At 43.8% G+C, this 72,089-nt stretch overlaps 1 protein-coding gene and 1 long non-coding RNA gene across 3 annotated transcripts; one reads left to right on the top strand and one right to left on the bottom strand.

Moving 5' to 3' along the window:
* Window positions 1-846: 846 nt before the first annotated feature.
* Window positions 847-3,241, bottom strand: LOC311220897. Its single transcript, XR_014619279.1, has 3 exons — window positions 3,119-3,241; window positions 2,123-2,229; window positions 847-1,226 (listed from the first exon to the last, which is right to left on the bottom strand). It is a non-coding gene; the product is annotated as an uncharacterized lncRNA (long non-coding RNA).
* Window positions 3,242-24,342: 21,101 nt separating this feature from the next.
* Window positions 24,343-51,395, top strand: LOC311220896 (zinc finger protein 131-like). Of its 2 annotated transcripts, XM_084304540.1 has the most exons (8): window positions 24,343-24,454; window positions 30,421-30,559; window positions 32,142-32,243; window positions 32,538-32,682; window positions 37,703-38,066; window positions 38,169-38,391; window positions 41,655-41,785; window positions 49,241-51,395. In XM_084304540.1, exons 2-8 carry the CDS (start codon window positions 30,436-30,438, stop codon window positions 49,856-49,858), a joined length of 1,707 nt encoding a protein of 568 aa, XP_084160666.1. In that variant the 5' UTR covers window positions 24,343-24,454; window positions 30,421-30,435; the 3' UTR covers window positions 49,859-51,395. The 2 variants fall into 2 exon arrangements, with proteins under 2 accessions (XP_084160666.1, XP_084160665.1); XM_084304539.1 differs by having other exon boundaries at window positions 37,703-38,391.
* The last annotated feature ends 20,694 nt before the right edge of the window (window positions 51,396-72,089 follow it).

A 72,089-nucleotide genomic window follows, 5' to 3' on the forward strand; every position in this document is an offset into this window, starting at 1 on the left:
GAGGTTGGACTCGGTGATCTTGGAGGTCCCTTCCAACCTAGATGATTCTGTGAATTCCAGAGACCGGGAAGCCCGCGCAGCCCTTTACAAAGGTCCAGCAAGGGGTGTCTGAACTGGATGGCTTGGTCTTAAGTCATTCAAATCAGTTATGCTTCATGCAAACTGATTATGTGAATCACAGAATCATCTAGGTTGAAAGAGACCTCCAAGATCATCTAGTCCAACCTCTGACCTAACACTAACAAGTCCTCCACTAAACCATATCCCTAAGCTCTACATCTAAACGTCTTTTAAAGACCTCCAGGGATGGTGACTCAACCACTTCCCTGGGCAGCCCATTCCAATGCCTAACAACCCTTTCAGTAAAGTTCTTCCTAATATCCAGCCTAAACCTCCCCTGGTGCAACTTCAGCCCATTCTCCCTTGTCCTGTTTCTTGCTTTGTTCTTGTTATGATGAAATGTACTTTTAAAAATCCAATGTTCAATTTTTTTCAAACTTCTGATTTGTATGTTACACATTTTAACAAAGCATTGAAGTAACTCGTTAAACCCTTTCCTCTTTTAACAGACATGCACATGCTAAGACAAACATAAATTATTCCAACTTTGATATAAAACTTTTAAAGAGTGCACAGTGTTCACCTCACAAACAATGCCTGGGTGGATAACTTCAACTCCTGCCTCCAGGAGTCCATCACCCATGAGTGGGTGTCATGCATAAGTTCTTCTGTATTTTTCATCCACACGCACAAGGTACCATATTCCCTCAAAGAGATCTACTGAACACTGTGGAATATAGTTGGCTGTTTTTAAAAAAAGCCAGTAACATACTGTTAGTTGGTTCCTGGTGAGAGTTTTATACAACACAGGCCTTTCACACATTGCAGTTTGGAAGTGGTAAGACAGGAAAACCAAGTCTGCATTTTCATTTCAGCCACATCAGGCCAATGAATACAAGGTATAGAAAAACACTTTACAAGCTATACAGAAGTAGAAAGAGTTGGACATTCTCTTCATTCTACACCCAAATCATTTAATTAAATTCATACAAATTAAGTAATAAATATTTTACTGTAGGATTAGGAATGATTTATATTTATTAAATGATATGTTTCCTGTCTAATCTTCATGTTTTCATCAAAGACATCAGGTGCAATACGTTTTCTTGAGTCAAGTCTTGCTTTAAGATCAGAAAGGCTGGCAGTTATTTTGTCCAATGCAGAACCTAAAACATCAACCCATCATGTAAGGTAGCACAAGTACTGAGAGCTGCACACTAGCATGTTAACATTTCAAGACCGTTCAAAATATTTTGTGTTATAGAAATTAAACTTCTGGTTAGTTACAAATATTCCCAATTACTTGAGCAAAACACTTGTAGCATTTAAAAAAATATTATCTATTTGCACAAGGAGACACTTAAACCATTCCCTGGAGCTGGAATGGTCTTTAACTTTACTGTCATTAAGCACTGTTCTACAGGTTTACATAGGCTGGTAGGTAATGTTGACTCATGGAGAGCTGACTCCACAATCAGTAAGATTGTAAAGTAGGTATGTTTATACAGCACTGGGCGGCACGGGGGGTAGTCCCACCAAAGTCGTGTGCCCCTAACACGGCAATTTGCTTTGGTTATATGCAGTAAAGGTTTACATATGCATGAGGTTTCCCAGTATGCCTATACATATTCATAACCTGTCCCCGCTTAGTATTAAAATTAGTTCCAATAAGTAATTTCCATAAACTCCTCCCCTCTGTGCTTGCACAGTGCCTTCTGGTGGTGGGCACTGAGGGTTGTGAGGATGAAGTAAGATGTCTTCATCCCCAAGGTTGAACTTTTCACCTTGTCTCCTTGCGCATGCTCTCTGAGCCCTTGGTCACAGTCCGAACCATAAGGTTGGTTTGATCTGGTTCTTGGGGTCCCAGGGGCTCCTGTTATCTGGAAGCCTAAGTGCAGCACAGGCACATCGCAAATGTAGCACATATTAAGCAATGACTGTTGCCTACATATTCATTCTTAATCAATCACTCTCTAATTTCTAATCCCATGTTTCAATGTAACAAAGCATTTAGAGGCTAGCTGTGCAAAGGAGTTGATTAGAATATTTTCCTTTCACTCACCAGGAGTGGCATCCTGTGTAACTCTGATGGAATACAGTGTAGCAGCAAAACCAGAGCCATATGAGAACACGCTAATTCTTTGTCCTGTGAGCTGCTCTGGAGAGTACCTACAAATCAAACAACAGTTGTTTAAAGTGTTAGACCTGGGAACAGAGGCGGGGGCAGTGTCTCAGCGGCCATCAGTGCCACCACCCACAGGGCCAACGGCGCTGCCCGTGGGGGGTCCCTTTGACCCCTGAGATCATTGGAAACAACTTCAGAGAGAAGCAATAAAGGCGGGGGGGGGGGGGGGGGGGGGGGGAACTCGCTTTTCCAGTCCAAGTTCAGGATTGTGGGCAAAATGACTGGCAACCCTTCCATCGGGACCTTATTAAAGAACTACGTAAGACAGTGACCACTTATGGGTTATTGGCCCCATTTACGCAGTCCCTGCTGGAGAATGTCATGACAGGACAGCTTTTAACTCTCTTTGACATACGACAAGTAGCAACGATGATATTAACTCTGACACAGAAGTTATTATGGGAACAGAAATGGAGAGAATTGTGCGAACACTCAGCACTCCAAAATTTAGAAAGACAACCGGGGGAATCCACTTTTCAGAGTCGGTATACCTCAATTGATGGGTACAGACCCGATGGCGGATCCACACCTTCAGGCGAATCTAGATTCAGGCATTCTCCGGCTGACTGCAACCCTAGCCCTCCAGGCAATGTTAAGAATCCCAGAGAACTCCAAAGACAAGGAAGCCTGCGCAGCCCTTTACAAAGGTCCAGCAAGGGGTGTCTGAACCATACACGCAGTTTATCGATCGGCTTCGCGATGCACTAGATAAGCAGATTGACAATCGGGAAGCAAAAGACGCCTTGCTACAAAGGCTAGCGGTAAAAAAGCAAACACCGACTGTAAAAAGGTGCTACAGACTCTGCCCGTGAATGCAACAATAGTTCAGATGATAGAGGCGTGTAACCAAGTGGGTTGTATCGAACATCATACCGAATCGCTGGCGTCCGCTTTTGCAACAGCACTAACCATCAGTCAGGACCCCCAGGGGAGATAAAACGCAGTCGGTGTAGAGACCCGAACCACCTAGTCTCTGCATGCCCCAGGTGGGGGCGGGGGCGGGCAGCTCGCCTCCAGTCCCGCCCACTTTGTATCCCGGATGTGGGAGGGGACGCTACTGGGCGAGCCAGCGCCGCTCTAAATACAACGCGGAAAGACAGCCTCTGTCGCCGCGGCAGGGAAACGGGAGGAGGAGCGCGGGGCGGGGCCGCACGACGACACAAGTACCCCCGCCTCCCGGTTAAAGGAGGAACCTCCCACAAGGGAGGGCTCCAAATGCAATGCTGACGCAGGGTCCAGCGCCATCTGCTGCCGCGTTGCCACGGTTACCACCGTGAACACCCGCTCAGCAAGAACCAGAGGGAGTGCCGGAGTGGCTCTACAGTAACAGACGCCACTTTGTGGGGTACTCACGTTCATAAAATTCCATTGAATGTCAAAGGACCAATTGGGAATGGCTGTAGTGCATTGCTGCTAGGACGATCAAGTACAACTTTGACCGGATTGTTTGTTTTGCCGGGGATAATTGATGCCGACTGTAATGGACAAATCCAAGCTATGGCTTGGACACCGTCTCCACCGTTGTCAATACCAAAGGGAACTAGAATTGCTCAATTGATTCTTTTTCGAGCAGTAGTACCAAAGGCTGTGGATGCTATCAGGGGAGCAGCAGGTTTCGGGTCAAACAGGTTCCCCGAGATGTTTTGGGCCGCCGACATAGCCCAGCATCAGCCAATGCTTACTGTTACCCTTTGGAATAATTCTGAGCACCCACCCTCCAGTCAATGCAAGATGCTGGCGGACACTAGAGCGGACGTTACTGTAATTGCCATTAAAGACTGGCCCTCTGCTTGGCCCATGACAACTCCCTCAGGTGGATTGGTTGGAGTGGGAGGAATGTCAAGCACCTTTCAGAGTGCCACGACGCTTACTATAAAAACCCAAGAAGATACTACGTGCACAGTACACCCTTACATTACTAATATCCCCATCAGCCCGATGGGGCGAGATGTGATGGGACAATGTAAATTGACCATCTCCTCTCCTGAAAATTTTCAGTAGCGGCCATTGATGAGCGACCGACACTCTGTCTCACATGGAAAAGGGAATCACCAATACGGGTGGATCAGTGGCCGCTTACAAGAGATAAGATTGCGGCATTGCAGGAGTTGGTTCAAGAACAACTCCAGCAAGGACATATTGTTCCAACAAACAGCCCATGGAATTCACCAGTGTTTGTCATCAAGAAGAAGTGCAGGAAATGGAGATTACTGCATGATTTGCGACGAATCAATGCAGTGATCGAGGACATGGGCTCCTTGCAGCCAGGATTACCCTCACCTACAATGATACTCTGTAATTGGGACATCGTTGTTATGGACTTGAAAGACTGTTTTTTCACAATTCCTTTGCATCCTGATGACTCTCCTCGTTTTGCCTTTTCATTACCAAAGATCAATAGGAAGGAGCCTATGGACCGATATCATTGGACCGTACTACCACAAGGCATGAAAAAACACCCCAGCCACGTGCCAAACCTATGTCGCAAAAGCTATCCAACCAGTACGCCAATGCTTTCCGGAGATATACATATACCACTACATGGACGATATCCTACTAGCTGGACCTTCTAGTGATAAGGTCCAAGAGGCACTGCCTGCCTTAAAACAAGCGTTACAGACAGCAGGACTCCAAATTGCACCTGAAAAGGTGCAGACCCAAGCACCTTGGAAGTATCTGGGGTGGAAGATTTTACAGCAAACCATTCAACCACAGCAGATATCCATTAATGCAGATGTTAAGACACTGAATGATGTACAGAAATTACTAGGCAATATAAACTGGATTAGACTACAATGTGGGATAGACAATTCGATATTAGCGCCTCTCTTTGAGTTATTAAAGGGAAACACTGTTATTAATGCCCCAAAGCGATGGACTGAGGAGGCTCATAAAGCATTGCAAATGGTTAACGAAAGAATCTCAGCACAGTAATGCCATCGTCGTAGTGAGAACCTCCCCCTTCAATTATATATTTGTAATCAAGAACGACAACCAGTGGCTATTATTGGGCAATGGGACCCCTCCTGTAAGGACCCCTTAGTGGTCCTGGAATGGGTCTTTTTACCCCATCAACCCTCAAAAACTATTGCAACGCGGCTGGAAATGTTCGCCGTCCTAATAAAGAAAGGAAGTGAGAGAATACTTGAATTAGTGGGAGAAGAACCCAATCTGATTATAATTCCTGTAGTAAAAGACTATTTCACCCAGTGCTTGCAGAATAGTTTAGAGCTCCAAATAGTGTCGACGGGATTCAACGGACAGGTTGATACCCACCATCCATCTCATAAAATATTCTCCTTTTATAATAATATAAAAATTGAACAGCAGCCGTTGTGCCAATGGGAACCAGTGGATGGCCGGACAGTCTTTACATATGGGTCCGGAAAAACAGGCAAAGCTGTAGTATCTTGGGAAGAAGGTGGAAAGTGGCAACACCAGATTGAGCGGATCCACGGTTCCCCACAGATAGTTGAATTACATGCTATTATAATGGCTTTTAAGTGCTGGCCAACAGTACCTTTGAATATTATATCAGACTCGCAATATGCCGTAAGTGTCGCTCAGCGCATTGAGAGGGCACATTTGAGACATATCCCAAAGGAAAACTTGTTTCTAAAATTTAAGGAGCTGTTATTTTTGGTGGAGCAGTGAGCGCACCCATATTGTATTATTTACATGCGGAGCCGCGCCATGTTACCCGGTATTTTTCCAGAGGGTAACGCATACGCTGACCAGCTAACTAATATGACCCTGACTGCCCCGGTGCCTGAGGTGCCTAAGGAGGAAGCATGGTTATCCTTCTTCCATCAATTCACCAAAGTCTTGGCGAAACAATTCGCTGTATCGATCATTGACGCCAAATTGATTGTCCAAACATGTCCTGACTGTCAACAACATGTTTCAACCACGCCTTTAATGGTAAACCCTAGAGGTCTACGGTCCTTACAGTTATGGCAGACCAACGTAACGCATATTCCAGAATTTGGTCTCTTGAAATATATTCACGTATCGGTAGACACTTTCTCTCATGCTACTTGGGCGACAGCCGCAGCGGGTGAAACTAGCTGCCATATCCAGGCTCACTTCTGTGTCGCTTTCGCAGCTCTAGGCATCCCAAAGGAAATAAAAACTGGCAATGGCTCCGCCTATAGTAGACACTCCCTTTAAACTCCCTTTAATACATATTCATCACCACTTTTGGAAAAGGCAGGGTTATTATAATTAGTTTCCTGGGACCCGAACCATCCCACGGATGCATGCGTATCAGTCTCCGGTCGTCCCTCTGGGGGTCGCTCGTACTGAAGGTTCGTAGTCTTCCTCCCAGGCTTTGTCCTTCGGTCGTTCTTCAGCTTCCCCCCCATTCTCCTTAATTAGTAGTCTCTGGTCTGGATGTCAGAAAGTTGTGTCTTGTGCAATAGTCAGCAGTTATCTCAAAAAACTCCCCCCTATTCTCTTATCTCCCAGACCCGAGTCTCAAGGTTTACCCTTCAAACCCTCTATCGATGCGAACTGCTAGACCATTCTTTTCCAAGATACAAGAACTATATACACTAACCACTCTGTTTCTCTTGGACTTGTGGTTATTTATACAAGGGTATGTAAGACAGAAGGTCACATTTCATTATGAGGCCCTAGCACTGTTCCATATTGACACGAATCAGATGAACATATTTCACACTGCTGTCATCGGTTATTGCCAACCCTGGGTCTCCATCCAACCACACCACAACGTATGGGTCACCCTCGCCAACATGACAGGACAAGAAGCACTGTGCCTGTCCCTGGCTAGTGCTAATGACCTGTTTGTGACATGTTTGGTGGGGATCCCGGCAGATAACAAAGATTGGACTGTTTACTTACCGCAAGCACCCCTAGAGCCACAGGAATTAGATATCCTGGGAAGTGTAACAGCAACAGCATGTGTAAGGTTCAATTGCTCGGGCAAAAAACAAACCATGAAACAAATCATCAACGCCACACTCGCTCCTTATTGCAATGCATCTCTTTGGTGTAATTATACAGAACCATAATAGCATCATTCCTTGTGCCAGGAGCTGCTCTGCTCAGCTGTGGGATCAACTGTGGAGCGCATGCCCCTAGGTGCACCCCGAGCATTTTACTCGGAGGGGCCTCCACTCTCAGCTGCTCACCGCGGGAGTAGACAAGGACCTCCTGAAGCCGCGGACAAATTATTTTAAGTGATATTTTCTTGTGGTATGAATGAGAAGTGCAAGAGGCCTCTTTGCGTGATTGTGTGATTGTGCTGTGTGAGTGAGAAGCAGCATCGTTGCAAAGCAACATCCCTAGAGCTTAGTGGCTTGTTGACTGATGTAGATTTTAGTAGGCACAATACTTTACAATCTTAATTCTGCTTGTGATTTTCACTCTGTTGCTTTCTTATTGCAATGTCTGCGGTGCTTAGAAAAATCTATAGAAAGTGTTTGGTTGGTTGAAAATAAAAAAGGGGGAATTGTAGGAAAGGAATTTGCAGGTGGCTTTGTGCTGTTTCACACGTTCCTGAATTAGAAACAATGAAGAAATAAGAGTTATAAACAAGAACCTGAGCAAGGTTGCAATAAATTAACTTGGCTACAATGTTAAAGATGAGCTTTGGGCAGTGGCCAATTGCTGGATGGCTTGAAGCTCGTGTCTGAGGGTCTCTAATCAACTGTATGACCGATTCAGGCAAATGGACAGCACATGGGGTTACAGGGAAAGTATATGTAGTGGAGAAAAAAGGGCAGTAAATGCCTTCTGTTCAAGAGCCATCAGGAGTCCGTGTCTTTCATCCCTTCAGATACCTTTCCTTCACACCTGACAGGACACCTCCAGAGGCTGAAGATTTGTGCTCCTTTTCCAATTGCTTTGTCAATGCCCCCTTCCCTACCAAGGGGTCCCAGCTGCCTGACTTCCCTGCCCTCTAATTCCAGGCTATTGGCTCTGCTATCCCAGCATCGGAGCAACCAGCACCAGATCTCTTCCCAATAAAGGGAGAGGACATTCAGGCATATATAAAAACTGGTGTATCAAAACCTTCCCTCCGATCTCACAATCCATAGGCTGTAAAAAGGGTCTTAGTCCTTTTCCCAGTCACTCCTATAATTCGAACTTTTGTTTTACTTAAGGGTCCTTTGTAATCTGTTACTACTGAATGAGTTGCTCTGCTATCTAAGAGAAAATCAATTATTTCCCCCCCAGCTTCACTGGAACCAGGGGATCTGTCGGGGAGACAGGAAATTCATCTCCCGGTCCCCTTCAGTCTGAGTCCTCTAGCATAATCAAAACCTGCTCTCATTTCTCACTGTCTGCTGTTTTCTTTTTCTTCCTCAGCAGACATTCTTTCTTCCAGTGCCCCTCCTTCTTGCAGATAGCACACTGGTTAGGGACCAAGAAAGTCGTTTTCTGTGCCTCTCTTGCCTTTTCTTGCCCTTGCCTCCCTGAAAATTCCTCTCGTTCACCCCTACTCCTACCTCCATCTCTCACAGCCACTGCTATCAGTGACTCCTGTACTTTCATTCTCTCCCTGTCTTCCTTTGCTTCCCAGCTGTTATAAACCTTATAGGTTTTGTCGATCAGCTGTGACATTGACATTCTTCCATCCACTTCCTCTATCTTTTGCAGCTTTTTCCTAATGTCTAGGGCTGATTGCCCTATGAACAGCATGGCAAACAGTCAATCATTCACCTGCTCATCTGGATCTAAATCTGTCCACTTTCTGGCTGTTTTACAGAGGAGTTCATAAAAAGCAGATGCATTCTCATCCAGGCCCTGGCGGACCTCATATAATTTAGAGAGGTCTCTTGGTTTTGGTACTCTGTGTTGAATCCTATATAGGATTAATTGTCGATATTGTTCTATTAATCGCTGACTCCTGCTAGTACTTGGGTCCCACTTAGCATCTTTCTTAACAGGTAACAATTCTTCTACATCCTCTTTCAGGTACAAGTTCTTAATTTCTGCCTGAACTTTCTCTACGACCATTCTCTTTTCTTCTACAGTCAATAATGTGTTTAACAGGACTTGCATATCCCCCCAGTTAGGGTTATGGGTGTAGTGGGTTTACGTGGCAAGGTTTTGGTAGCAGGGGGCCATAGGGGTGGTTTCTGTGAGAAAGATCTAGAAGCTGCCCCATGTTTGGGAAGGGCCCCATTGTTTTCCAGAGCTGAGCCAATAAGCGATGTTGTTTTGCGTCTCCGTGAGAGCATATTTAAGACAGGGAAAAAAACGCTGCGCCACACAGCAGCTGGGAGAGTGAAGGGAGTGAGGAACAGCCTTGCAGGTGCCAAGGTCAGTGTAGAAGGAGGGGGAGAGGTGCTCCAGGCGCCGGAGCAGAAGTCCCCTGTGGCCTGTGGTGAGGACCATGGTGAAGCAGGATGTCCCCCTGCAGCCCATGGAGTACCACGGTGGAGCAGGTGGACCTGCACTGATGGAGGCTGCCGCCTGTGGAAGACCCCTGCCGGAGCAGATTCCGGGACGGACCTGTAGCCCGTGGAGAGGAGCCCATGCAGGAGCAGGTGACCTGGCAGGAGCTGCTGCCCGTAGGGGACCCAGGTTGGAGCAGTTTTCTCCTGAGGGATGGACCCCGTGGTACGAACCCATATCTGGAGCAGCTCTGGAAGAGCTGCTGCCTGTGGGAAGCCCACGCCGGATCAGTTCATCAAGGACTGCATCCCGTGGGTGGGACCCCACAGCACAGGGGACGAGAGTGACCGTGAAGGAGCGGCAGAGAAGAAGTGCTGTAGACTGACCATAACCCCCATTCCCCCGTTCCCCTGCGCCGCTCGGGGGGAGGAGGTGGAAGAGGGTGGATGATGGGGAAGGTGCTTTTGGTTTCTTTCCTTTCTTTCTCACTTCTCTAGCTTGTTAGTAATGAGCAATAAATCTTACTATCTTCTTATGCTGAGTCTGTTTTGCCCGTTACAATAATTATTGCGTGATTTTCTTGTCCTTATCTCAGCCCTTGAGCCCTTTTCACATATTTTCTCCCCATTCCTCTTTGAGGAGGGGGAGTGAGAGAGCGGCTGTGGTGGAGCTTGGCTGCCCACTTGAGTGGAACCACGACAATGGGAAATCATAATAGTTTCTAAAAACATTTCTGCCAGATTCTCCCTATAAGGTCCAACAGAGAGTTTAACAAATCCGATGTTGTAAACAGAATATGAACAAAAATAGGTTCTCCTTCTGGTCCCACTGCCTGTCTTAACGGAGCCTGGATAATTGGCCCTACCCTTTTTTGGGTTGGAAGTGCTACTGGGCTATAATTAATCATCCTGGGCCTCAGGATGGGTCTTTGATGTCCCTACAGAAACATCTGCAAGTCGAGCCTCAGGGGAGGACTCCGATGTTTCCATAGGAATCTCTGCAGCCTGAGTCCCAGGAGTGATCTCTGTCCCTGTGGGGACCTCTACAGTCTGAGCCCCAGGAATGATTCCTGATGTCCCCGATGAAACGTCTGCCAAAACACCTGCTGCAGAAATACCCACAGACATGCCCACAGAGATACTCGCAGCTTCAGGAGAAACCTCTGTCCCTGCAGAAACCTCTGCAGAACCACCTAACCACCTGCAGTCTGAGTTTTGGGGAAGATTCCTGATGTCCTAGTAGAGACCTCAGAAATCCAACTCCCAGGGGAAGTCTCTGGTGTCCCCACAGAAGTCCCAGAGGTAGGGGAAGCCTCTAGTCCACACTGCGGTGGTAGTGCTGAGGGTACCAAAAACTGAACTTATTCTTGTTCTAGACTTGGATAAATTTTAGTGGGTTTACAATTCGCTTTTTTTCCCTTTCTTTTCAGCGCATAACATAGCATGATCTTCCCACAATCCGCACTCCATCTGATTTTGCAAGTCCCGATGCAGTGACAGGAAAGGACTAACATACATCACTTCATCTCATTTTCCTCCCCACCGGCAAAATAACAGCAATTACCATATGGTATCATACTTAAAGGATCCAATTTCTGGCCATCGTTCTCCACCATCTAATCTGAGTCCACTCCTGATTACAGTAGTGCCTCATTTTATCCTTTATCAAATAACCACCACCAAATTTAGACCAATTTCTGAGGATGCATCCCAGGAGGAAGAATGGAGGGGGTGTTCTGGACTGACTGCTTCCCATTTCCTCTAGCAGCTGCTCACACTCAGCTTTATCCTGGTAGCTCACGGGGCTATTTCCCATTCTTGCTAAATCACAGCGTCTAAATGTGAGGCTGACAATCTGCTCTCCATATACCCATAGGAAGATAGAAATTCTACTCACCAGTCCAGTAACTTCCCCTTGATCCCCAGATGTCCTGGTTTCAGTTAGAACAGAATTAATTTTCTTCCTAGTAGCTGGTGGAATGCTGTGTTTTGGCTTAGGATGAGAAGAGTGCTGATAACACCCCGATGTTTTAATTGTTGCAGAGCAGTGCTTATACCAAGCCAAGGACATCTCAGCCTTTCGCTCTGTCCTGCCAACAGGCAGGCTGGGGGTGCAGTAAGAGCTGGGAGGGGACAGACCCAGGACAGGTGACCCAAACTAGCCAAAGGGGTATTCCATACCATCTGACATCATGCTAAACAATATATAGGGGTGGCTAGCCGGGGGAGGGGGCCGGACTGCTCGGGGTTAGGCTGGGCATCGGTCAGCAGGTGGTGAGCAATTGCATTGTGCATCACTTGTTTGTACATATTATTAGTAGTAGTACTATTATCATCTTTGTATTATTTTTTTTTTTGTTATTATTATTTTCCTGTCTAATTAAACTGTCTTTATCTCAACTCACGGGCTTCACTTTCCATTTCTCTCCCCCGTCCCAGAGAGGGAGGGGGGAGGGTGAGCGAACGGCTGCGTGGTGTTTAGCTGCCGGCCGGGTTAAACCACGACACCAGACATTTGCTGGATTCCTCAGACCGTTGCGCGGTTGTACCACTGTGGTGGTTTTACTAGGGTGGGCAGCCGAGTTCCACCTCAGCCATTCTCTCACTCCCCCTCCTCAAAGATGAAGGGGAGAAAATATGATGCAAAGGACTCAAGGGTTGAGATAAGGATGGGGAGCTCACTCAACAATAATTGTGATGGGCAAAACAGACTCAGAGTAGGGAGATAGTCAGATTTATTGCCTATTCCTAACAAGCTAGAGAAGTGAGAAACAAAGGAAAGAAACCAAAGATGCCTTCCCTCCATCCACCTCCTCCCCTTGAGCAGTGCAGGGGAACGGGGGAATGGGGGTTGTGGTCAGTCTATAGCACTTCATCTCCGCCGCTCCTTCTCGGTCACTCTCTTCCCCTGCTCCAAAGTGTGGTCCCTCCCACAGGATGCAGTCCTTCTCAAACTGATCCTGCATGGGCTTCCCACAGGCAGCAGCTCTTCAAGAACTGCTCCAGATATGGGTCCATACCACGGGGTCCATACATCAGGAGCAAACTACTCCAACATGGGTCCCCCATGGGCAGCAGCTCCTGACAGGTCACCTGCTCTTGTGTGGTCTCCTCTCCACGGGCTACAGGTCCAGCCCGGAATCTGCTCTGGTGGGGGTCCTCCACAGGCCACAGCCTCCTTCAGTGCAGGTCCACTTGCTCCACTCTGGTCTCCTCCACAGGCTGTAGCGTGAAACCCTGCTTCACCGTGGTACACCATGGGCTGCAGGGGGACAACCTGCTTCAGCATGGTCCTCACCACAGGCCGCAGGGGACTTTGACTCCGGTGCCTGGAGCACCTCTCCCCCTCCTTCTTCACTGACCTTGGTGTCTGCAAGGCTGTTTCCCACTCCTCTCACTGTGAGGAAGCAGTTTTTTGTATTGTTTTTTTTTTTTCCTTTCTTAAATATGCTCTCACAGAGGTGCAAACAACATCACTTATTGGCTTGGCCTTGGCCAGCAGCGGGGCCCTTATTTAACATGGGGCAGCTTCTAGATTCTTCTCACAGAATCCACCTCTATGGCCCCCTGCTACCAAAACCTTGCCATGCAAACCCACTACAACCACTCGCCGGCCCTGGACTCTAGGAGGGTCGAGTCCAGACCCCAATAAAATCACCGGTACGCACTTGGTCTCTGGTTTGCTCCCCTCCAAAGCTGATACCATTGAGGTGGAATGGGTAAGGCTAATGTAAGGGTCCCATCTGAGTTGCCAAAGCTGTTGTCCGTAGGTTCGTGTCTGGTGCGCTGCACCAATAAGCACACAAATTCAAAATCCACACAACGGTCTTTTAATTAATTAATTATATAACTCTGCAGAGTCAGGTGCTTGGCAATGTTTCACAAAGCAAGCACACCTCTGACTCGAGTCACCGTCATTTATATACAGCAAACTTGTGAAAACTATCTCTTTGGCTACTTTTGATTGGCTATTACAGCTCACCTAACTTATCTCTACTGAGTTTGCACATTACAGAGGAACAGTGTGGGGGGAGAACACCAAATCCCACATTAGCATACATTAGCATTTTGATGGGTGTGGATTTTAATATGTTAATGACCATTAATGAGCAAAAAGTTACCATAGGTCACTCTGGAGCTGTTTTTCTCCTTCTTGTTTTTTACCTTTTATCCCATATCTTCCTTGCTTCTGCTAGCTCAAGGCTACCTCTCTCTTTCCTTATTTTCTCAGATAAAAGACTACACAGGCTATAGAAAGACTACACAAGCTACAGGCCTCCCTATTTTCTTCAAAGTTTCCTTTTTTTCTCCAGCTTTGGGACTACAGTTTCCCCCCTTTGAGACTATTAACCTCACTTTTAGGCTTCATAGTTCTCACTACATAGTTCTTGTCCATTTCTGCTAACTTGAAGAAATACTCTATATTATCTACATGTATATCTTGTTTCTCTAACATTACTTGGTGAGGTTTGCATTTGCAAAACGGGTTAAATTTAAATCTAACTGAACTATAGAGTTCTGTGTCCAAGCATTGGAACTATAAGTCAACCCTGTTAAGGAAATTCTAATCAGAACAGAAATAATTTTGTCCTTTTAAACAGCAATTTCAAGTCCTTGGTCGTTTCTACTTGCCACAAAGTCTCTTTTGCTTCTTTTGATGGTAGGTCTTGCTTCTCCTCTTCTGGTGGTGGTGCTGCCTTCACATGAGTGTAGAGAATCCATGATTTGATCCCTTCCGCCTTGATTGTAGTGTAGGTGTGGAGCAAGACAGTGTAGGGTCCTTTCCACTTCTCCTTCAGAGGCTCATCTTTCCAGGTTCGAATCAATACCTGATGTCCAGGTCAGAATGGGTGTACCGGAACATCCAATGGAATTGATAATTGCTCCTGTACATATCTATGGAGAGAAGACAACATGGCAGACAAAGATAGCAAATATTGTCTGACCCAACCCTCCCCCCCCCCCCTCAACATGCATTTGACTCCCTTTTGTCACCAATTCATTTATTGGATATGGTTTGCCATATAATAATTCAAATAGGATCACTTTTTCTTTAGCTCTGGGGGCTATCCTAATTCTCATCAGAGCTATTGGTAGGGCTTCTGGTCATTTTAGCTGAGCTTCCTGGCAAATTTTAGTCAACTGTCTTTTTAGTGTTTGATTCATTCTTTCTACCTGCCCACTCGATTGTGGTCTCCAAGCAGTATGCAAATCCCACTTAAAATGTAATGCCCTGATATTTCTTTTACTACTTGTGATATAAAATGAGGTCCATTGTCTGAGGAAAATCCCTCTGGTATTCCAAAGCATGGGATTATTTCTTTCAATAAAGCCTATCCAACTTCGCTAGCTTTATTAGTTCAGCAGGGGAAGGCCTCTGGCCATCCAGTGAATGTGTCCACCAGTACTAGAAGATATTGATACAGTCCTTCCCTAGGGAATTCAGAAAAGTCCACTTGCCAATATTCCTCAGGCTTCATTACTTTTCTTGTCTCCCCTCGTGGTGGTTTTGGCTGAATCTTGGGGTTGTTAGCACAGCATACAGGACATTTTCATACTAATTGGTTTGCTATAGTTTGCATTTTTGGTCCAATTGAAAAGTGCTTCAAGGTGACAAGGTGCTCACCTGGACGATGACTGAAATCTTTTGACATAACTCATAGCTCACGCTGGGATGGACCTCGGGTAGTTATTGATGCTCTTATGATATCTTCCTCTTTGTCTTCCTGCTCCTCTGATGGCCCAGACACTTTGGAGTAGCTTGCCTCATTGTCTTCTTCCTCCCCAGAATGAGTAGGAGTTCCGCTGCTTTCTAAACAACCTTTCTCATCGATTGTTTCATCTTGGATATGGGTGCAATTGACACTGGTACCGTCTGTTTCCCTGGCCCAGCCTTGGGGCCTGTCACACGAGTTCACAGAATCACAGAATCATCTAGTGTTAGGAATGTTTTAACAATTCGTGTCCATAAAGAACAGTCCTGTCTGCCTCTGGGCCCTGCACTGGCAATTTAATTCTTGAACCACAGATGCAGTGTGTCCCAGTCTCCCCCTCATTCTAGTCAATTTATCAAGTCTTCAGAAAATACTCCTCAAATTTATGAACCTGTTTGCTTTTGTTATTCCGGACTTCTATTTCTAACAGTTACAGCCTTTTTTTTGTCTTCTTTGAGATTAACTTAGCACTGCTATAGGTGTGACTGTCCCTGTGAATGGCTGGTGAAGAATGTTTTAATTACTGGTGAAGTGTCAATAAGAAAGTTATTTGTGTTTGTATGAAGTCTTTGACGTCTGGGGGTTTCAGAACAACTGATAACAACTAGTGACTGTTATGGGATACTATGCAGGCCCCTGATATCTGGCCAGGTGGCCAAGAGATTAAGAAGAAGAAAAAAAGAAGCTGAAGGACGGCTGGGAGACAAGACCTGCAGGGGATGTTCTATAAACTTGATACGGTGCCAAGGGAGTACAAAGGGGAAGGACGAGAAAAAAACTTGGAGAGGAAGACTACGAGCCTTCAGCATGAAAGACCCCTAGAGACCCCCAGAGGGACCACCGGAGACTGATGCGCATGCTCCAGTAGGAGGGACTGGACCCCGGAAGCTAATTATAATAACCTGGTTTTTTTTAGAAGTAGTAATGAATATGTATTAGCTTAGGAGCATAAAAATCAGCTACTTGATGTAACTGGGGTGCGTCCTGGTGGAGCGGAGACTCCTGGTGCACCCAGCGCTGTTTGCTTACCTCTATTCTTTTAATAAATCCTATTTTTTTATTTAATCCTATTTTGAAGATTGAGCCATTTCTAACAATTTGGGGGCTCGTCCGGGATGGCTATGGTTCCTGAATTCTGATTTGATCTAGGAGAGGCGCCCCACCATTTGGTGGCTCCTGTTTGAGTCAGGATCGGGACTAATGCCATCCTGAACCTGAATAAAGGTAAGCAAAGAATTTGATTTTTTTTGAGCTCCCTTGCCGGCTGTTTTTTTTGCCCGTAATTCTGTGTGCGAAGATCCAGATGAAGATGACAGGGTCGTTTGGATACCGTTCGGCTGGATTCCGGTGTCCAGGATTGAACCAGACAAAGACGACAGTCATTTGTGGATACCGTCCAGTTCGATCCCGGACGAAGACGGCAGAGATCCTTGTGGATACCGTCCGGTTGGATTCTGGACGAAGACAACTGAGTCGTAAGTGGATACCGTCCCGTTGGGTAAAGGTGCAGTTGCCAGTGTTTGTGTGTGTGAGAGTGTAACTGAGACTTCTAAAGTCAGTGTGGAAGTCTTTTTATTTTCTCACCGGTTCTAATCTCCTGGGGGGGGTTTGGCCGGTGAAGGGAGTGATTCTATAGAAGTGGTTTCTATAGAATTTCGGGATACGTGGGTGGGTGATAGGTCCTAAACCCCCTGCAAGACACTCTCACTGGGGGCAACCAAGGGCTGTGGGAATTGCCACAAGTAAAATTCCCAGATGGGTCAGACAAAATCGAAGACCAAGGACCAGAAAGGGAGCAAATTACCAGATATACCACCAGAAAGTCCATTATGAATAATGATTAGAAATTGGAACAATAGGGGCCCCAGAAAATTAAAGAGTAAATTAAAAATGATCCAGTATTATATGATAGAATGACCAAAAGAACCCGTAAGACCCCATGTATTTTGATCCACGGAGGACGGGGTCTGTCAGGCTTTGAACATTAATAGTAGAATACCTGTGGATCCGGAAAAGAGCAAGCTGAAACATTGGAATTAGAAATTAAAGAGCGATTGATTAAGAATGAATATGTGCTACATTTGTGATGTACTGTGTTTGTGTTGCGCTTAGACCTCCAGATTACAGGAGCCCCTCAGACCCCGAGAACCAGATCAAAAACAGCCTCATGATTCGGACTTTAACCAAGGGGTCTGAGATAAGGAGGACTGTTCACAAAGGGACAGGTTATGCATATGTATAGGAGTGTTGGGAAACTTCATGTATATGTAACTCTTTACTAGATATAACCAAAGCAAGTTGCCACGTTAGGCGTGCACGACTTTGGTGGGACTACCCGCCCCCCCGGTGCCGCCCAGAACTGAGTAAACATACCTACTTTACAATCTTACGGATTGTGGAGTCAGCTTTCTGTGAGTCATTTTGGTGAGCCAGGCAGGAGACACTCTGCTCGGCTGCGGGATCGGCTGTGGCGCGGACGCCCCTAGGTGCACCCTGAGTATTTTGCTCAGAGGGGACTCCACTCTCAGCTGCTCACCGCGGGAGCAGACAAAGATCTCCTGAAACTGCAGACAAACGGTATGTTTTTAGCTGCTGGAGGGATACTAACTGGAGTGTTAATAATTGTATGTGTTATTTTTAAATGTCCAGGTATTTTGTGTTGAAAGTATTTGTGTAAATGTAAGGGTTTGAAACAAAGTGTTACAAGTCACTTCACGAAGAACACAGTCAGAGACAATACTTGTTTGGTTGGTTATCATTCTAAATTATATTCTTGTGGTATGAATGAGATGTGCTAGAGGCCTCTGTGTGCAATTGTGCTGTGTGAGTGAGATGCAAAGCGAGTGCAGAGTTCCGATCCGTGGTTCCGTACTCTCTGCAAAGGGAGTGGGCAGAGATGAACGAAGTGCATGACAGAATGAAAAGAAGTGCTGTTTTATCCAAGTTTTGAGTGGTGGTGCCTAATATATGGGCCTGGCAGTGTATCTTGTGATCCTATTTTTGCTCTTAAATGTTTTGAGTGTGACAAGAAAAAGGCGGGAGCATGATCTGACTCTATTGTCGTGCTTTCGGCCGTGTTTCCTGCAACATATGACACCTGAACAGGCTGAGGCCCGCACAGGCCGAGACCTGGACTCGCTGAGATCCGGACTCGCTGAGACCTGAACAGGCCGGGAGCCCGGAGCGGCGCCGAGAGATCGAGTTGCTACGGGAGACCAGAGGCGTCAGTGGACACCGGCAGCCGACCCTCACCGTATGGCGAGTCGGCACATAGCAGACGGGCGGACATCAGGACCCTGCAGCCTGTCTGACGGAACCATGAAGGCAGCGGCAGCAGCGGCTGTGCTGCTTCACTCTAGCATTCTTTTTATGAGAGGTTTATCTTGCAATGCAAAAAAGACTATTCGTCCCCAGATCGGTGTTATAACTAGTACTAATGACGATTTAGCTCTATTGCGGGGCAGGAGTGCAGAGACGCAGATTACACTGCCAAATGACCACCGGCAGGCTCTTTCACAAACCGCTTCTAAGGTTGCAGCTGGCACTGCCTGCAGCCGTATAGCAGACGTTACACTCTCTTTCCTAACTAGTAATCATGTGTCTCATCCATTTGTGGTGAATGGTCAGTGGCAAAAAGAAAAGGGGGAGAGTAAGGGGCGACAAAGACAGAAACGGTACCAGGAGGATGCCACTGACACTAACAGCACGGGTAATAGGAGTAGTATAAGTGACACAGGTGCAGGGCGGCGGCGGGCGCTGCCGCGCTGTGGGGCACTCTGCCTGCTGCTTGCCCTCGCCTGCCTGTGCACTGCTGCCGACAGTGCTAGAACAAAATGTGAAGACTGCTCAGATGGCAGTGATGAGAGTGCTTGTGTGAAGAAGATGTGTGCTGAATCTTACTTTGTGTGCAACAGTGGTCAGTGTGTGCCAAACAGATGGCAGTGTGCGGACTGTGAAGATGGGTCTGACGAAAGTTCTGAGCTGTGTCATATGAGAGCATGCCGGGTAAATGAAATCAGCTGTGGTCCTCAGTCAACCCGGTGTATCCCAGTGTCCTGGAAATGTGATGGTGAAAAAGACTGTGACAGAGATCCTGATTGCAAGGATGGAAGTGATGAAATTAACTGCCCTTCTCAGACCTGCAGGCCAGACCAGTTCAGATGTGAAGATGGGAACTGTGTCCATGGGAGTAGGCAGTGCAGTGGTGTGAGAGACTGTCTGGATGGCACTGATGAAGCAAACTGTAACAATGTTATTCAGTGCTCTGGACCTGGCAAATTCAAGTGCAGAAGTGGAGAATGCATAGATATCAATAAAGTGTGTAACTGCAAGGACTGGGGTGATGAGCCCCTGAAGGAATGCATCATAAATGAATGTGACTGTCCAGCTGGGTTTGAGTTTGTAGACAAGAGAAACTGTGGAGATATTGATGAATGCCAAAACCCTGGTATCTGTAGTCAAATCTGTATCAACCTGAAGGGTGGCTACAAATGTGAATGTAGCCATGGCTATCAGATGAATCCTGCTACAGGAACCTGGAAAGGGCCATACGGGTACAAAAATACAAATAACACCTGTGATTACAATGACGCTGCTAAGCAGGGTTTAGGGGTTTATAGCATGGAGACAAGGGGTAACAACTACAGTGTTTGGAACAATTGTACAGCTTTGGCCTTACCTCCTGATGTTTTTCTGATTTGTGGGGATAGGGCCTGGCAAGGTATCCCTGCAAATGCTATCAGAAGTCCATGTTACTTAGATAAACTCATTGTATTTGCTTCTAGCTTGTTACAGTTGTGTGAGATCACCAGACCTAAATGGGCATTGCTTGCACCGGATTGCAATGATAATGTTGAATTGTGTGGGGTTGCAGCTAGAGCGGCATTGGCAATTTTAGTGCCTGGAGTGGCATCTGCGGCTGCACGTAACAACTGCTTGGCTGCGGTGTGGACGCCCCTAGGTGCACCCTGAGCGTTTTGTTCGGAGGGGACTCCACTCTCAGCTGCTCACCACAGGAGCAGACAAAGATCTCCTGAAGCTGCAGACAAACAGTATGTTTTCAGCTGCTGGAGGGATACTAACTGGAGTGTTAATAATTGTGTGTGTTATTCTTAAATGTCCAGGTATTTTGTGTTGAAAGTATTTGTGTAAGGGTAAGGTTTTAAAACAAAGTGTTGCAAGTCATTTCACGAGGAACACAATGAGAGACAATATTTGTTTGCTTATCATTCTAAATTATATTCTTGTGGTATGATTGAGGTTGTGGTATGATTGAGAGTGAGATGTGCCAGAGGCCTCTGGGTGTGCGATTGTGCTCTGTATGTGTGATTGTGCTGTGTACTGTGTGAGTGAGAGCGCGCTTTTGCCATAGTGCAGGTTATTGCCTTAGTGCAGGTTTGCCATAGTGCAGGTTATTGCCATAGTGCAGGTTTGCCACAGTGCAGGTTATTGCCTTAGTGCAGGTTTGCCACAGTGCAGGTTATTGCCTTAGTGCAGGTTATTGCCATAGTGCAGGATTCCGGAATATGGCCCTAGTACAGGTTATCGTTGCCATAGTGCAGGATTCCAGAATATAGCCATAGTTCAGGTTATTGTTGCCATAGTGCAGGATTCCGGAATATAACCATGGTACAGGTTATTGTTGCCACAGTGCAGGATCCCGGGATATAGCCATAGTACAGGTTATTGTTGCCATAGTGCAGGATTCCGGAATATAGCCATAGTTCAGGTTATTGTTGCCATAGTGCAGGATTCCGGAATATAGCCTTAGTACAGGTTATTGTTGCCACAGCGCGGGATCCCGGGATATAACCATAGGGCAGGCTAAAAGCATAGGAAATTGGTGCCGGCAAAAATCAGAGGAAATGGATTTATTACAGCGCTGTTAGAAAAACGGGGAGTCGATTGTAAGCAACTAGCAGGGCTAGTTGCGATCGGTCGAGCAAAATCAAGTTTCACTAGTACGGAGTCATTGTTTGAAGTAGCCACTTGGAGAAATTTAAGGGAATGTACTGTTTAGACCTTTTCAACTCACAAATTCATTACTTTCCTGAAAGAGCACATGAGAAAGAGTCAATATGGTATCAATCCTTTCAATCAATGGTTCACTGTTTTGTTTGAAACAATGCATAGATGGTTACTGGGATTAGTCAAAGGGGGATTAAGGATTCTGTTCATTGTGGTGTCAATCATCATTACACGTAGTATTGTGATAAATGTGGTTAAAGGGTTACTTGCAAAATGTTATAGGGATTTTGAAGTGATGCCAGGAACAGGTACCCAGTGGATCACTGCAAAGCGGACTGAAGCAGTTTTAGAATCTGCACATGCCGAAGACGACCATGAAGAGGTTCCTGATAATCATTCTGACAATGACGTGGGCTGTGACACCTCAAGGACTATCAAGAACAGCCTTCGATCACCATCAAGTGACTAGGTTTAAGTGTGTTACTATTAAGTTGTGTTACTTACTATTAGATTGTGTTACCATTAAGTGCTTACAGTAATTATAGTGTTATTAGGGTTAAGTTGTATAGTTGTGTTATGTTGCGTATTCGACATCTGATGTAAAACCAAGTACTGCTTGTACAAAAAGAAAACGGGGGAATTGTTGGGAATTGGCATAATTGTTCGATCTAAGCTTGCTTTAAGCAACCAGGGGTAGGCCTTAGAAATCTCAGGGCCTGCTGTAGCTGAGCAAACCAAGCTGCCAGAGTAACTGTGAGAAGCTCCCACTGCAATGACTCCCACATCACCCAATTAAGGAACTCAGATAATATTGTTATCAGCAGCTGGCCTCAAGGACTAGGTCTACGTGACCGTGACCGTTAAGCACAAAGGGGGTTGTTTTCCTAACTTCTAATCAAAAGGGGGGTTCTTTTCTTGCAGGTGGTGTTATTTTCTTAACAGTTTGTCTGGGTGCTTTTGACCAATAATCTTGTGTGAAACACTGTCCACCCCTGTAAAATTCACTATAAAAGTTGGGCTATTCGGGCAATAAAATGGTGAAGCATGATCTGACTCTGCTGGTGTCTGTCGTGCTTTCGTCCGTGCTTCGCAACAGGATGACACAGCAGAAGTTTTTGAGAAAGGGAAGAAAATAATTGAAATTCTCCTGAAAGCTGGTTTTGTCATTAAACAGAGTAAGGTCAAGAGACCTGCACAGGAAATAGTTTTTGGGGGTAGAATAGCAAGATGGACATCACCACATCCCAATGGATGTGATCAACAAAATAACTGCTATGTCTCCACCAACTAGCAAAAAGGAAACACAATCTTTCCTAGACCTTGCGGGGTTCTGAAGAATGCATGTTCCTGGCTATAGTTAGCTTGCGAGTCCTCTATATCGAGTGACTTGAAAGATGAAGTATTTTGAGTGGGGCCTGGTGGCTATTTTTTCTATATGGTGAGTCCTCCCACAGACACTCCAAGGCAAGCATTACATGCCACTACCGGAAACACCATCTTGGGCCTGGAAAGGCAAGTTCTGTGGTGTCTTGATATACCAGAGAGAATTGAGTCCAACAATGGGATTCACTTCTGAAACAATCTTGTCACCTCCTAGGCCAAGAGGCATGGCACTGAATGGGTATATCACATCCCCTTTGACTGACTTTGGGCTCCATCTTTTGTAACAGTCTTTCAGGGCAGAACAGATGGTGTTGGATTGTCGCATGCTGAAGTCCCTTCTGATTTCATCACACCACTGTGCTTGTCCGGTTCTATCAAAATTAATTCATCATTATCTGCATGACTGTTACTGTGATACCACTAATAGGACATTGTCCTGGTTTCAGCTAGAATAGAGTTAATTTTCCTCCTAGTAGCTGGTATGGTGCTGTGTTTTAGATTTAGGATGAGAATAATGTTGATAACACACTGATGTTTTAATTGTTGCAGAACAGTGCTTACACTAAGTCAAGGACTTTTCAACTACCATTGGTGCAAAGTTTTCTCATTTTCGTTTAAAGGTCTGTGTTGCGAAGCACGGCCGAAAGCACGACAGACACCAGTTGAGTCAGATCATGCTGCTCCATTTTATTGCCCGAATAGCCTAACTTTTATAGTGAACTTGACAGGGGCGGACAGTGTTTCACACAAGATTATTGGTCAAAAGCACTCAGACAAACAACTATAAGAAAACAACCCCACCTGCAAGAAAACAACCCCCCTTGTGATTAGCGGTCACGTAGACCTTGTCCTTGAGGCCAGCTGCTGGTAACAATATATTTCTGAGTTCCTTAATTGGGCGATGTGGGAGACATTGCCGTGGGAGCTTCTCACAGTTACTCTGGTAGCTTGGTTTGCTCAGCTACAGCAGGCCATGGGATTCTTACTGTTTCAAAGATCCCTCAGCTGCTTTATGTCTACTTGACCTATTTCAGTTAACCATTCCTCTACAGGTCTAGGCTCCGAGAAATTCAGAGCGTGTGCTCAGTGAGGGGTGGTTGCACCTTGGAGGGCGGGTAGCTTTTGGGATGGAGGTGTGTTTTGGTATTAAAATGATATTATAATGAGCAAAAGTTCACTAGAGTACAGCATTTTGTCAAAAACATGACAGGTTGCTGGCTCAGGGTAGCAAAAGGTACAGCTTATTGGTCTCGGTGTGTACAAGAACAATCAAGTTCCCATCTGGTCACAGAGCCTAGCCGCGGTGTCTCCACTCCGCTCTGCAGTCCGTACTATTCCTTAGAGTCAGCACACCAGGCTCCCCCAGCGCAATACCATCTAAGGTTGGAGGCCTAGGGAACGCTTAGGTATTGTGGCTACACTCCACCCTTAAAGCTTCTTCAGTGCTGTAGATTTTCTTTAAAATGTGAATATCAGTTTAGTTTTCAAGTCACCTTAGGCAATTATTCCACACAAGTCCAGACCGAAAGCTCCGCAAAAGGTCCTGGCCGCGACTTCTCATGGCAGTGCCCCTCTCAGACTACACCTACAATAATGCACCAGGCCAGCGAGCCCCACCTCCTCGCCCTTTGTTGTGTGAAAGGTGATTATGCCGTCACTTCCACCGCATGGTGCAGGCTGGGAATACGAGTCGCGATTAGCCAGCGCCTGCCCCGCTTTCCACCGAGCCGAGGAGCACGAAGCGGTAACGAACAGGAACGGCAGGGCGAAAGTTCTTCGTGGTGAGTACTGAGAGGACTGTGCGAAGTGCGTGAGCGCTATTAGAGCGTAACCTGGCCGGGAATTGAAAACGGATCGATTTAATGCGCGCTTTGATGGCGTAATAACGGCTAACGAGGTGGTGGTGTTCCCAGACGCATGGTTCGGGCCGACACCGGTCGTTTGGGTCTCCGCGTCAGGGACACCCCCCATGAGATACTTGCGCTTACCGGCGGCCGTCCGCACTGTTATCAGAGCGACCGTGCCTTGCGGACGCTCGGTGCAGGGTAGGCCTTCCGCTTTCTCCTGTTCCTGGGACTTGGCGGGCGCTCATTGGCTTTTCTGCCTGGGGCGGGCTCTGCCGCCGCTTTGCCATTGGCAGGGCTTGCGCTGACTGCTATCAGTGTTCGCCAATGGGACTGTGGCTGGGCACGGGGCGCGCGGACTGAAGCTCAGAGGAGGCAGGCGCAGCTGCTAGTTGGTTTTGCGGAGCCTCTGCGAGCGGTGTCGATTGTCTGTGGGGGGTACTTCTCGGCGCGTCGGCTGGGCGTGGCAGGGAGCTGAAATGTGGTACCGGGAGGGGTGTATGGGCCTCTGTTCCAGCAAGGGAAAGGTTTATCAGGGAGTCTAGTGATAGGACAAGGGAAAATGGCTTTAAGCTAAAGGAAGATGAATTTCCTCCTTATAACCAATCTAAATCTTTTACTATGAGGGTGCTGAGACACTAGAACAGGTTGCCCAGAGAAGTCATGGAGGTCAGTAAAGAGTGATGTTCCTTAGGTGTCAGTATTGGTACTGGTGCTGTTTAACATCTTTGATGCTGACATGGATGGTGGGATTGAATGCACCCTCAGTAAATTGGCTGATGATACCAAGTTATGTGGCGCAGTGGATGTGCTGGAAAGAAGGGATGCCATGCAGAAGGACCTGGACAGGCTTGAGAGGGGGGCCTATGCAAACCTCGTGAAGTTCAAAAAGACCGAGTACAAGGTCCTGCACCTGGGTTGGGGCAGTCCTGAGCACAAATACAGGCTGGGCAGAGAATGGATTGAGAACAGCTCTGAGGAGAAGGACTTGGGGGTGTTAATTAACGAGAAGCTCAACATGAATCAAAATGAATGTGGAGAAGGACTTGGGGGTCCTGCTGGGTGGGAAGCTGGACATGAGCCAGCAGTGCGCGCTTGCAGCCTGGAAGGCCGTCTGTGTCTTGGGCTGCATTAAAAAAGGGGTGGCCAGCAGGGAGAGAGAGGTGATTGTCCCCCTCTATTCTGCTCTTGTGAGACCCCACCGGAAATACTGTGTGCAGGCCTCGGGCCCCCAGCACAAGAAGGATGTGGAGCTCTTGGAATGGGTCCAGAGGAGGGCCACTAAGATGATCAGAGGGCTGGAGCACCTCTCCTATGAAGGAAGGTTGAAGGAACTGGACTTGTTTAGCTTGGAGAAGAGAAGGCTCTGGGGAGACCTCATTGCGGCCTTTCAGTACTTAAAGGGAGCATATAAACAGGAGGGGGAACGCCTGCTTACATGTGTTGTTAGTGATAGGACAAAGGGGAATGGTTTTAAACTAAGACAAGAAGATTTAGGTTAAAAATTAAGAGTCAGTTCTTCACTCAGAGGGTGGTGAGGCACCGGAACAGGTAGCCCAGAGAGTGTGTGAATACCCCCATCCCTGGAGGCATTCAAGGCCAGGCTGGATGTGGCTCTGAGCAGACTGCTCTAGTGGTTAGCAGCCCTGCCCAGAGCAGGGGGGTTGAAACTAGATGATTTTTAAGGTCCTTTTCAACCCAGGCCATTCTATGATTACATGAATCAGCAATGTGAGCTTGCAGCCCAGAAAGCAAACTGTATCCTGGGCTGCGTCAAAAGAACCATGACCAGCAGGATGAGAGAGGTAATTCTCCCCCTCTACTCTGCTCTCATGAGACCCTACCTGGAATACTGTGTTTAACTCTGAGGTGCCCAGCACAAGAGGGATGTAAAAGTATTAGAAAAAGTCCAGAGGAGGGCCATGAAGATGATGAAGGGGCTGGAACATTTCTCCTGTGAAGACAGGCTGAGGGAGTTGGGGTTGTTCAGCCTGGAGAAGGGAAGGCTCCAGGGAGACTTTATAGCAGCATTCCAGTACCTAAAGGAGGCCTACAGGACAGCTGGGGAGGGACTATTTGTCAGGGAGTGTAGTGATAGGACAAGAGTTAATGATTTTAAACTAAAAGAGGGTAGATTTAGATTAGATGTTAAGAGAAAATTCTTTACAGTGAGGGTGAAGTGGTGATTTTGCTCAGGTGGGTAGCTAAGCTCCTTCACAACTGCTCTCAGTCTCCCTCCTCAAAGGGAAAGGGGACAATATATGATGAAAAGGGCTCACAGGTTGAGAGAAGGACAGAAAGATCACTCAACATTTCTCATCGTGGGAAAACCAGATTTAGCATAGGGAGATTAATATAATTTATTACATATTGCTAACAAGCTAGAGAAGTGAGAAACAAAAGAAAGAAGCCAAAAATGCCTTCCCCCCCCATCCACCCTCTTCCACCTCCTCCCCTCGAGTGGCACAGGGAAATGGGAAAGGGGGGTTGTGGTCAGTCTATAATGCTTTTTCTCTGCTGGTCCTTTTTGGTCACTCTTCCCCTACTCCAATGTGGGGTCCCTCCCATGGGATGCAGTCCTTCCTGAACTGGTCCTGCGTGGGCTTCCCACAGGCAGCAGCTCTTCAAGAACTGCTCAAAATAGGGGTCTGCACCATGGGGTCCATCCCTCAGGAGCACACTGCTCCAACCTGGGTCCCCCATGGGCAGCAGCTCCTGCCAGGTCACCTGCTCTTCTGTGGTCTCCTCTCTACAGGCTACAGGTCCGGCCCGGAATCTGCTCTGGTGGGGGTCCTCCACAGGCCACAGCCTCCTTCAGGGCAGATCTGCCTGCTCCACCGTGGTCTCCTCCACAGGCTGTGGCGTGGAACCCTGCTCCACCGTGGTACTCCATGGGCTGCAGGGGGACATCCTGCTTCACCATGGTCCTTTCCACAGGCCCCATGGGAACTTTGGCTCTGGTGCATGGAGCACCTCCTCCCCCTCCTTCTTTACTGACCTTGGCACCTGCAAAGCTGTTTCCCTCTCCTCACTCTCCCCGCTGCTGTTGTTTTTTTTCCCTTTCTTAAATATGCTCTCACAGAGATGCAAATAAAATCACTTATTGGCTCTGCTCTGGGCAGTATCGGGTCCCTTCGGAGCCTGATGGAACTGTCCATTCTCTAACATGGGGCAGCTTCTGGATTCTTCTCACAGAAGGTACCCCCTTCAGCCTCCCCCCCAGCTACCAAAACCTTGCTATGAAAACCCACTACAGTTGATGAGGCACTGGAACAGGTTGCCTAGAGAAGTTGTGGATGCCCCATCCCTGGAAGTGATTAAGGCCAAGTTGGATGAGGCTTTGAGCAACCTGGTCTAGTGGAAGGTGTTCCTACTTATAGCAGGGCCTGGACTTAGATGGTTTTTAAGGTCCCTTACAAACTAACATTTCTATGATTCTATGGATCACATAGTTTCATTGAGGTACATTTATAAGGATAGATCTGCCATTTGTATGCTTATCATGTGAGATGCGTATCATTTCACAAGTTGGTGAGGTTAAGACAATAGTTGGTTGAGTCTTCCAAGAAAATGCAGGTAAGCAGCTTAAGCAGTCAGTTTTCCCTCACTGATCTATGAGCTTGCATGTAACCAACCATCAGCTTGGATCACTTTTATCTGCCTTCTTTGGCTTCTTGTTTTCTTAGTGTTTTCTGTTTTTTTTTCTTATTTTTTCTTTGGGTACTGTGCCTTTCACTTCTTGCTTGAGAATATTCATGCTCTCAATGAACATATGCTGATGTGTTGGGCTTTTTTTTTTTTTTTTTTGCAATATCACTGAGTTTCATGTTAATTTGGGACACTGATTTACATATTTTAAGTTGTATGTTTTTCATGTGTTTTTTTTTTTTTAATGTATTTGGAGGTCAAATTGGTTTGGTTTAATTTTTAGGGAATTATATTTTTAACTGCAAGTCATCTATTCTCGTACCACTTCTCAAAAATGGGTAGGAAGAATTAAACAGTGAAGTAAATAGCTGATAAAATCTAATGTGAAATACCAGATAACAGAAGAGATGACTAGCAGTTCCTGCCTTTGTTCAAAGATTCATTACAGATGAGGTGAAGTGAAGGTAGCAGCAGTGTCCTTCCTCTTCCACCTCACCTTCCCCCGACCCCAACAGACTGGTCTCTTCTGTCCCCTTTAAGAGCCTGATATGTATTTCAGCATCCACTTGGTAAAGCACCGTTAGTAGCAGGTAGAACTAGACTTTCATAAGCAGTTGTTTTTTTCCTTTCCCTTTTCATGGGACAGTTTTTCTGAGATGCAAGGAAGAGTGTTTTTTGTCAAATTTGTGTTTTAATCACAATTTTCCTTACTTGATATATTAGTCATAAGAAAATTTTTGCCTTCATCATAACCAGGTCATTCTTTTCCTCTCTGTTTCTGTCAAACACCATATACCAGTATGTGCATTTGTTGGAAGTAAGGTAGAATTCATGTAGTCACGCAGGGGAGTTAGTACACATGGTGGCATCAGCTCAGATGTAATTAATACATGTCAAGACAGGTTTATACTCAGGACTTTCCAATTCCAATCACACACAAAAACCTGTACCAGGAGTCAGGGAGCAAGAGGTGGTTCTGCATAAGCAGCAGACTAACATCTGCATCTTCTCCATGGGCACAGTTTTACTTAATCTCTTCAGGTCTGAGAACTTATGCAACTCCCACCCCTAGCTATTTTTATTATATTAGTAAGGGAGGAAGGGCCATCAAATTACAATCCTACGTCTCTCTTTCAGAAGGTTGGCAACAAATATTCCACCTTGCAGGGGAGAAGCGTAAGTAGGTTGGGTGAATAAGAAGCTTCTTGCTGTTGGGTGTAGTAACACTTTAAATCCCTGGCAGCTTCTATGTATTCAGAAGCTGAACAGTACTGCCTTATTACATCCTGTGAGAAATATCTCAATAATTTTCTCAGACAGGGTCTTCTGTGAAGCGAATTTATTCCCGATTGCAATGGCGGGCGTCCTACAAACAGGAGTGCACAGTAAAAGTATATCATAACCTTATATTCCCTATTACCTGATGCTTAATTCCTCCCCTGTTTCTTCATTGGCTGAGTACTACAGGTTCACAAACTACTCAATGCTTTTCTATACCATATATGTACAATTTTATTTGACCAACCTTTAATTTCTCCTTTTCCCCTTTTTTTCCCCCCCTTCTTCTCTCATGATTAGAGAGCCCATGATTTTTGTTTTTACTGTTTTTGCAGTGCTCGTCCTGTTTTTCTTAGCTATCCTCCTTATTTTGGAACAATGGGACCTTCTGCTATCCCCTTATCTGCTTAACATTGCCCTTTGTTATGATTGCACAATTACTTTTAAATATACATGGTTAGTTTTCTACTGCAAAAACACAACTTTGATTCTCACAGTCCTTACTTAATTAAACATCTTGCGTTCGCTAGATACAAAATGTGAGTTAAATAAGGAAATGTTAAGAACTGTTCTTCCACTAAGTGGATTGATAGAATTGTAGGAAGTGACTGCATAAAGATTTTGATGTTATGCTGATGAGATGCTGTTAAATAGTTAGATGTGCAGATGTTACATCCCTACTTTATTTACTTTGAGGCAGGTGGGTCCTTGCTGAATCTGTAGAATAAAGAAATACACAGTTTGACTGTTCTTTGATGTGTACATATAGAAGGCCATACTCATACTTCATTAACCCTGATGTTTCCTACCTGTTAGCTAAAATAAGATAAACCAGTTACCATGACATTTTGGTGCTTCTATTGTTTTTTGTAGTCCCTGAGAAGTGCCACTTAATTTGTGTTTGTATGTTAACTTGACTGTGCATAGTGTTTACTGAACGACTCAGTATTCTTTCTTTGCTAATGCATCTTTCCCAGACTACTACTTTGGCCATGGAAGCTGAAGAAATGATGGAATGTATCCAGGAATTCCCAGAACACTATAAAGTTATTTTGGATAGACTGAATGAACAACGTGAGCAGGACCAGTTCACAGACATCACTCTGATTGTGGATGGTATGTATAGGCCTGTGGACCAGCTGGTATACAGAGAATTCTGAAAGCTGTGCTGGGAAGATGGTGGGTTTGTCATGGGTCGGCTGTCAAACTGGGCTGCTAACAAGTTCTTTATTCTGTACTGGTCTATGAGTTGCTTGCAGATTTTCTTTTAAAGTCTTGGGATAAACAGTCTCCAGTAGTGATTAATAATTGTGCTTCTGCTTTTCTGAACAAGTGGCTAAATATTTTCAGATAGTATACCACTTTGTAACTGCTGTACTTATTTAATGTTATCTAAGTATTTCTAAAATGCTGCAAAAAATGTTTTTCTCTAACTTAACCTGTTTGCATGCAGAGAACTTGTATACATATTATTTAAAAAGCAAAAGATTGCTTCTGTAGTATCTGCTTACCATTCTTAATACATAGTTAAAACAAGGTAGAAGAACTCACTTTTCTTTTTCTGTGTTCTAGAGATATAAGTATTAGTTTAAAAGGAAGACAGAGATAAGTGCTTATTATCCCATTAGAAAAGGGTGTGTATCCCATTAGAAAAGGGTGTGTCTGATTGCCTAAGATAGCTTCTTATCCCAAATGTGTCTTAGAATGAATGAGCACTTCAAGGAAGACAGGCAGTGTCCAGTAGGACAGACTTAGCTAAAGGAATACCACCTGACCCTTGAAAGGATAGCAATAACTCATTTGAAGTAAAAGAGTTGTATAGAGTCTGAATTAGAAAAAAGGAAACAAATGAAGAAAAGACTGTTCTGGAATTGCCATAGTTTCACTGACAGTGCTTGCACAAAACTTAGCGTGAATGCTTCTATCCTGTGGAGACTTATGAATGTTCATGCCTGTGCCAAGGAGAAGGCAACAGAGTTATGGGGAATACAAAGCCTGGAAAACAGGAAGAGCAGAGCAGAAGTGCTTTTGTTCTGCTGGGATGTTTATGCTAGCTGAAGTGGTGATAAAATAGATCAGTCTGTAAGAGTGGCAAAAAGCATAGCTAACTTGGATAAAACCTGGCAGTTGAGTCCAAGACATACAGGAAAAAAGTTCATGCAAAGATTTGCCATAATTTAAATATCTGAAAAGAGGAACACTCTGAAGTGAATGAGTTCTCTAGCTGATTGAGTTGCAGAGGAAATCCACATACAGTACCATTCCCAGGAAAGACCTTAATTCATGAACATTCAGAGGTTCTGGGAGTTTGCAAATAGCTTTCTTCCTTTCAGTACTTAACTGTCTGCCCCTTTAGAATTTCAAAACCTTAATATGTTACCACTTCTTGTGCAATTTGAGCCTTCTACTTTGATATTTGATACCCATTGGGTCTAAGGAAATTTAGTAGTCTAATTGTCAGTTCCAGACATTCTTCCTGGGAGTTCAGCAAGGTCAGTGATGTCAGCAAGGGTCTGTATGAGAATGAGATAAGCTAGCTGCAGTAGCATCCCATGTTACAGGGAGACATTAAGTGAATGTATGGTGCTAGAGTAGATTTGTAGACTGGGTTTTACAGCTGTTTTGTATATTGTCACTTATTCTGCAATATAAGTAAGGAAAGTGTTCTCCTAAACCAAAATTTTTTCTGTCTTTGCAGGTCACCATTTCAAAGCTCATAAGGCTGTTCTTGCTGCCTGTAGCCAGTTCTTCTACAAATTCTTCCAAGATTTCACTCAGGAGCCCTTAGTGGAGATTGAAGGTAGTATGATTGATGCAGTTAAAAAATCAAAAAAAAAAAAAAAAAAAAAAAGAGTTGTATATCAAAGCTTGAAATGAATGTGGTATCTTTGGTACAGGCTGACATGCATGCTTGGTCATATCAGATAATTTTTTATGTCTCAGCTCTTGAATTGTTTTGAGGCAGCTGTTGCTACTGGAAAAAGCTTCCCTTGAAATAAAAACAAAAAGAAAAATATCAGTCTTGAATTTATCCTTTTAGAAGGGAGAGTGTGAGGTTCTGAGGTGCTAACTTGCTTTCCTTGCTTATAAACAGGTGTAAGTAATATGGCATTTCGTCACCTAATAGAGTTCACCTATACAGCAAAACTAATGGTCCAAGGTGAGGAGGAAGCAAATGATGTTTGGAAAGCAGCTGAGTATTTACAGATGTTAGAAGCAATCAAAGCACTTGAAATCAGGTAAACATATAAGCCTCTTTTTCTTCCCAACACTTAAATATAGTCTTAAGAATCCTTTTAACAGAGCTGGCTGCAAGTATTTTGCAGTGGTGTTCCTTATCCTGGAACCTCCTGAACTTGTGGGGGGCTGTATAATTCTGATCCATATCTTACAGTAGAAGAGTATAAAGGCTAAAAAGAAATAAAAAGGAATGTCGCATTCTTTGAGCTGGAACTTGGTGGCAAGTGACATGGCTGGGAAACACCAAAAATTCACAGCCCTATAATGTCTGTGGTAACTAATACCAGGTCTGTGCTATCTGACTGCCCTCACCTGATTGAGAGCTGGATGTACAGGTGACAATGTGCCTTAGGTAATTAGACCACATTAACAAGTATGGGCTAGTATTTGATTTCATGCAGCTTTATGCTGCTTCTGAGAGAATAGGCAGTGATTTTGAAGCTTCCTGGTAGAAAATACAAAATATCAAACTTCTTGAGTAAATCATATCATAGAAGGGACCTTAAAGATCATCTGGTTCCAACCCCCCTGCCATAGGCAGGGATGCCACCTGCTAGATCAGGTTTGCCAGGGCCCCATCCAGCCTGGCCTTGAACACCACCAGGGATGGGGGATCCACAGCCTCTCTGGGCAACCTGTTCCAGTGCCTCACCACCCTCTGGATGTTAGGAAGAAGTTCTTCACGCAATCTAAATCTCCCCTCTTTTAGTTTAAAATCATTCCCCCTTGTCCTATCATTATCTACACAAGTAAAGAGTCCCTCTCCATCTTTTTTAAAAGTCCCCTTTAAGTACTGAAAGGCCACAATGAGGTCTCCCCAGAGCCTTCTCTTCTCCAGGCTGAACATCCCCAGCTCTCCAGCTCTCTCTTCATAGGAGAGGTGTTCCAGCCCTCTCATCATCTTTGTGGCTCTCCTCCAGACCTGTTCTAACAGGTCCACATCTTTCTTGTGCTGGGGGCCCCAGACTTGGACACAGTACTCCAAGTGGGGCCTCAAAAGGGTGGAGTAGAGGGGGACAATCACCCCCCTTGACCTACTGGCCATGCCTCTCTTGATGCAGCCCAGGATGCGGTTGGCCTTCTGGGCTGCAAGCGCACACTGCCGGCTCGTGTCAAGCTTCTCATCCACCAGAACCCCCAAATCCCTCTCTCAAGGAGTTCTTCTTCCAGTCTGTACTCATGCCTGAGATTGCTCCAATCTAGGTGCAGCACTTTGCACTTGGACTTGTTGAACCTCATTTTGGTTCATGTGGGCCAACTTCTCAAGCTTGTCCAGGTCCCTTTGTACAGCATCCCTTCCTTCTGTTATATCAACTGCACCACTCATCCTGGTGTCATCTGCAAACTTGCTGAGGGTACACTCAGTCTCATCATCTGCATCACTGATGAAGATATTGAAAAGCACCAGTCCCAAGACAGACTCCTGAGGGACACTGCTCATCACCAGCTTCCACCTGGACATGGAACCATTGACCACTGCTCTCTGGGTGCGTCCATCAAGCCACTTCCTTATCCACCGAATGGTCCACCCTTCAAATCCATCTCTCTCCACTGTAGAAATCAGGATGCCATGTGGGACAGTGTCAAAAGCCTTACATAAGTCCAGGTAGATGACATCAGTCAGTCTTGCCTTGTCAACTGAAATATAATTGTTATAACAAGTTTTATATTGAATTAGTACATAATCAGATGTTGCTATGGCACCTTTTATCCAGTACCTGTAACTGTGTGCCATCACAGAACTCCAACCTGTGAAAAGTAGGTGCTATTCCCAACATGCTTTTTTTTTTTTCTTGCCATTCTTTCCCTTTTACTTTCACAGAGTGCTGTTATGTTATCATTCCTTCTGTGTTCTCCTCTGTTCTTTCATCATGAAGCAGAGGGATGGGCAATAAATGTCTCCTGGTCTTATGGTTATCCTTGCTTTCTCTTCTAGACCTACTGGCCTTTGCATCAAGGCTAAGATTCCTCTTTATCTTCCCATAAATGCGTTAGCCAAGGGGAGTGGTATTGGCCCAGAGTTCTCCTAGTAGTCCATTAGCATTTTGTTTTAAAAAAATAAGCAAAAAAAAAAAAAAAACCTCCATGACATGATATGGAAAACTTGGTTTTCAACATCAGTGTTGATTTTTTTGATTTTTGAATTAACTTATTCTGTGCTTATTCTGGGGATTGGCAATTGAGCTGAAAATGGGTATTTTTTTCTTAATAGGAGAGGTGGAATTGTGCATTTCTGGTCTTACCCTCCAACAACACCAACACGTCTCTTTTTGACATTAAGATTAAGCGTGGTAGAATCAAAATAACTTTTTTTTTCCCCAGATTTGATTTAAAAAAAAAAAAGAAAAGCAGACCTTTGGAGTCTGCTTGAGAAATTGAAAAGAAACTTAAAACTGAAAAAGTGTGTTCTAATTGGTATTGCTTTGAGTTGGTATGTACCAACTGTAGAGCTGTTGAAACAAGGTTCAGATCAATCCATCAAGCTAAACTGTCCAGTCTGCAATTAATTATTCCACACTACTATGTAATGTTATGTAGTTTATTGGTTATCTATGTCTAGTAAACATTGTATTTCCTTGTAACGTAAGAATTAAATGTTTTGCTTAACAGACACATACAAGCCAGTATATGCTTAATTATTTCCATTGTTCATAGACTGCAAAGGTTGTGGGGGGTTTTATTTTGTTTGTTTGTTGTTGTTTTGGTAGAAAAACAAACTTGAGTATCACTGTCAGTCTCTTCCACAGTAGAAAGGGGTGGGGATTGCAATACAGTGTCTTGGTCTAAACTCTGACCGAAAAGGATAAGCTTCAGAAACCAGCTGAAGTAGAAATGATAATTGAACTAACCATTTTGGTTTAACCCAGCAGGCATCTGAGTATCACACAGCTATTTGCTCGCTCCCCAGCCCCAGCAGTGGGATGGGGGAGAAGCAAGGGAAAATAACATTGATAAATTATGATAAAGGAATATACAAAGCAAGTGATGCTCAATGCAATTGTTTGCCATCTGCTGACTGATGCCTAGCCAGACCCCAAGCAGGGGTCTTAGCTGTGCCCCTCCCAGTGTCTTGTGTACCCCAAGTCTCCTCCTTGGCAGGGTAATATGAGAAACTGAGAAGTCCTTGGCTTAGTTGTTGCAGAGCAGTGCTTAAGCTAAACATCTGTGTGTTATCAGCATTATTCTCATCCTAAATCTAAAACACAGCACCACACCAGTTACTAGGAAGAAAATTAAATCCCGGCCAAAGAAAATTAAAACCAGGGCACTAATCTCTTGTATAATGTATCCAAGAGTTGGACATTACTACCTAGACTAGAAAGAAAACAACCAGCTGTTACTCCTTAAAATGCAGTTGTATGGTGTGTATCCTTATACATAGCTTCACACGTGAACCACACTGTGCTCAAGAATAGTAGTCTCCTCTTTCCTGAGCAGTTGATTCTTTTGGTATATAATTCTGGAGCTACTTGTGGTAATGTGCAAAGTAACTTGACACTTTCTAGACAGAAATACAGGGTATATGAAACAGCAAGTTTAACTGTTCTGTCTTCCTGTTAATATTGTAAGGTGTAATTTGATAAGCTGTATCCTGCATGAGGTCATTAGCCACATATTTCTGGCATATGACATACAAATACTTGAAGCCATATTTGCCTATTACTAGATGACCCAGAAGTGATAGGGACTAGATTACGTGAAATGATTCATCAGGCTGCAGAGGAAAGTAAAAGCATACTCTCATCAGTCTGATTTGAGGGGAAGATCATCTGCCCGTTTTTGAAACTGAATACTGAAATGTAAGTGCTGTGGATAGTCTTGAGGGTCTCACTTGAAAGCACTGGCTCGCTCAGCTCTGCCTATCCCTGACATCTTGGAGGAAGAGGGTTGTGTGTGCCTGGTGCAGAGGCAAAAGGAACAGAGCTGGAGGAAACATAGGAAAGATTTTTGGTAGAAAAGCAAACTTGAGTATTACTGTCAGACTCTTCTCCAAAGTATAAGGGGGAGGAATTGTAATACAGTGCCTCAGTCTAAGTCTTAATCTTATTTTTGAGTTGGAACTCCACCCTTTGGGTAAATCTTTTTCCCAAGTAAAGAATTTCACAAGTTTCTTAGATAAACCTATACCATTAGCCCAAACTGGTCTTATTGATGTGTTTTGTGTCATTCAAGCAAGAGTGTTGTGGTTTAATGCTGGCAGGCAGATAAGTACCATACAGCTGCTTTTTTGCTCTCCCCAGGTAGGATGGGAGAGAGAACTGGGAAGGTAAAAGTGGAAGAACTTATAGGTTGAGATAAGACAGCTTACTAAGTAAAGCAAAAGTCACACACACAAGCAAAACAAGGAATTCATTTGTTACTTCCCATTGGCAGGCAGGTGTTCAGACGCTTCCAGGAAAGCAGAGCTCATCGGCTTCTTGGGAAGACAAATGCCATCACTTCAACTACAACCCCCTCCCCCCCCCCCTTCCTCCTTTGTTCCAGCTCTTATTACTGAGCATGATGTCATATGGTATAGAATATCTATTTTGTCAATCTGGGTCAGCTGTCCTTGCTGTGTCCCCTCTGCCATTCTGGTGCACCTCAGTCTTCTTGCTAGCAGGGCAGCATAAGAAGCAGAAAAGTCCTTGGCTCTGTGTAAGCACTGCTCTTCAACAACTGAAAATATTGGTGTGTTATCACCACTATTTTTATCGGAAATCCAAAACACAGCATTGCGTGAGCCTCTATGGAGAAAATTAACTCCATCCCAGCCAAAATCATGATACAGCACTTTAAAACACTTCAGTAACCTTATGTAAAAGGCTCTACAGCTTTAACCTTGCTATTTTACAGCTCTAAGGAGTATCAGTTAAGGACAGATTAGCTTCTGAAATGCACACAGGATATGTGGTCATTCATTATTCAGTTTCTTTGAGAAATACCTAGAAAATGTTTAATGCAGAAACTCACTATCAGGCAGGAATTATTACGTAAGTGCTTGTGGATTTTAACCATATTTATGCAAATGCTTTACAGGAACAAAGAAAATTCATCACCCTTAGAATCAAATCAAATACAAGGTAAAGATAAAGTGAAAAAGAGGAAGATAGCTGAAACCTCTAATGTTATAACAGAAACACTGCCATCTGCAGAATCGGAGCCTATTGAAATTGAGGTTGAGATTGCTGAAGGGACAATTGAAATGGAAGATGATAGCGTCAAGACACTTGAAGAAGTAGCTTTTGCAGAGCAATCCATAAAGTGCATACAGACAACGGGTACATCAGATGAATCTGCTTTGGCTCTTTTGGCAGATATTACCAGCAAGTATCGTCAGGGAGAACGAAAATGCCAGATACAAGAAGAAGGTGACAGTGCAACTGATCCCTTATGCAAACAGGTAGAAGGTATTGAAATTGTGGAACTTCAGCTATCACACGTGAACAATTTATTCCATTGTGAGAAATGTAACTGTTCATTTAAATTGTTTTACCATTTTAAGGAACACATGAAAACACATTCTACTGAGAGTTACAAGTGTGATATATGCAATAAAAGGTACCTACGAGAGAGTGCTTTGAAACAGCACCTCACCTGTTACCACGTTGATGAAGGTGGTGCCAGCAAGAAGCAAAGACCTGGCAAAAAAATACATATATGCCAGTACTGTGAAAAACAGTTTGACCACTTTGGACATTTTAAAGAGCACCTCCGGAAGCACACAGGTAAGAGTACTACTATAGGCATGTACATGTGGCTTTGAATCTAGCACTTTGAATTTCTGCATGTTTTGGGGAAGTAGAGAATATGCTGAAGAGAACACGCAAGTCCCAAATGCTTGAAATACTTGGCTTCTAGTTACAACTAAAATCATAGAATCTTGGTGTTGATTCTATGCTGATTTTTTTTTTCCCATTGATATAAACTGTGAGGAATCGAGTGTTTTTTTTTTTTTTTTTTTTAAAGTGGTTAAAAATAGGCACCTAAAACCAGAAAATCCTAATGAAGCTTCTCTCAAGTGTGTTAAACTTTTTTTTTTCTTTTTTTTTTTTAAATACTTTGTAAGGCATGTTTACTTCTTAAAAAGTGCCAAACTGAGTAGCTACTTTTATTTTCGCAGCTGTGATTTTGTCAGGGTGAAATACCACCCCTATCCTTGCTCTTAACATCTCATCTCATTATTTGATTTTGTTTGTTAACTAACACAACAAAGTATTTCTATTGACTATAGTAGACTTTTGTTATCCAGTTTTCATAAAGGCAGATTTTACAATAGTGTCTTCTGAGTACAAAATTACTTGTGCTCCTTTCTTATAATGTGGGAGGTTAACATGCTACTTCATCTCATTGAAATGTCTTTACTGTCTGTACAGATACTTAGTGTTATATAGATAACTCTTTGAATGTAAAATATATGGTCCTGATCCTTCCATATGTTTTTATTTAATATGTCAGTCATGAGTCATCAGTAAGAATTTAATGGAGGGTAGCATCCCTCTTCTTTCTGACATTCAAGTAACAAGTGCAGAAGAAATAGACACCTTATTAATTTTGGTAATTCTTCTTGATGTAGGAGTTTGATATCAGCAAAAGCTGTTCTCTTGTTTCAAGAAAATAAATTAGGAAGGGTAACCTTGGAGCTTCTTTCTCACACACTTCTACAGTGCCTTAAGAATCCTCTGAATCTCTTAAGAAACTATAAAAAAAAAAAAAAATTGTCTTGCATGTCATGTGCCCATGAACACACTAACAAAGTCATCTCCAGAATTTATAAACAGGAAGATTTTTTGCATGATGTAATGATTCTTTATTTACTGCATGAGAATCAATGTGAATTTGCTTGCCAATTGTAGGTAACTCACAGGACAGAAATTCTGCCAGGTTTAATGTATATCCTTTGAAGTCAATAGCTCTAATTTGTCTTGCACAAGAAGAGCAATTTCCTCATACAGAAGTCAATCTTAGAAGGAAGCTATTGCTCTCGATATGCTTGTCTAATCCTGGTATTTTGCAAAGCCTATATCCCCTAGCAGAAAGAGACACTGGACAGCTTTGATTTCCTCTGATTTTACTGGGAATTTTGACTGCTAAATATTTCTCAAATTTATTTATTTATTTTAACTTTTATGGAGCATGAGTTTGCTCACATGAGTGAAGATGGAAGTGAGGGAGTTTTGATGTGCTCCAAGCAGCTAAACGTCTGAAAACTCTGTAAGTGAAGTGATTTGTATACGGATTATACAAACTTGTTAGGAAAAAAATAAGGCCTTTGCTATTTTTGCTATTGTGTGGTAAATCTAAAATATGTTTTTGCAGGAAGTGTACTTTAACATCTTCCATAGTTGTGAATAAGTGGACTCTGAATACCTTGAATAAATAATTGCAAAGAGTTTGTTTGATAAATGCCTACCTTTGGGGTACTTGTGGGGGGAAAAAATAAAAAGCTGGGTTTATTCTTTCTTTCTAAACACAAATAATGACGTGGTAGCTTTATAGTTAGGGATGTATTTCTTACACATTAGGCAAATAAAAATCAGTATTGTTAGACATTTCTTTGGGTTAACAATATTTATTTTGGACCATCTCTTTCCTGTGGCTACAGGATTACAAAGGACCAGCACAATATCAGACTGTCTTCTCTCAGAATTTCTGTCCTGTGATCCAGTCAAAAACCTCCCTCTTTAGAATATCTCAATTAGATGAGGTTAAACTTGCAGCTGAATCATACGCAGGAGAAGAGAAACAGGTTGTCATCTTTAGTAGAGGCGTTCAGCCCCCTGCTCACATTGCCAATGCCTCTCTCAAGGTAACGGCAGCCTGGCATGCCGTGCATGCATTCTGTCACCCTTGTGAGATGTACAACTTGGGTCACAGTGCTGATTTGTGCTGTGCAAGAAGTCACGTGAGTTCTTTTGGCCCTTGGATATTGCTAGCATTATCATTAAATTGTCACTTTCAGTTACTTTTGTCAGAATCTGTTGAAGATTACTGAAGAATTTCAGTAAGAATAGAATAAATCTGTCCCTTACTGTGAAATAATCCTTATTTGGAATTCATCCTCTTTTGGAATTCATTAAGCAGTTTGTTTCAGTAGTTACATTGATGCCAGTACCTTCACAGATTAATTATCAGACTTTCAGAAGAAACATACTGTTCCTAATTTTTTGTACTTTAATTTCTTTGAATTTCATTGTGTATGTATGTGATTAAATTGGTAAACAGACACCAGTTGTACTTGGCTACTACTTGATGACAGTAATAACAATATACTACCTCAGATGAAAAAAAGAAAACAGGACCTATTTTCAGCCTTCCCTGCTGTTGTCCTTAGCTGGCTTCCCAGTGGAAAATGTTCTTCTTTTTGGTACTACGTTTGAAAGAAAGTGACTAAATAGAAAGATTTTTTTATCTTGCTTGTGCCCATCTATGTCCTTCTGTGCTTTCTCTTTGCATTTTTTTTAAATGCTGATGGATTGTTACTTCATGGTCAGCAGGTCATTCTGTGCCAGCTTCTTTGTCTGGAGCTCAATTTCAGCTCTTTGAGCATGAGCTGTTTTTGTTCTTGAAAATAAAACTTTGTATTTTTTTTTAATACTTTCTGTAATGTGCAACTTTGTATAATTTCTAATGTTGAGTCTTTAAGTATAAATATTATCAGGTGAAAAGACTATATAGCTGCTATTTCATTAAGATATTTTGACAGGATAGCAATCTAACTTCCATAAAAAAATGAATGTACTTTAAACAGCACTAGCAATTATATTAGATTGTCATTTTCTAATTGAGAATTATGACTCCCCATTATTTTTTTTCCCTTTTAGTTACATAAATAAAGATTGCATGCAATGTCTTTCTCTTCTGTAGAATATTCGTTGGCCAAGTTTTTACAGCATATCTATCAATCTATGCAAAATGGAGAGAGGACAAAGGAAGAGCTGACAGAAAACCATTTTTTTATACACTTAAACCCCTGTGTTTGTCTTGATAGGTGAAAAACCATTTGAATGTCCAAACTGCCACGAACGTTTTGCTAGGAATAGCACACTCAAATGTCACTTGACAGCCTGTCAGTCTGGAGCTGGAGCTAAAAAGGGAAGAAAGAAGCTATATGAATGTCAGGTGGGTAATGGAAGTTGCAGTCTGAGGTTAGATACCTCCTTCCTGTGTTGAGGGAATGAATACTACACAGGAAAGACAATAAGAGTGGGCTCATATCTCCAAGAACTACTATTAGTAAAATAAATATAAGGATCACATTCAACCCCAACATGCAGATAAATTATTTTGTCCAAGTAGTTCCATTTAAAACATGGAATTACTGATATGGATCTTCATAATACTTTCTGCTTTCTTTTCATGATGCACTGACCTAGGCCTTTCCCGCTTGTGAGCATGCTTCACTAAAGTCCAAATTATGAAGTACTATTTTATTTTCCTATTTTGTTATTCTTCTGTTTGATACCCAATATATTGACTTGATCTATAAAGTCTTTCTATCTTATGATGACAATCCATATCTTTTAAGCAAATATAAATGCTGTAGATAGACATAAGAAGTACTTGGTCACTATATGTAACTGAGGTTCAAAAAGCTGTTCAGAAGAAAGTTACTTAACTTTTAAGAATCAGCTTTTAAAAGCTAGATAATATGAGAACTAAGGTTGGCTGCAGCTTTTTTTTTATTTGCCATTTTGCTGCTTCAGTTCTGCAACGGTCTCAAATACACTTCTCTCTCCACCCTCCACCCACCAAGGCTCTCATCCTATTCAGTTGACAGATAAGCTGTGATTTGAAGTTAATTTGGCTTGTGTAGTGAAGAAAACTGCTAGACATTGGTTTTATTTGTTTCAAAAGAGAACATTTTTTATTCACAGAAAGCAAATACTGCAGATGAATGATTAGCAATACGCAATTCATTCACACTTTAATTAGAAGTTTCACTGATTCTGTTGCATCATTTAGTTTTTATGCTAGTCTGAAGTTAATTTCTGTGAGCATACCTATGTTTTAAAGATGTTTGTTTTGAGCATGAGAACTACTGTTAACACAAAGTTATATCTAGTAGCATCAGACTGAATATACTGTTTTGTCTTTGCAACCCTTTGGTTTAATTGCATTGTGTCATAGCTTTCTCTTTCTAAATTGATACCATGTTCTCTTACAGATGTTGTAAATGTAGATTAGTGTTACTTCAGCCCGCAGCAGCAGCAGTAATTCCTGGATATTTTTTTCTTGATTTTTTTTTTTTTTTAATCTTTAGAACTAAATTTGAATAGTATTCAATAAATAAAATCTTGGCTCACTGCAGAACGAGGAGAAAACAAAATTGTACTTGCTTGATGAGCACTTCTGTTGCTTTTCAGTGTATGTCTTGAGGACTGAACTAGGCTACATGTGACAAGAGTGGTAATTATGTGCTTGGACATTACTAATAGTTACTACCTTTATATATGACTAAGTAATTTTGTGTGTTTATAAGGTTAATATTTTAAACGCTTGTACAACATCTTTCTAAAGCATGAGTCTGGGCAGAAGAAAGCCTGGCACTAGCATCATAAACCTGTTTTTAACAGACTTCAACAGTAAAATGGGGATATTCAGATCCATTACATGACCTGTTTCTTGAGTTAATTCCTGTCAGTTACTCCATCATCCTTCTGTGTTGTTGTCAAAAATTAAGAGGAGATGGAACACTGCTTCAAAAATGCTTGCTGACAGTGAAGGAGTGTCGAAACACGTTCTTTGCTTCTTTCTGCAACTGAGAACAGTTCTGTTGAAAAAGACTCCTGAGTCTGTTTCTTTACTCCAAGTACGACTTTATCCCACTCTTCTCTCTCTGGCACCTTGTTTCTGCAGTGTTTCTGTGTATTATTTTCAGGCTACTCACCTCAGTCAGTGCCAGCTGAAGGGAAGAAATGAAAGTGTGCTCAAGTGCTTTGTGAAAATAGTGCCTGTGCAGCCTAGGCAGTACTTCTAGGTGGAGAAGACTTAAAGGGATGGAGTTTTTAAGAGATTTTTATCTACTGAGATTTTTTTTTAATAGCCGAATAGGAGAGTTTACTCTAGCTGGTTAAACCTCACATTGCTGTGAACAAAATAAAGATGATGAGGAAAAGGGGGCTAGTAGTACTACATCTAGAACTTCAGTAACAGGACAATTTGTATCATACTTCCATCATGCAATATTATTACACAAATACAGTTTTCTGCTCAAAATTCTAGTAACAGATGTTTATTGGGGCATGCTTCTGTATGTGAATTTCACATAAGGTTGAAATAAGAAAAATTTCAAAATCTGTACTGACTCATAAATTCAGTAAGTATCCTGTTTATGTATAAATAGAAGGGCTACAAAGCTGGTGAAGGGCTTGGAACACACATCCTATGAGGAGTGGCTGAGAGAATGGGGGTTGTTTAGTCTGGAGAAGAGGAAGCTCAGGGGAGACCTTATTGCTCTCTACAACTACCTGAAAGGCAGTTGTGGGGAGCTGGGGGTTGGTCTCTTCTCACAGGTAACTAGTGATACTAGTGATAGAACTAGAGGGAATGGCCTCAAGTTGTTCTAGGGGAGGTTTAGGTTGAAAATTCTGAGACATTTCTTCTCAGAAAGAGTGGTCAGGCGTTGGAACAGGTTGCCCAGGGAGGTGTTGGCATCACTGTCCCTGGGGTGTTCAAGGAAAGATTGGACCTGGTGCTTAGAGACATAGTTTAGTGGGTGACATTGGTGGTAGGGTGATGGTTGGACCAGATGATCTTGAAGGTTTCTTCCAACCTTAATGATTCTATGAAATGGCACGATTTCTTAAATAGTAATAACAGACGTTCTGTTCATCTGAATCATAGACTGGTTTGGGTTGGAAGGGACCTTAAAGATCATCTAATTCCATGGGCAGGGACACCTCCCACTAGACCAGGTTGCTCAAAGCCCCATCCAAACTGGTCTTGCCTCATCCCTGGAAGAGTTCATCCACAGCTTCTCTGGGCAATCAGTTCCAGTGCCTCACCAACCTCATAGTAAAGAATTTCCTCCTAATATCTGATCTAAATCTACCCTCTTTTAGTTTAAAACCATTAACCCTTGTCCTATTGCTACACTGCCTTTTAAAGAGACCCTCCCCAGCTTTCTTGTAGGCTCCCTTTAGGTACTGGAAGGTTGCTATAAGGTCTCCCTGGAGCCTTCTCTTCTCCAGGCTGAACAACCCCAACTCCCTCAGCCTGTCTTCGTAGGAGAAATGTTCCAGACCTCTGATTAACCTTATGTTGGGGGGCCCCAGAGTTGAATGTAGTACTCCAGGTAGGGTCTCATGAGAGCAGAGTAGAGGGGGAGAATTACCTCCCTCATCCTGCTGGTCATGGTTCTTTTGACACAGCCCAGGATGCGGTTCACTTTCTGGGCTGCAAGCTCACATTGCTGATTCATGTTGAGCTTCTCGTTAATTAACACCCCCAAGTCCTTCTCCTCAGAGCTGCTCTCAGTCCATCCTCCCTTCAGCCTGTATTTGTGCTTGGGATTGCCCTAACCCAGATGCAGGACCTTGTACTTGGCCTTTTTGAACTTCGTGAGGTTTGCACAGGCCCCCCTCTCAAGCCTGTCCAGGTACCTCTGCATGGCATTCCTTCCCTCCAGCCTGTCTACTGCACATGACACCACAGAGCTTGGTGTCATCAACCAATGTGCTGAGGGTGCACTCAATCCCACTGTCCATGTCAGTGTCAAAGATGGTAAGGAGCACTGGCCCCAATATCGACCCCTAAGGAACACTGCTCTTTACTGATCTCCACTTGGATGTCGAGCAGTTGATCACAACTCTTTGAGCATGACCATTCAGCCAATTCCTTATCCACTGAGTGGCCTATTCACATGAAATCTACGTCTCTCCAATTTGAGAGAAGGATATCAAGTGGGATGGTGTCAAATGCTTTGCACAAGTCCAGGTAGGTGATGTCAGTTGCTCTTCCCCTATACACCAACACTGTAACCCCATCGTAGAAAGCCACCAGATTTGTCAGGTGCGATCTGCCCTTACTGAAGTTATGTTAGCTGTCACTGATAACCTTATTTTCCATGCTTTAGCATAGTTCCTAGGAGTATCTGCTCCATAATCTTGCTAGGCACAGAGGTGAGACTGACTGGCCCGTAGTTCCCTGGGTCTTCCTTTTTTCCCTTTTTAAAAATGTGACTTCACCGGACTGCCATAATTTCTCAAATATGATGGACAGTAGCTTAGTACCTGTGAGAGAGGTCATTCTCCACCTCTATCTGCTGGTCACGCATCTTTTCATAGAGTCACTTAGGTTGGAAAAAACTTCCAAGATCATGAAGTCCAACCATTAATGTAGCACTGCCAATATTACCACTAAACCATGTCCCTAAGCACCACATCTATGTGTCTTTTAAATACCTCCAGGGGTGGTGACTCAACTTCCCTGGACAGACTGTTTCAATGCCTCACAACCCTTTCGGTGAAGAAATTTTTCCTAATATCCAACCTAAACCTCCCCTGGCACAACTTAAGGCCATTTGCTCTTCTCCTGTTGCTTGTTGCTTAGGAGAAGAGACCAACCCCCACCCTGCTATAACCTCCTTTGAGGTAGTTATAGAGACATCTCCCTGAGCCTCCTTTTCTCTAGGCTAAATAACCCCAGCTTCCTTGCCTGCTCCTCATAAAACTTGTTCTCTAGACCCTTCACCAGCTTTGTTAACATTCTATGGACAAACTATAGCACCTCAATGTCCTTGTAGTGAGGGGCCCAAAACTGAACGCAGTACTTAAGGTGTGTTCTCACTAGAGGTTTTCACAGAATCACAGAATTGAAGGGGTTGGAAGGGACCTCGAAAGATCATCGGGTCCAACCCCCTTGCCAAACAGGTTCCTTGGAGCAGGCAGCCCAGGTAGGTGTCCAGATGGGCCTTAAATATCTCCAGAGAAGGAGACTCCACGACGTCCCTGGGCAGCCTGTTCCAATGCTCCGTCACCCTCAACGTGAAGTTCTTTTGCGTGTTGGTGCAGAACTTCCTGTGCTCTATCTTGTGACCATTACTCCTTGTGCTGTCCCTGCAAACCGCTGAGAAGAGGTTGGCCAAATCCCGATGTCTCCCACACCTCAGGTATTTATACACATTGATGAGATCCCCTCTCAGTCTTTTCTCCAGGCTGAACAGACCCAGGTCTCTCAGCCTTTCCTCATAAGGAAGATGCTCCAGGCCCCGTATCATCTTTGTGGCCCTCCACTGGACTCTTTCCAGGAGATCCCTGTCTTTCTTGTACCGGGGAGTCCAGGACTGGACACAGTACTCCAGGTGAGGCCTGACCTCAGGCCAGAGTAGGGGGGGAGGATCACCTCCCTTGACCTGCTGGCCACATTCTTTTTAATGCATGCCAGGATGCCATTGGCCCTCTTGGCCATGAGGGCACACTGCTGGCTCATGGTCAACCTGTTGTCCACCAGAACCCCCAGGTCCTTCTCCTCAGAGCTCCTCTCCAGCAGGTCGTCCCCCAGCCTGAACTGATACGTGTGGTTGTTCCTTCCCAGGTGCAGGACTCTACACTTGCTCTTATTAAACCTCATTTGGTTTCTTCCTGCCCATCTCTCCAGCCTGTCCAGGTCTTGCTGAAAGGCAGTACAGCCTTCTGGCTTGTCATCCACTCCTCCCAGCTTTGTGTCATCGGCATACTTGCTGAGGGCAGACACTATTCCCTCATCAAGGTCGTCAATAAAGATGTTGAACAAGATTGGACACAACACTGACCCCTGGGGAACACCGCTAGTCACAGGTCTCCAGCCGGATTCTTTACCGCCGATCGCCACCCTCTGAGCTCAGCCACTCAGCCAGTTCTCAACCCACCTTACTGTCCACTCCTCTATCCCACACTTTCTCAGCTTTGCTATCAGGATGTCATGGGAGACAGTATCGAAAGCCTTGCTAAAGTCAAAGTAGATGACATCCACTGCTTTCCCCTCATCTACACAGCTGGTGATGCCATCATAGAAGGCAACGAGGTTGGTCGAGCACGACTTCCCCTTGGTGAATCCATGCTGACTACTCCTCATAACCTTCTTCTCTTCCAATTGCTTGGAGATGGCATCCAGAACAAGCTGTTCCAACACCTTTCCAGGGACAGAGGTGAGACTGACTGGCCCGTAGTTTCCCGGATCCTCCTTCTTGCCCTTCTTGAAGACCCGAGTGACATTGGCTATCCTCCAGTCTTCAGGCACCTCTCCTGTTCTCCAGGACCTTTCAAAGACGATAGAGAGCGGTTCGGCGATCACCTCTGCCAACTCCCTCAGCACACGTGGATGCATCCCTTCGGGACCCATGGATTTGTGTGCGTTGAGCCCACTCAGATGCTCCCGAACCACTCCCTCATCAACCATGGGGGAGACCTCCATTTCCCAGACTCTTTCTCCTCCCTCCAGGGTCCAGGAGTCCCAGGGGGGGAGGGGGGGGAGTCCTTGAAGCAAAGACTGAAGCAAAGAAGGCGTTTAGTATCTCCGCCTTCTCAGTATCTCCCATTACCAGGACACCCCCCTCGTTCAGCAGGGGACCCACATTATCCCTAGTCTTCCTTTTACTGTTTACATACTTAAAAAAAAAAAACAAAAAAAAAAAACGTATTATTATCTTTTATCTCTTTTGCAAGCCTCATCTCTAGGTGGGCTTTAGCCTTCCTTGTCGCATCCCTACAGGCCCTGAAACACTTCTATACTCCTCCCAAGAGGACAGGCCCTTTTTCCACATTTCATAGACCATCCTCTTCCTTTTGATCTTATTTATGAGCTCCTTGGTCATCCATGTGGGTTTCCTGCCCCCCTTCCCTGATTTCCTACTCTTAGTGATGCACCGATCCTGAGCTTGGAAGAAATGCTGTTTAAGTACTGCCCAGCTCTCACATGCACCCTTGCCTTCTAGCAACCTAGCCCATGAGATACTCCCAAGCAGGTCCCGGAAGAGGTCAAAGTTGGCTCTCCAAAAGTCCAGGGCTGCAATCCTGCTTTTAGCCTTACTTCTTCCACCAAGTTCCGTCTTGAACTCCACCACCTCATAGTCACTGCATCCCAAGCTGCCCCTGACCTTCACATCCCTAACAAGCCCATCCCCGTTGGTAAGGACAAGGTCCAGGAGCACCCCCCTCCCCGTCAGCTCCTCCACCACCAGCGTCAGAAAATTGTCTTCAGTGCATTGTAGGAACCGTTTGGCCTGTGCGTGCCTGTCCGAGTTGCTTGTTTTGATGCAACCCAGGATATGGTTGACTTTCTGGGCTGCAAGCCCACGTTACCAGCTCATGTTGAGTTTTTCATCCATCAACGTCCCCAAGTTCCCACAGGGCTGCTCTCTATCTACTCATCACCCAGCCTGTATTCATGTTTAGGATTGCCCCAATCCAAGTGCAGGACACTGCGCTGACTTCTGAGCTTTTACCTCTAACATGTTTGTTTTGTTGTTGGTGGTTTGTTTTGTTTTTAATTTAAGTAGCAAGAAGCTACACTATGTGAAGCCGTGGTCTTAAATAGACACTATGCTTTGTCATGTTTCTGTTGGCACTGTTTAACATACTGTATCTTTTGTTTCAGGTTTGTAACAGCGTGTTTAGCAGTTGGGATCAATTTAAAGATCACTTGGTAACACACACTGGTGACAAACCCAACCACTGTACCTTATGTGATTTGTGGTTTATGCAAGGCAGTGAGCTTAGAAGGCATCTCAAAGACATGCATGATATTTCAGAACAACTAGTGACAGAAGAGGTTCTTCCAGTGGAAGCTGTGGACATTGAACCAGTAACATCAATGACTATAATAGAACAGGTGGAACAAGTCCACGTCCTACCAGTAATTCAGGTACAAGTGGATCCTGCACAGGTAACTGTGGAACAGATGCACCAGGATCTCATACAGGACAATCGAGTGAAAGGCATGCAGATGGATGAACTGCAAGAACAGGTGCAAATTAGTTACTTGGAAGTTGAGCACATTCAGACTGAACAAGGTGCTGAAGTTCATGCGGAGGAGTTGCATGTTGAGCATGTAAATCAAATACAGATGGAAGAAGTACGGGCAGAACTTATAGATGGAACAAACCTTGAACAAGTAGAATATGAAAGTGTTGATCAAGGAGAAGCAGAAAAAAGGAAACACAGTCACATAGATGATGTAGATAAGGAAGATCATGAACAAGCTGAAGACAATTAGTGGACACTGAATGAAAAGGTGGATGACTAGGACAATCAACCACACTGTGCAGGTTTACAAATGAAATGCCAAATTATATTTGTTAACTTTTACATTGGCTTTTGAACCATCAGTGGTCATCTTTCCGATGTTATTTCCTTAGAAATACAGACAAGTGGACCAAAGTTAGTTTTCTTTGTGTACAACTAAATTTCTCTCATATGTGAAAAATAACTCACTTATGTAATAACACAGAGCAAACTACCGTAGAGATGGACAGCTTTGTGAAGATTTTGATAATCCTCACAAATCATTGTTATACCATCCTTGGGTATATGTAAGAGTAACCTCTTTTCTTCTTGCCATAGAAACAAACTCTTGTTACAGATTTGCAGAGTGTCTGTGGCAGAAGAATTAGTAAAATCTGGTGGGTTCTAATATAAATGACCAATGGAGTACCTGTGAGTTTTCTGGGCAGGCTGTTTGCCATCCAACTGCAGTGTTGTATCTAACAGCAGTCCCTGCATTTCTTTAATCTGAGAAGCTTTATATCAAGCTGGAACTTCTGAACTTTCAGTATGGGAGAAAAACATTTTTGCTGGAGGTCTCGGAGCACAAAAATCCTGTGCCTTTTCAACACTGACTGGTTAAATTTCCACAAAGGTCCTAGTGTGTTCAAGAACCTAGTTCAGTAAAAGGCAATGTAAGTAATGTTATAATGCTTTATATTTTTGCTTAAAGTTAATTGTCAACTACTGATTTTTTTTTTGCATTAAATTTAGAATGAGGAAGGTTGAGGGAGGAAACATTCCATATAGAGGTAATAGGACATTCTAAAAGGAACACATTAAAATAGGAAAAGCTCAGTAGAATCTGTGCTAAACATGAGCTGGAAGAAAGCTATCAGCATACTCTTTTATAAATCTTCATTTTTGAAAATGAATGTGTTTAAACAAATTGAGAAGACTCATTTCTATGGTATCAGGTTCCTGTTTTTTTGAAATTAAATTCTGACACTTGACAAAAAAGATGACACGCTAAAAATAGAAGTAAAAGTATGAGTGCTAAACTGTGGATTAAAAGTAGGAGTAAATATTTTAATCGATATTAGACAATAAGGCAATACCAACCATGAAATGTTCATTATTTGCTTCATCCAATAAACTAGGAACAAATGAGTGACTGGCAATTACAGTGCCAGATCCCAGTGTTAAGAGTCAATCTCATTTTAACGAGATAAATAGTTCATTACTGTGAAGTTTGTTTAGAAAATATTGGTCTGGCTCTGTGTTCAGCCATGCTAAGGACTTCTAATTCTCAATTATTACCTTGAGATTAGAGTCATTCCATACTTATGAAAAACTTTCTTTTCAAAGCCTTAACTGAAGGGAGGAATTCTTGCAAGGAAGTTCCCTAATGCACTTAGTAATCCTGTAGATCTTAGTTAAAATCAAGCTTTTCTATTCAGTCTTCTCCTAAGGTATAAATATTTCCTCAAATCTGTGCTTCTGTTTAGTCTCATTCAAAACAATTCTTGTGTTTCATCTTACCCTTTGAGAAATTGTTGCAAAACAAACATGGATCTCAATTAAAATTTTTAACAATGTGATTAATGTAACTTGCATTCTTTTTTAATGACGTGTTGTGTTTCCCGAGATTCAAGTAGTATGTGATGTAATTCTGTGCTAAGGGAAGAATGTGGCCCAATGTTAATCATGCAAGTGAAAGTTGGTAATTGTATTTATAGTTGGCTTTTGATAAGAAGCCCAGTTTTTGATAACATGCAGGGAACATATTATCTCTGCCTTCACTGGAGAAAGGAGAAGGATGCTGACTGTATTGCTCCTCCTCTACACAGGATAAAAGCAGTCTCAGATCCTAACTGTGATTTGTACCCATAGAGTTCCTTTCCCAGGTGTTGAGCAAGGCAGAGTTTGCCTTTCAGTGCCTGTCTGTGTGAGTGGAGGCTATGCTGAGTTAAGGGTTTGGGTTCAACATGGGGGAAGGCCTTAGGGACAGGGTGAAAGGCTTTCTTCAAGCAATAACTCCACTGGAAAGTTTTTCCCTTTGCAAATCCAAATTCCCTACCTATAATTCCCTTCCCAAATGTCTGAAGCCCAAATTGATCCTACCTCATGAGTCAGTCCAGTGGAAGCCCCCATGTCTCCATGCTGCAACTGATACTGGCGGGGGGGGGGGAGAGAGTTTTTGGGAATCAGAAGTTGTGGCTGCTCTCTGTAGTGGTCTCTTTGCTACGGTCTTTCTACCCCAAACGTCTGTATAGACACACAGACCTCTCCAAACTACCTAGCACCATAGGTGTTCTTCCCTATAAATACGTATATACTGTTGATCCTCAGAGACCTGTATTGTTCTATTGCTTGCAACAGGGCAGCATACAGCAGCACTTGATGCTTGCAGTCTGCAGTATGTCTTGGCGTATAGAGTCAATAGTTGAATTTATGCAGAATGAAACTAATCAGATAAAGCAATGGGGTTTAGGCAGTGAGAAATGGAAAAGACGGAATGAACAGAAACACGTGAGGTTGTGGAGAATAGACTTGTTAGTGTGACTGATGAGCACCAGCTTTGGGCAAAGGGGAGTTGAACAGCTTGTTCTCATTTATCTCTTATACAAACTTTGTGGATGGAAGTCCTTAAGATTGCTATGAGTCTTGTGTTGGTGGGACAGCCCTGTTTTGGAGGCAGAACAGAATCTTGACAATACACGGTGCCCAAGTGAAACCTTTTGCTACGTTATGTGTAAAATGAATATTAAGTTCGCACCCCTGAATATGATAATGAGCTTAAAGAAGTAGATGCTAAACATATGCAACTATAGTACTCAACTCTTCATCCGAATCATGCAAAATGTCACCCCAGGGAGGGAGCAGATAAGGTTAGGATATAAAAGACTGTTAGGAGTCAGTGTTAAAAATAGGGGAAGAAGAAAGAAAAAAAAAAAAAAGAGAAGTAGAAAGAGAAGATGAATTTAGTGAGGAAAAAAAAAAAAAAGAGCTGGGGGGGAGAAAGAAGAAATTGGAAAACTAAAAGAGGCTGTGCCCTTTCTCCTCCACCAAAACAGGGACGTCTTGGTAAGCTCTGTGCCTTCACCATTTGGTGAGAAATACCTGGGATAGTATTCTGCTAGCACTATTATCATATATCAGTGCTATTGCAGTAAGTGTGTTTATCAACAGCAATTCCAAATCTGTTATATCTGTCACCTTATTAAATATGTTCAACTTTGTGAAACTGTCTCAGTGAAAGACCTTGGCAGGGCTTTGAAACAGCCAAGCACTGGACTCTGAAAAGTCCCTTTTTTAATGAGGCAGAAATGTGTTTTGTTATAAAATGTGAGCATTAAATTCAGACTGAGGTTACGGGTAGACTTCAGGATTTATATGTGATACTCATGAAAAGCCAAAAACTATTTCTGAAAGTAGGGCAAGGAAGGGAAAGGGAGCTGATCAACAGTTTGAGAGCTGCTGAATTATTCAGACAATATAAGAAATGATTGGTTGCTTTTTTGGAAAACAGTTTCCTTGAGCTAAAGAAAGTTTAATCTGCAGACTTATGAGGATGAAATCAGATGTCATTCTTGTGCAAAACAGTCACTAGAGGAGGATCTTGCAGCCTCTGCTTTTGTTTGTGAATCTGCAGTAGAACTTTTACCTAGCTAATGGTGCGGGATATGGTACTGTCACAGAGATTCTGTAATTGATTATTATATCAAATGATTTTTTATATTACATTTATAATAGATGTTTAATTTGGTTGCTTATTTTTAAGGATTGAAGCATCTCCTCAACAGGGACTATCATATGAAAATGTAATATGCAGTTGGAACTTTGTTGTTGCTAACAGCTTTGTTCTTAGACTTGTGTTTGCTGCTATATGTACAAATATTTTGTAACTTTGGAGCTACACTTTTTTTGTAGCAATTGTTTTTGTCAACCAGTTGTCAGCTCAGGCAGTTCTCACAGACAATGGAACCTTTTTCTGATTCACCAGCTCAAATTGTGAGAATTACGTTGTGTTTTTGCAGTGGAAAACTCCAGTAACCTTGCACGTTCAAAAGTGATTGTGCAGGCATGACAGTGGGGAGTATGTTAAGCACATAAGAGGAAGGTCCCACTGTCCCAAAATAAGGAGGATAGCTAAGAAAAACAAGACAAGCAATGTCAAATCAGTAAAAACAAAAATCACGGGCTCTCTAGTCACGAGAGAAGAAGGAAAAAAATGTAAAGGAGAAATTAATGGTTGGTCAAATATAATTGTACATATACGGTATAGTAATAAGTATTGAATAGGTTGTGAACCTGTAGTACTCAGCCAATGAGGAAATTGGAGGAATCAAGCATTGGTAATAGGGGATATAAGGTTATAATACACTTCTGCTCTGTGCTTCTGCTTGCAGGATGCCCACCATTGCAATTGAGAATAAAAATGCTACTTTAAAGCCTTTGACACCATCTCCCACCGCATCCTTGCAGCTAAACTGGGGAAGTGCAGTCTGGACGATTGGGTAGTGAGGTGGACTGTAAACTGGCTGAAGAGAAGAAGCCAGAGGGTTGTGGTTAATGGGATGGAGTGGAGTTGGAGTCCTGTATCTAGTGGAGTCCCTCAAGGGTCAGTACTGGGACCGGTGTTGGTCAATACATTCATCAGTGACTTGGATGAGGGAATGGAGTGCACCATCAGCAAGTTCGCTGACGACACTAAACTGGGAGGAGTGGATGACATGCTGGAAGGCTGTGCTGCCATCCAGCGGGACCTCGACAGGTTGGAGAATTGTGCAGGGAGAAACTTAATGAAATATACCAAGGGCAAGTGTAGAGACCTGCATCTGGGCAAGAACAACCCCAGACACCAGTATAAGTTGGGGACTGCCCTGCTGGAGAGCAGTGGAGAGGGACCTGGGAGTCCTGGTGGACAGCTGGGTGACCATGAGCCAGCACTGTGCCCTTGTGGCCAAGAAGGCCAATGGCATCCTGGGGTGTATCAGAAGGGGTGTGTTTAGTAGGTCGAGAGAGGTTCCCCCCCCCTCTACTCTGCCCTGGTGAGACCACATCTGGAATATTGCATCCAGTTCTGGGCCCCTCAGTTCAAGAAGGACAGGGAACTGCTTGAGAGAGTCCATCTCAGAGCCATAAGGATGATTAAGGGAGTGGAGCATCTCTTACGAGGAAAGGCTTGAGGGATCTGGGTCTTTTTAGCTTGGAGAAGATTGAGGGGTGACCTTATTAATGTTTATAAATATGTAAAGGGTGAGTGTCAGGAGGATGGAGCCAAGCTCTTCTCAGTGACATCTAATGATAGGACAAGGCGCAATGGGTGCAAGGTGAAACATAGGACGTTTCACTTAAATATGAGACAAAACTTTTTTACAGTGAGGGTGACAGAACACTGGAACAGGCTTCCCAGGGGGGTTGTGGGTTGTCTCCTTCTCTGGAGGCATTCAAAATGTGCCTATACGTGTCGAGGGAGGTGTGAAATATGTTCATCTGATTCGTGTCAGTATGGAACAATGCTAGGGCCGCATGGTATGATGAATGTGACCTTCTGTCTTACATACCCTTGTATAAGCACAAGTCTAAGAAAAACAGAGTGGTTAATGTATATAGTTCTTGTATCTTGCAAAGGAATGTTTTAGCAAGTCGTGTCAATAGAGAGCTTGAAGGGAAATGTATTTGTAGGCTTTTCCTTGAAGTCTCTGATATCTGGGGGGTTTCAGAATAACTGCTAACTATTATGACTATTGCATGGGACACTATGCAAGTCTCTGATATCTGGCCAGGAGATTAAGGAGATGGGGAGAGCTGAAGAACAACTAAAAGACAAAGCTTGCAGGGGACGTTGCACAAGTCTCTGACATAGAGCCAAGTTGGACAAAGGAGAAGGACAAGAGGGAGGAAGACTATGAGCCTTCAGCACAAGAGACCCCCAGAGGGACCACCAGAGACTGATACGCATGCTCCAGTAGGAGGGTTTGGATTCCGGAAACTAATTATAATAACCCTGGTTTTTTTAGAAGTAGTAATGAATATGTATTAGCTTAGGAGCATAAAAATCAGCTGCTTGATGTAACTGGTGTGCGTCTTGGTGGAGCAGAGACTCCTGGCGCACCCAGCGCTGTTTGCTTACCTCTATTCCTTTAATAAATTGTAAACTTTGATTATAGTCCTATTTTGAAGACTGAGCCATTTATTACAAATGGGGGCTCGTCCGGGATGGCTTTGGTTCCTGAATTCTGATTTGATCTAGGAGAGGTGCCCCACCATTTGGTGACTCCTGTTTGAGTCAGGTCGGGACTAATGCCATCTTGAACCTGAATAAAGGTAAGCAAAGATTTTGATTTTTTTATGAGCTCCCTTGCCGGCTGCAGCACTGTATTTTGCCTGTAATTCTGTGCGTGAAGATCTGAATGAAGACGACGGAGTCCTAAGTGTTTAAGGAGTATACCATTTGGTTGGGTGGGATTCGGTTGCCTGTGTGTGTAAGAGTGTGACTGAGACGGAACTTAGTTCCGAAGCGAGTGTGGAGGTCTTCTAACCGTGGTTCCAGTCTCCCGTGAGGGACTTGGCCGGTGAAGGACCGAAGGGATTCCTATAGGATTCGTGGGTGGGTGATAGGTCATAAACCCCCTGCAAGACACTCTTACTAAGGTAAACAAGGGCTGTGGGAATTGCCATAGTAAAATTCCTACATGGGTCAGACAGAATTGAAGACCAAGGACCAGAAGAAAGGGAGAAAAATACCAGAAAGTCCATTAGGAATAATGATTAGAAATTGGAACAATAGGGGCCCCAGAAAATGAAAGAATAAATTAAAAATGGTCCAGTATTATATGATAGAATGACCAAAAGAACCCTTAAGACCCCATGTATTTTGGTCGATATTTGGGTCCACGGAGGACTGGGTCTGTCAGGCTTTGAACATTAATGTTAATAGTAGAATAACCGTGGATCCAGAAGAGAGCAAGTATGCTGCAGCTGAAACATTGGAATTAGAAATTAGAGAGCGATTGATTAAGAATGAATATGTGCTACATTTGTGATGTACTGTGTTTGTGTTGCGCTTAGACCTCCAGATTACAGGAGCCCCTCGGACCCCGAGAACCAGATCAAAATAACCTCATGATTCGGACTTTAACCAAGGGGTCTGAGATAAGGAGGACTGTTCACAAAGGGACAGGTTATGCATATGTATAGGAGTGTTGGGAAACTTCATGTATATGTAACTCTTTACTAGATATAACCAAAGCAAGTTGCCACATTAGGCGTGCACGACTTTGGTGGGACTACCCCCCCCCGGTGCCGCCCAGAACTGAGTAAACATACCTACTTTACAATCTTACGGATTGTGGAGTCAGCTTTCTGTGAGTCATTTTGGTGAGCCAGGCAGGAGACACTCTGCTCGGCTGCGGGATCGGCTGCGGCACGGACGCCCCTAGGTGCACCCTGAGTATTTTGCTCAGAGGGGACTCCACTCTCAGCTGCTCACCGCGGGAGCAGACAAAGATCTGAAGCTGCGGACAAACGGTATGTTTTTAGCTGCTGGAGGGATACTAACTGGAGTGTTAATAATTGTATGTCTTGTTCTTAAATGTCCAGGTATTTTGTGTTGAAAGTATTTGTGTAAGTGTGAGGGTTTGAAACAAAGTGGAATAAGTCACTCCACGAAGAACACAGTCAGAGACAATACTTATTTGGTTGGTTATCATTCTAAATTATATTCTTGTGGTATGAATGAGATGTGCTAGAGGCCTCTCTGTGTGATTGCGTGATTGTGCCGTGTGAGTGAGACGCAGCGTCGCTGCAAAACGAGTGAGGAGTTCCGATCCGTGGTTCCCTATTCTCCGCAAGGGGAGTGGGCGGAGACGAACGAAGTGCGTGACAGACCGAAAAGAAGTGCTGTTTTATCCAAGTGTTGATTGGTGGTGCCTAATATATGGGCCTGGTGGTATATCTTGTGATCCTATTTTTTCTCTTAAATGCTTTGAGTGTGACAAGAAAAAAGGTGGGAGCGTTATCTAAGTAACTAACAGTTGAGAAGTGTTGGTGTATTTGCTGCAGTGTTTGGTCAGTTTCCCAAGTACTGGCGGGGGGGGGAAGGGGGCTGACTGATTATCAAAGCGGTAGAACGGAGAGAGTCATTTCTTTGGTGGTTCGGGCTTGAGCCCTGAGAATTTGGTAAGAAGGGGGAGAGCGAGTTTATTTAGGCGTCAATACCTTTTAAACCCCCATATTGACAGATACACAGGAGTGATTCCTTGTTTTGTATGGGCTTACTAACAAAGCGCATGAGAAAAATTGGCATTCAGCTTGAAATTCGGTCCTGTTGAAATGTAAATTTTTGTGGAAAAGGTGGTAATGTTTGTCTAGAAGACTGAAGGCTGCGTGCTCCAGCTGTTTTCCTGAAGTTCCGTGGATTTATGATTGAAACGGGGCTCGTTAATAATTTGAAATAGTAAAATTTGTATGTGGGAAGAAGAGTTTAATCCCAGAGAATTGGGACATTTGGGAAGAAGATTAGGAAAAGATAGTAAAAACCCGCAGTAAAAAGGTTTGCCTGGAAATTGAAACAAAGGACAGTAACTAGTCAGGAATAGTAATAAATACATAAATAAATAAACAAATAAAAGGGAATGGGAAATCAAGGAAATGGGTAATATCCAAAACAAAGACATTTTAAAGAAAGCCTCCTTGGGTGCACATTGGCACATTCGAAGGATATTGTTAGAACTGGGGGCACAGAAAGGAAGAGGACTTTCACTGAGTATTGCCATCAGTGGTGGCCACTATATAAACTAAATGGCCACTTTATGGATCAGTCGACTATAACACTATCTTGCAATTAATGTTGGTTTTGAGGAGAGAAGGAAAATAGGATTAAATGTATTATACTGGTATGTTGTTTCAGCATCTTAGAGGGAAAAGGAGTGGAATTAAGTTGGCCCTTGACTTAGCCTTTGGTGTTGGCATGAGAAAAATACAGGCTGGAGAAAAATAAAGGAAGGGTTAAAAGAGTTGTTGACGGTGTTAAAGGTGTGACATGTAGTATTTAACAGAGCTGTTTGAAGTTGAATGAGCAGGGAAAGAGGATGTAGGAATGTTAATAGTTCTGCCTCAACAGGAGGCTGTGATCTCAAAATCACCGGTGTGAGCCCTCTGGGGCAGAGGGACCATGATGGTCCGAGAGAGTTGTCATGGAAACAGAAAAGCAGTTAACCTTTAAAACAACTTGAGTTTATGAGTGAGCTCAGATTGCCAATGAGACCGCTCAGGGAACTGTTGACGATTGCATTCCCCTAACCGACCCCACGCTGAGACTATAGTCACCCTGGAAATAATGAACGGTAAATACCAAAATCTGGTTAAATTGGGAATTGAGAATCTGTTCCAACAAAATCCAGAAGAAACCCCTATGGAATTTTTGGTCCGACTATGAAATGCAATGGAAAACAAAACAAACAAACGAAACTGGAGAAAATAGGGGCTAAATTAGAACAAGGAAAATGGACACTGCCAGACAGGCAAGAGATATTGCCAAAAGATTATGTGAAGCAAATATTGGGACATTTGCATGCACAAACACATTGGGGTACAAAGGCGTTAAGTGATCATTTACTAAAACAATTTGGTTGCACTGTTTGTTTGTTTGTTTGTTTTTTGAAATAGCAAAGCAAATTACACAACATTGCATAACTTATCAGAAGATCGATTTAAAGATCAAAGCCGAAATTTCTTTAAGTGGTATATTCTTTATTGCAGCGCTGGATGCACGGGGGATCCTTCCGCCTATCGTGCATGTTTGAAGTGACAAACTATCTCGTATTTATACAGCGAAACAATGAATATTCAATTAACACATATACATATTCATTACATAACCCCGCCTACCCTCGCTTCGTATGCTAATTAGCTTATCAGTCCTTGCGCTTGCGCAAAGCCTTCCAAGAATTGTGGGCCAGGGTCTCCAGGATGTGGGCAGTGGTCTTTGGGAGGAAGGCCGTAGGTCTTCCTTGTAATGCACTTTCTTAATCAGTTGTTTTCCAGGCTGTAAAAATGCTGAGTTGTCTTTCGGTTTAACCGGGGGTCGACGGATAACAGGATGTCTCAGTTAACAAGACATAACAGACAGTTGACTCAAGTTATCTCAAGTCTCAGCCTGACTGAGTGTTAACGGATAATGGGGTGTTTTCAAATAACAAAATGCTTAAACGTAACAGAAGGTCTACGGATAACAAGATGTTGTTTACTTTGTCCTTGCTAACTTTTAATCACAAGTTCTATTCTATCCTAAAGTAAGTTTATACAATATCATTCCACAAGTTTTATTCTATCCTAAAGTAAGTTTATACAATATCAAACCACAAGCTTTATTCTATCCTAAAGTGAGTTTATACTATATCAAGATAAATAAGAAAGAATTTCAACAAGCAGCCACATTTATTACATGTAGATCTATAGAAAACCCACAGTTTGCAACTGTGGATGTCACTGGGAAAACCGACTGAAATTGCAAATGCACTGGAGATGTTGGTCCAAGTCTTTTGGGAATTGGAAAGGACTTTTGAGAACCTGTGCTTGATAATGTCTTTGTTTCATATGCCTTCTGGTAGGCTGCTTCTGCTCCATAAGCAATCACCGGCCCTATCTTTCCAAACACATTCACTGTTTATCTAGACTTGATTTAATTGTGACTTTCTTAATACAGTATTATTTTTTAAACTAATATTTTGGACATGTAGAATTGTGGTCTACAACATTTACAGTTTATGTCACACTTTCAAATAGAGTTTAGACGCTTCCTTTTCCTGAAGAAGACCCAGTCTTTGAGCAATGAGGGAGGATGTGCTGTCTGCTTCTGTGATAACAGTTAATACTCAGCTGCATTTAAAGAAATGATTGGATTATTATGTTGTTGAAATATAGATCTGTGTTACTACAAGACTTTGCCTGAATTATGTATTCATTGAGTAGGAAACCTTACATCTCCTAAATTAGTACCTAATTTCAACTACTTTGGAAAAAAACAGCAATTGTGTCTTTATTTGCACCCGTGTAACAAAAGCGTAACTACTGCTAAAAGTAATAGAGAGGGGACGAGTTTTCACAGTGTTAACATGTATGTTTGGCTTCACACACCCAACCTTTCTGCCTATGTGTAGAGCAGTGACAATTTAAGTATTTTTTAACTACTGTGGAGGCTTTAATTGTCAATGAAATAAATAGTGACGCCCTGTTGGTGATTAGTAGGAGCAAATAAACCTTTACTTCAGCACTGTAAAAAAAAAAAAAAAACAAAACAGCTTATAGGCCTTTCGAGAAAGTACAAGTTGATTTCACTGAATTGCCCAAAGTAGAGAGGATGAAATATCTATTGGTAATAGTAGATCATTTAACACAATGGGTAGAAGCTTATCCCGTAGCATGAGCTACAGCACAAATGGTGGTAAAAATTCTATTAGAACACCTGATACCTAGATATGGGATAATCCAGTACATTGATTCTGATCAGGGCACACACTTTACTTCTAAAATAATAAAATTATTATGTCAATCATTAGGTATTCAGTGGGAATACCATACTCCATGGCACCCACAAAGCTCAGGGAAAGTAGAAAGAATGAATCAAACAATAAAACAACAATTGGCTAAATTAATGATCGAGCCACAGATGAACGAAATGCTTACCATTGGCACTTTTAAACATAAGAACTAAACCACAAAGTGAGACTGGATTATCACCATATGAAATGTTATATGATATGCCTTATTCTCAAGGGATGCTTCTAGGGAACAATGTAGTTGAGGATCGTAGCATCCAGAAATATATAATTACTATTGGAAGGAGATTACAAGAGCTAAGAGAAATTGGAATGATGGCTCAAACACCACCTTTAGGGTTTGCTATTCATAAGATACAACCAGGAGACAAGGTCTTAATAAATAAACCTGTAGGGAAGAATCACTGAACCCCTGATGGGAGGGAGTGTACCTTGTTTTACTGACTACTGAAACAGCTGTGAGAACAGCAGAAAGGGGTTGGACCCACACATCCAGAATAAAAGGACCAGTAACTACCGAAACTTGGAGGGTTGAGTCCGCTCCTGGGAAACTGAAACTCAAGCTAAGGAAGAACTAATATTCTGGCAACGAGGCTCTGCATGAAGTAAGGATGCCAAATAAAGGGGACAAGCCTGAAGGGAGGAAAGGGAGAAGGCAAGACCGGGGCAAGACCCTCCACTGCAGTGTGTATGGTCTACCGAGGGAGGCAACCCCTATGGGTATTGACTGCTGAGTGAGAGGGCCTCGACCGAACTTCTCCCACACAAAGGTCAGGTTGTCCCAAGAAAATAACATAAGAACCTCTTTTTTTAAACCCTTATAAAATTGTGATTCGTTTTCCAGGAGCTGGATCACCCTGACAGGCTGAACAGTAACACAAGCCTGAATCGACCCTGAAAGCAGGCCCAATCCCTTGATTGAAGGTGTTTGCCTATTATGGTCCAGCTACATGGGCAGAAGACGGATCCTGGGGCTATAGGACCCCAATATATATACTTAATAGAATAATTAGGTTACAAGCTGTAATAGAAATAGTTATAAATAAAACCGGAGAGGCACTTGGATTAATTGCAAAGCAAAATACCAAGATGAGAACTGCTTTGTATCAAAATTGCTTAGCTTTGGATTATTTACTAGCACAAGAAGGAGAAGTCTGTGGAAAATTTAACTTTAGTAATTGCTGTTCAAAGATTGATGATGAGGATGTTTCTTCCTAGTAGCTGATAGAATGTCATGTTCTGATTTAGGATGAGAAGAGTGCTGATAATATGCTGATGTTTTAATTGTTGCAGAGCAGTGCTTACACCAAGCCAAGGACGTTTCAGCTTCTCACCCTGTCCTGCCAGTGGCCAGGCTGGGGGTGCAAGAGCTGGGAGGAGGGCCGGACTGCTCGGGGTTAGGCTGGGCATCGGACAGCAGGTGGTGAGCAATTGCATTGTGCATCACTTGTTTCGTACACATTATTACTAGTAGTACTATTATCATCATTATTGTCATTATTATTATTATTGTTATTATTATTTTCTTGTCTTTATCTCAATTCACAGGATTCACTTTCCCGTTTCTCTCTCCCATCCCAGAGAAGGAGGGGGGGAGGCGAGCGAGCGGCCGTGTGTTGTTTAGCTGCCCACTGGGTTAAACCACAACAGAAAGAAAAGCTGTAAATGAACTTGTAAAAGAAATGAAGAAAATTGCACGTGTCCCAGTTCAAATTTGGAATGGAATCGATCTAAGAGGATTATGGGAGGTGGCTTTATGGGTGGTGATTGGTTTGCTAAAATAAGGGTGGTTGTATTGGGGATATGTGGAGGACTGTTAATAATTCCATACTTAATACACTCAATACAAGGAATACAAGGAATGCAAATATCTGCGGTACCTGTTGACCCAGAACCAGGGAAAGAGAAAACCCATTCTCTGATGATAAAAAAAAAACAAATAAAGATCCAGAATTGGTATCAATTGGTATAACTTTGGCAAGTATTGACTTGATTAGAAAGGAAAACACGAATCAATGCCATGAAAAAGGAGATGGGGGATTGTGAAATATGTTTATCTGATTCGTGTCAGTATGGAACAATGCTAGGGCCGCATGGTATGATGAATGTGACCTTCTGTCTTACATACCCTTGTATAAGCACAAGTCTAAGAAAAACAGAGTGGTTAATGTATATAGTTCTTGTATCTTGCAAAGGAATGTTTTAGCAAGTCGTGTCAATAGAGAGCTTGAAGGGAAATGTATTTGTAGGCTTTTCCTTGAAGTCTCTGATATCTGGGGGGTTTCAGAATAACTGCTAACTATTATGACTATTGCATGGGACACTATGCAAGTCTCTGATATCTGGCCAGGAGATTAAGGAGATGGGGAGAGCTGAAGAACAACTAAAAGACAAAGCTTGCAGGGGACGTTGCACAAGTCTCTGACATACAGCCAAGTTGGACAAAGGAGAAGGACAAGAGGGAGGAAGACTATGAGTCTTCAGCACGAGAGACCCCCAGAGGGACCACCAGAGACTGATACGCATGCTCCAGTAGGAGGGTTTGTATTCCGGAAACTAATTATAATAACCCTGTTTTTTTAGAAGTAGTAATGAATATGTATTAGCCTAGGAGCATAAAAACCAGCTGCTTGATGTAACTGGTGTGTGTCTTGGTGGAGCAGAGACTCCAAGCGCACCCAGCGCTGTTTGCTTACCTCTATTCCTTTAATAAATTGTAAACTTTGATGATAGTCCTATTTTGAAGACTGAGCCATTTATTACAGTGGAAAGGCCTTGCAGAGAGATCTGGACAAACTGGAGAGCTGGGCGACCACCAACCACATGAAGTTTAACAAAGGCAAGTGCCGGGTCCTGCACCTGGGAAGGGGCAACCCTGGCTATACATACAGACTGGGGGACGAGATGCTGGAGAGCAGCCCTGCAGAGGGGGATCTGGGTGTTGTTTTTAACAGCAAGCTGAACATGAGCTAGCAGTGTGCCCTGGCATTCAGGAGGGCCAACCGTATCCCGGGGTGCATCAAGCACGGCATTGCTAGTCGATTGAGGGAAGTGATTGTCCCGCTCTACTCTGCGCTGGTCAGGCCTTACCTCGAGTACTGTGTGCAGTTCTGGGCACCACAGTACAAAAAGGATGTGAAGCTGTTGGGGAGTGTCCAGAGGAGGGCTATGAAGATGGTGAAGGGCCTAGGGGGGAAGACGTATGATGAGCGGTTGAGGTCACTTGGCCCGTTCAGCCTGGGGAAGAGGAGTCTCAGGGGTGACCTTATCGCTCTTTTTAAGTACCTTAAAGGAAGCTGTAGCGAGGTGGGGGTTGGTCTATTCTCCCACGTGCCTGGTGACAGGACAAGGGGGAACGGGCTAAAGTTGCGCCAGAGCTGTTTTAGGTTGGATGTTAGGAAGAACTTCTTTACTGAGAGGGTTGTGAGGCATTGGAACGGGCTGCCCAGGGAAGCGGTTGAGTCACCATCCCTGGAGGTCTTTAAAAGACGTTTAGATGTTGAACTTAGTGATATCAATTAGGCCCTATCAATTAGGCCCTAGAAACTTATCTAACTCTTCTCCTAGACCTATAGGTTCCTCAATTAAAGACTTCTTTTCCTTCTGAAAACTCCTAACTTCCCTGCTGGTAGTGGGGCAGTCCACATAACATATTTGTTCTTGTCCCACTGGGACCTCCCTAAGAGGATAAATACGAGTGTTAGTACTGTTAGTATCAGGGAAGGGGAAACTCTCAATCTCTCTTCTACCTTGTTCTAATTCTTGCCAGAGCCTAGAGTGCACTCCTTCTCTAGGGACAGTGTTAATTGCAGTCCCTGTCTCCCTTCCTGGAGTGACTGCTGCTGCCACCAGTGCAGTATTGGGATTACAAGGAGGAGGTAAATTGCCCAAGGGTTCCCATCGACCTGCCCTTCCCTCTGACTCCTCTTTCTCCTTGTCCTGACCCTTTTTCATTAAAACCTGACTTACCCCCTGCACCCAGCAGGCATCATAAATTAACTCCACCTCTGAAAAAGGAGTCTTAGTGTTTACATATAAATTTAAAACCTGAATTTCCATCAGACCCATATTTTGGCCAAAATATCACAGAATCACAGAATTGTCTAGGTTGGAAGAGACCTCAAGATCATCGAGTCCAACCTCTGACCTAACACTAAGTCCTCCACTAAACCATGTCGCTAAGTTCAACATCTAAACGTCTTTTAAAGACCTCCAGGGATGGTGACTCCACCGCTTCCCTGGGCAGCCCGTTCCAATGCCTCACAACCCTCTCAGTAAAGAAGTTCTTCCTAACATCCAACCTAAAACAGCTCTGGCGCAACTTTAGCCCGTTCCCCCTCGTCCTGTCACCAGGCACGTGGGAGAATAGACCAACCCCCACCTCGCTACAGCTTCCTTTAAGGTACTTATAAAGAACGATAAGGTCGCCCCTGAGACTCCTCTTCTCCAGGCTGAACAAGCCCAGATCCCTCAGCCGCTCCTCGTAGGACTTGTTCTCCAGACCCCTCACCAGCTTCGTCGCCCTTCTCTGGACTCTTCTGAGCACCTCCATGTCCTTCTTGTAGCGAGGGGCACAAAACTGAACACAGTACTCAAAGTGCAGCCTCACCAGAGCCAAGTACAGGGGGACAATCACTTCCCTAGACCTGCTGGTCACACTGCTTCTTATACAAGCCAGGATGCTGTTGGCCTTCTTGGCCACCTGAGCACACTGCTGGCTCATATTCAGCCGACTATCCACCAATACTCTCAGGTCGTTCTCTGCCAGGCAGCTCTCCAACCATTCCTCTCCCAGCCTGTAGCTCTGCTTGGGGTTATTGCGCCCCAGGTGCAGGACCCGGCACTTGCCCTTGTTGAACTTCATACAGCTGACCTCAGCCCATCGGTCCAGCCTATCCAGATCCTCCTGCAGAGCCTTCCTACCCTCAAGCAGATCGACACACGCACCTAACTTGGTGTCATCTGCAAACTTACTGAGGGTGCACTCGATGCCCTCATCCAGATCATCAATAAAGATATTAAAGAGGACTGGCCACAGTACCGAGCCCTGGGGAATGCCACTAGTGACCGGCCTCCAACTGGACTTGACTCCATTCAGCACGACTCTTTGGGCCCGGCTATCCAGCCAGTTTCTAACCCAACGAAGCATACGCCAATCCAAGCCAAGAGCAGCCAGTTTCTTGAAGAGAATGCTGTGGGAGACGGTGTCAAAAGCCTTGCTGAAGTCAAGGTAGACCACATCCACAGCCTTTCCCTCGTCCACCAAGCGCGTCACTTTGTCATAGAAGGAGATCAGGTTCGTCAAGCAGGACCTGCCTTTCATAAACCCATGCTGACTGTGCCTGATCGCCTGCTTGCCCTGTAAGTGCTGCGTGATGACACTCAAGATAATCTGCTCCATGAGCTTCCCTGGCACTGAGGTCAAACTGACAGGCCTATAGTTCCCCGGGTCTGCCCTCCAGCCCTTCTTGTAGATGGGTGTCACATTTGCTAGCCGCCAGTCAACTGGGACCTCCCCCGATAGCCAGGACTGTTGATAAATGATGGAAAGTGGCTTGGCCAGCTCCTCTGCCAGTTCTCTCAGTATCCTCGGGTGGATCCCATCTGGCCCCATCGACTTGTGCACATCCAAGTGCCGTAGCAGGTCGCCAACCATTTCCTCATGGACAGTGAGGGCCACATCCTGCTCCCCATCCCCTTCCACCAGCTCAGGGTACTGGGTATCCAGAGAACAACTTGTTTTTCCGCTAAAGACTGAGGCAAAGAAGGCATTAAGCACCTCCTTTTTTTCCTCATCTTTTGTAACTAAGTTTCCCCCCGCATCCAGTAAAGGATGGAGATTCTCCTTAGTCCTCCGTTTTGCGTTGATGTATTTGTAAAAAGATTTTTTGTTGTCTTTAACGTCAGTAGCCAGATTGAGCTCCAGATGAGCTTTGGCCTTTCTAATTTTGTCCCTGCACAGCCTCGCAACATCCTTATAGTCCTCCTCAGTGGCCCGCCCTTTTTTCCAAAGATTATAAACCCTCTTTTTTCTCCTAAGCTCAAGCTGCAACTCTCTTCTCCGCCGGCTCGTCTTTGGGCACGTGGGGACAGACCGCTCCTGCGCCATTAAGATTTCCTTCTTGAAGAGCGCCCAGCCTTCCTGGACTCCTCTGCCCTTCAGAACCGCCTCCCAAGGGACTCGGCCAACCAGTGTCCTGAGCAGCTCATCAGGACTTCATCCAGATGAAGTCAAGTGTACACGACCCATGTAGCAGAAGTTTGTACGGAGTGCACCATCATCATATGCCAGCTCATTGACAGCAATGACCTGGAAAGACGATGAGGAACCCATGCTGGATGAGTTGGCTAAACAACTCTGGCAGTGCAAAGAAAGTCTCTCCTCTTCCCTACAGGCCTGCGTCTCTGCTGTGGAAAAAATTTCTCAGTAGTTCCACCAACTTAAAGAGAATATATTTTCTTCCCCACCTTTACAAACCAGTGTCTCACCTATCAGGAGTAAGAGTCCTTCCATTCAAGAAAGAAGATATAGTGGGTACACACCTCATGCCACCCTGTGGTTTTACCTACGTGACCATGGAGAGGACATGAGAAAATGGGATGGAAAATCTACCTCGACCCTAGAGCCACAGGCACGTGAGTTGGAAGGAAAAACAATCACAAAAGGGGGGTTCTCTGAGAAAATTGCTGCTCCAATTTCCAGTGGGCAGTCCTCCAGACCCAGTAATGAATATTATGACCAGGATTAGAGGGGCCCTGCTTCCAGCCAGGGGGAGGAAAGGGAAAATCGGGTTTATTGGACTGTGTGGATTCGATGGCCTGGCACGTCAGATGCACAGAAGTATAAGGCTTTAGTAGACATCGGCGCACAGTGTACTGTAATGCCATCAAGCTATAAAGGGCCAGAGGCCATCTGTATTTATGGGGTGACGGAGGGATGCCAGCAGTTAACTGTATTGGAGGCTGAAGCGAGTCTAACTAACTGGGAATGAGTGGCAAAAGCATCTTATTGTGACTGGCCCAGATGCTCCATGCATCCTTGACATAGACTACCACTGGAGAGGATATTTCAAGGACCCAAAAGGGCTCTGGTGGGCTTTTGGCATAGCTGCCTTAGAGACAGAGGACATTAAAGTCCTCTGCCCACAAGTGTGCACCGACAGCAATATCGCACCAACCAAGAATCCATAATTCCCATCCATAAGCTATTTTGTCAACTGGAGAGCGAAGGAGTGATCAGCAAGACTCATTCTCCTTTTAATAGTCCCATATGGCCAGTGCGAAAGTCTAATGGTGAGTGGAGACAAACAGTGGACTATCGTGGTCTTAATGGTATCACAGTAAGTCCTGCAGATAACAATGAATCAATGTTAATAGATTTGGACAAATACAGTGGTGTGATGGAACCAGAACAGGCTTCAATGTGCAACGATCTAACATCACACATCATCTCTTCTTCCCTGAAAGACTGCTGGGACAGATGGAGCCTGAAGTCAGTCACAGACTAAACAAACTTAGTGGACATTTTATATACATATATGAAGGTGGTGACTAATTGGAATGTATTGAAAAATGTGGGGCCTAAGCATGACATAAATGGTATGGAATAAGGGGTGGATATTGTCCTGGTTTCGGCTAGGATAGAGTTAATTTTCCTCCTAATAGCTGGTAGGGTGCTGTGTTTGGGATTTAGGATGAGAATAATGTTGATATCATGCTGATGTTTTAATTGTTGCAGAGCAGTGCTTAGACTAAGCCAAGGACTTTTCAGCTTCTCACACTGTCCTGCAAGCAGACAGGCTAGGGGTGTAAAAGGAGCTGGGAGGGGACAGACCCAGGACAGCTGACCCAAACTGGCCAAAGGGGTATTCCATACCATATGACGTCATGCTGAGCAATGAATATGGGGTGGCTGACCGGGGTTTGGGGGACCGTCTGCTCGGGGATAGGCTGGGCATCGGTCAGCGGTTGATGAGCAAATGCATCGTGCATCACTTGTTTTGTACATATTATTATTATTATTATTATTATTATTATCCTTTATTTTCTGTCCTAATAAGCTGTCTTTATCTCAACCCACAGGCTTTGACTTCTTTCTGATTCTCTGATTCTTCTCTTAGGTTTTCCCAAGAGCTCCTTGCCCATCCACACAGGTCTCCTGCCCCCCTTTCTCGACTTCTTTCTCATAGGGATGCGTTGATCCTGAGCTTGGAGGAAGTGGTGCTTGAATATTAGCCAACTCTTCTGGGCCTCCTTTCCCTCTAGGGCCCCAGCCCAGGGGATTCCTCCAATTAGGTCCCTGAAGAGGTCAAAGTTAGCTCTCTTGAAATCCAGGGTTGCGGTCCTACTTTTTCCCCTGCTTCCTCCTCGCAGGATCTCGCGATCACTGCATCTGAGACTTCCCTCAACCTTCGTGTTTCCAACTAGACCATCTCTGTTAGTACCAAGTCCATCAGTGCCCCTCTCTTTGTTGTCTCACCTATGACCTGCAACAAGAAGTTATGTGCAGTGTTCTGCAGTAACCTCCTGGACTGTTTGTTCTGAGCTGTGTTGTCTTGCCAGCAAATATCAGGGAGGTTAAAGCCCACCATAAGAACCAGGGCCTGCGAACGTGAGGCAACTTGTAGCTGCCTGTAGAAGGCCTCATCCACTTCCTCTTCCTGATCTGGTGGCCTGTAGTAAACACCCTCCACAATGTCACCCCTGTTGGCTTGTCCTTTAATCCTCACCCCTAGGCTCTCGATTTGCATTTCATCCCCCCCAGGCAGAGCTCCATACATTCCAGTTGCTCACTCATATAAAGAGCAACTCCACCACCTTATCTTTTTGGAGTGTCCTTCCTAAAAAGCACAAAGCTGTCCATGGCCACATTCCAGTAATTATAAGGCAGACTACTCAACAATAGAGAATGACATAACTTTACAAGAAAATACCTTGTATTTACCATCCCAAGAACTGGACTCAATCCAATTAATAGCATTAAAAAGAGCAGCAGTGCCTCCGTAGCATGCATTTGTGGTGTCGATTCCTTCTACATTTATATTACCAGTTTCTTCAAAAAGTTGCATCAGGACAGTCTTTACAGATTTTGATTTATCAATTATTGTCTCCGTTCCAACTTCTAATCTCCCAATACAGTCATAGGAAAGGCTGTTTCTCTCAATAAGCTTCTGAACCACAGTCCGACAGAGAGAACTGATATCCTCCTGGTCAGAGCAGAACCCCATCTTTGACTGGCCTAACCCAATGGTGTATTTGCCAGCATCCACACTATCATACTTCTACACCTCTGTCTGGTCAACATACTGAGAGGGAAAATATATTTCTAGTGCAACAGTTCCCACATCTTTGGGCCAACAGCATTCAGCATTCACTGAAATAGACCCAGGCATTATGGTAGATCTTAAAGGAAAAAAAAAAAGAAAACCATAAAACCAGCTCATCTATCCACATCTCTTTCTATAGGCCTACATGTATTTCATATATACTTTAACTTTCTGTAAGTTTACATTAACTTAAAAAAATAAGTTTTAGGTATTCTACAAGTTCATTTACAAAAGGCAAGCCTCAGATATTTTGGTCTGAACATACAGTAAACATCATAATAAGTTTAATATAAAGTGTTATAAAGAAGGTCTTTTACCTGAAAATAAGATTTCAGCCCTGGAGAAGAATATACTTATCTTAAGCCCATGTTATTTCATTGCAGCAAAATACATGATTAACAAACATTAAGTATTTGATAAATGAGTCTTCACGTTCATTATTCCACTTCTGTATCTAAGCAAAGTCTCAATTTTACACAACCAAGCTAGAAAGACTGGATTTTTATCCTAAGTTGGTACATTTTGCTTATACTAGCAACAAAGATATCATGAGTTTTTCTGTTTTTTATTTAAAAACAAACAAACAAACAAAACATTAAAAACATACTCTCTTTTGTCATTCCTGAACACAGAAACTGCCAACAACAGGCCTGGAGGGGTACTACACAGGCTAAGAAGAACACAGGGGCATTCTTCCCGATAGACCAAGTTTCCTTTTTCTTAAACCCTATAACTTCACCACCAGAATCCTCTGGGTTATAGTGTATTCTAGGTTACAGTATATGTTATTACTTTTAATCCTATCTGTATTACACAGTGTTGTGGTTTAACCCAGTAGGCAGCTAAGCACCACACAGCCGTTTGCTCCCCCCTACCCCCCCATGGGGATGGGGGAGAGAATGAGGAGGGAGGGGAAGTAAAAGTTTGTGGGTTGATATAAAGACAGTTAAAAGGACAGAAAAGGAAGAGAAATAATAATAAAGATAAAATAAATAATAACAATAACATGTACAAAGCAAGTGATGCATAATGCAATTACTCACCACCTGCTAACCGATGCCCACACCGTCTCCAAGCAGCAGCTGTGTTGTTGTTTTTTTCTTTCCCAGCATATTTTTTACATGCACTACAGGGACTTTGTCCCCTTCTACAGTACATAACAGGTTTGATCGGGCAGGTCTTGCTTGGTTGGCAGATCCCCTAGTATTGACTAACCAGGTGGCCTTTGCCAAATGTGTATCCCAATTTTTGAATGTCCCAGCACTCATTGCTTTCAGTGTACTCTTCAACAGTCCATTGTATCGTTTGACTTTCCCGGAGGCTGGTGCATAATAAGGGATGTGATGCACCC

Source organism: Netta rufina (genome assembly GCF_964035555.1).
Source record: "Netta rufina genome assembly, chromosome: W".
NCBI classification, from domain to species: domain Eukaryota; kingdom Metazoa; phylum Chordata; class Aves; order Anseriformes; family Anatidae; genus Netta; species Netta rufina.

What these genes read in the sequence shown, in the direction of transcription:
- LOC311220896 (XM_084304539.1), top strand. Translation starts at nt 30,436, where the DNA reads ATGGAAGCTGAAGAAATGATGGAATGTATCCAGGAATTCCCAGAACAC. An exon ending in ATCAAAGCACTTGAAATCAG is followed by an intron (nt 32,683 to 37,702) that starts GTAAACATATAA and finishes AATGCTTTACAG; the next exon opens with GAACAAAGAAAATTCATCAC. An exon ending in GCACCTCCGGAAGCACACAG is followed by an intron (nt 38,392 to 41,654) that starts GTAAGAGTACTA and finishes TTGTCTTGATAG; the next exon opens with GTGAAAAACCATTTGAATGT.